The 67,891-nt window shown below is 39.1% G+C and overlaps 4 protein-coding genes across 6 annotated transcripts in view; 3 read left to right on the top strand and 1 right to left on the bottom strand.

The window, feature by feature from the left end:
• Nucleotides 1–22,657: 22,657 nt before the first annotated feature.
• On the top strand, nucleotides 22,658–27,271 carry LOC104940263 (protein FAM180A). Its single transcript, XM_010756823.3, has 3 exons — nucleotides 22,658–22,957; nucleotides 26,460–26,545; nucleotides 26,627–27,271. The coding sequence occupies exons 1-3, from the start codon at nucleotides 22,879–22,881 to the stop codon at nucleotides 26,951–26,953; spliced, it is 492 nt and encodes a 163-aa protein (XP_010755125.2). The 5' UTR covers nucleotides 22,658–22,878; the 3' UTR covers nucleotides 26,954–27,271.
• Nucleotides 27,272–27,390: 119 nt separating this feature from the next.
• slc23a4 (solute carrier family 23 member 4) lies at nucleotides 27,391–35,911 on the bottom strand. The gene is made up of 12 exons (XM_019267703.2): nucleotides 35,784–35,911; nucleotides 34,849–34,989; nucleotides 34,204–34,361; nucleotides 32,393–32,552; nucleotides 30,770–30,951; nucleotides 30,191–30,311; nucleotides 29,941–30,097; nucleotides 29,574–29,827; nucleotides 29,308–29,472; nucleotides 29,108–29,216; nucleotides 28,913–29,008; nucleotides 27,391–27,972 (listed from the first exon to the last, which is right to left on the bottom strand). The coding sequence occupies exons 1-12, from the start codon at nucleotides 35,829–35,831 to the stop codon at nucleotides 27,704–27,706; spliced, it is 1,860 nt and encodes a 619-aa protein (XP_019123248.1). The 5' UTR covers nucleotides 35,832–35,911; the 3' UTR covers nucleotides 27,391–27,703.
• Nucleotides 35,912–40,927: 5,016 nt separating this feature from the next.
• On the top strand, nucleotides 40,928–43,598 carry LOC104940281 (intestine-specific homeobox-like). The gene is made up of 5 exons (XM_027273074.1): nucleotides 40,928–41,488; nucleotides 41,601–41,651; nucleotides 41,860–42,008; nucleotides 42,782–42,895; nucleotides 43,272–43,598. The coding sequence occupies exons 1-5, from the start codon at nucleotides 41,269–41,271 to the stop codon at nucleotides 43,440–43,442; spliced, it is 705 nt and encodes a 234-aa protein (XP_027128875.1). The 5' UTR covers nucleotides 40,928–41,268; the 3' UTR covers nucleotides 43,443–43,598.
• Nucleotides 43,599–46,045: 2,447 nt separating this feature from the next.
• Nucleotides 46,046–67,891, top strand: part of bicd1a (bicaudal D homolog 1a) — a 29,960-nt gene continuing 8,114 nt past the window's right edge. For 2 of the 3 annotated variants that reach the window (XM_010756825.3, XM_019276137.2), the window contains exons 1-4: nucleotides 46,047–46,517; nucleotides 63,687–63,899; nucleotides 66,520–66,672; nucleotides 67,314–67,811. In XM_010756825.3, coding sequence (XP_010755127.2) covers nucleotides 46,302–46,517; nucleotides 63,687–63,899; nucleotides 66,520–66,672; nucleotides 67,314–67,811 — 1,080 coding nt within the window. In that variant the 5' untranslated portion in view covers nucleotides 46,047–46,301. Of the gene's footprint in view, nucleotides 46,518–63,686; nucleotides 63,900–66,519; nucleotides 66,673–67,313; nucleotides 67,812–67,891 lie in introns of all 3 variants that reach the window. The other variant, XM_019276136.2, reaches the window with a different exon arrangement.

Raw genomic sequence — 67,891 nt, 5'->3', positions numbered from 1 at the left:
CAAGGTTACATGTTCCCCAAGTATTTTAATAAGTAAATCTGTGTAATTCTGAAATAGGAACAGTTGAGTTGCAGCAGAGCTTTTTTTTCTTTTTTTCTTACCACAGTTTAAAATCAGGTAAAGGCAAAGCAGTTGTGTGAAACTGACTGATGCCGAACATTGTCTTTATCAGTTGTACTTTTCAGAGTAGTAGCCATTAAATAAAAAATGAAGTTAAAACTGAAAAAAAAAAAAAACACCAGAATTGTGAACACTCGCACCAGTGAAGCTGGCACTACTTTTTCAAGTAGAATTAAAAATACATGATTCTGTATACTAGTTTGTGTCTCTTATTAATCTTTTTCTTTTATTCATTAGATTCATGATCAAAACATTCATTTGGATAGAAAAACATAAAAATGTTCAACGTAGAAGGAAATATTGCCTAGATTAACTGTTTTTGAACTTCATGCCTCTATGTGATTTAGAAAAGAAAGGGACTGGCTCACAAAAAGTAGTTCTGCTTTACCTTTATTTCCCCAGAGAAACTCAAACCCACCACAACCTTCATCTCATCTGGTTGTACCGATCATAAAGTGCTCAAAGTTCCAGACTCTCTGAAGTCACACACATTTAGTCCTGATGTCGTGCATCTAAAGCAGAACTAAACATAAAACGTTAACCCATGTCCCATACGATCATGACATTATTACACAGAATAGCCTTTTTTTTTTGTCTTAAGTTAAATCGTTTGGAAATATATGTGTAGCCCTCTGCTGGCAAAAAGACATATTGCATCATTAGTTTTTCTTTTTAGAGGGTGGGAAACAGGGGAGCTATCAGTTCTTTGCCAAATGAGAAGTTTCTGTGTGGACCAGTATGATTTCTATGACAGACCCACCCTTGATGACTTGCACGTAGGTTTCCTTAAACCACGGGCAAATGGATAAGCCACTGGGGTTATGAGGCATTAAATTAATTAAACACTAGTAATGGTCTTTGAGCAAAATTGGATTTTTATATCTCTCATCAAATCCTCATTTTCTTTTGGTCTACTTAATTTTCCAGTTTTGGAAAAGGGTCAAACTGCAGTCCCGACAGAAAACTTCACTTCTTGGCACGACAGTATGATTGTGCAACATTTGTGGGAGGTTAGGAGGGGTGCTCATATATTGAAGTTACATTCGACATGCTCGGAGGTCAAGTAGTTTACCATAATGTGGCTGGTGTTATATTTTTCAGCAGCATGGAAGCAATATAAGAATAATAAAAGCAGAATTTATTCACTATAAATACATATTTGATGCTGTGTCACAATAAAAGAAAAAAACAAAATATTACTATTTTATTCTAAACAGATTTTTGCATATTTAACTGATCAGGCTTCAACAGCAGATAACACTAAAAACAGGTATGCACTTAAAAAAGCCAACCAGTGAGTAAATAAGATGAGATTCCCCTGGAAAAGGTAATGATACAGTATGTAGTCTCTTGTAAATGACTTTTCTTGCTCCACATTGCATAATTATAAATTCCGTCCTACTTTTATGACCCTGTAAAAGTCAAATAAATGTAAAAAAAAAAGCACCTATTTTATCCTGAAGGTTATTTGGGGCCTCCCTCTGTGATAACGCCAGGACTCTGACTAAACTTTATCGTTTCTTGCTCAAACGGTGCTCTGTCTGTGAGCAAGTAGCTGTCAGCACATATTTGTACACACGGAGGTTATATGACCATAAAGCATAGAGATAGAAAGCAAACAAACCATCTGTTTGGCAGTAAAACTAAAGGATGGTGATAATATTTAGGGCAATGACGTGGATCCCGTTGCTTTTCCAGACCTCAACTTCTCCTCTTTTAATGATTAAAAGTACTGGCTAATTTTGCGTTTCTACAACCAAACTAAACTCTAACTTTTGCATGTGCTAGAGTAGCAATCTAACCTTTGGGTTTAGTCCCACTGCAGATCAAGCAAAGTACTGGATGTTTAATGTGGTAAGCTCGTCTGATGCCGTCATGACGCCTGTGCTCGTCCCTGGACGTCATGCTCATTGAGTTAGAAGCTTTGAAATATTAGGAATAGCCAGAATGTCCCACAGTCACAGTAGCTGAAGACTCCAGCACGACAAGCCGCGTCGAAAGGCATAATCCCAGTTTCCACTTGCGCCCATCCATCAATCTGTTATGATTCATAATGCTATAATCTGGTTCTCCTTACCCTTCTCTCTCTCTCTCTCTCTCTCTCTCTCTCTCTCTCTCTCTCTCTCTCTTTATATATTTATAGATATGATATATATATATATATATATAATAATATATATGTGTGTGGTGTGTGTGTGTGTGTGTGTGTGTGTGTGTGTGTGTCAATCTTTTGCTTGCCCCCCCCCCACACACATTGTCATGTGCAAAATGTAAAAAAAAGTTGGATAACACACTCTTTTCCTGAATTATGTATTAGTTCATATATGACAAAAATAGAGTCGTTATGCTGCTGTCTCTGGAAGACAAGTGCAGAACTCTCTAAATTATGGATCGTGTCATTCTTTCTTGAATCATGGAACTGCTGAAGTTGAGAGACAATCATTGTGCTTGTTAACATATTCCAGAAATGAAGACAGGGACACAGTGTTACTTTTTAATGCATGACATCTCAAACTTATTCAGTTACTTACTCACTCCAAACTTTCAGACTCCATGTTGAACTGGGTAAAGTTTATCTCTTTTGATCAATAAGTATTGAGAAGTTTTCAGCTATCTATGTCAGCACATATTACATGACCCTGAAATCTGTTCTGGGAATAGTGTAATATTCCAAACAAATAACAGGATTTTCTTCAAGCTCAGCTTTATGAGTGTGGGTCAAGGCTCCCATCCTTCAATATTCTATAAGAAGAAGAGCACACAGCACTAGCCATCCTTCTTTGAGTGGATTAAAAAAGAAAACTCCCTAAAGATAAAGATGAAGACTGATTCCTTTAATATCTTTGTCATAACATAACCAGGACACTTTACCCTCAGCCTACACTTCTCATAGATATTGTCCAGTCAAAAATGATTACGGCTCTCTGGTTAGCAAGGCCGCTGTGGGGATAAGGGAGCAGCTGTCAGTTCTCACGGGGCATTGGAACAATCAATCATTTGTTGTGAGGGTGTAACAGACACCTAGCGGAAACGAGTAACCGCAGGGGTAAGATGACAACCTTTGGTTTTACACATTGCAATTGTAGTAACTAATAAATATTCATGTTTGATTCAACTACGCGAACCATTTGGTTTGGTTATATTTTTATACTGTCTAGACATGCATTGTTCAAGTACTTTTGCACTTTATTTTTCATCTCTCCTCAGAGTTCCCAGGGCTTCTAAAGATGTCAGAGAATAGTGTAGAAAATAATACATTGTATACATTTTATTTAATGTGATAGATAGTGTTATAGTGTGTAAAAATATCACTTAAATATAGCTTTTGCTGGAGCAGGGATAAAGATACTAAATTACTACTCAAAGAATCTACTAGCCAGCCACCCCTGATTAAGTCACATTATTAATGGATGTTTCATAATAAACTCAATGCATACATTTTACATAGATTTAACTGTGTACTTTTATAAAGAAGGATGAGGCAGACATTGAAGGCTCTGTGAATACAACTTGTGTTCAGATCTTCACGGTGCTCTCATCCTGTGAGATTTTCTTTTAGGTTTTTATCTTAAATAATAATCCATACCTTAAAATTACAACATTTAGTTTTCTTCATAGAAATGACTGAAATGGTGAGACATAGGCTACTTTATATATATTTTTAAAAGATTTTCAAAATAAAGAAGGCCTTACAACGCCCCAGTGAACTTTGGCAACCCCTACTGGGGATTGGGACCACCAGGTTGAAGACCAGTCGTCTAGAATAACAAGGATACTGTTTCTGACATGCTTCTGATGAATTTTTCAATGATTTGATCACCACAAGTGAACTTCGATTCACCTTCATTGAGTTTTGGTGTGAACAGAAATCCTAGTGATCACAGAAATGTTGCATATAAAGCCAGAATTACTAAAAGCAAAATATTTTATCACAATACAATGACAGGAGAAAATCTGGGGCAGCTGACACTTTGAGACAAATATAGGGGAATGATTGTTATGGTTCAAAGAGTTAGATCCAGTAAATGTCTTTACCTCTTTTTCTATTTTAATGACTTTTTATCATCATAAATAAACATCTGATTGTTATTTTTAAATCATCCCAACAGTCCCACAGAGCTGACGTTTACTGTTAACTCAAATCCAAAACATGTTTTATGGAAACCTCTTGGACTAAACACAGAAACCGACTCCGCACACAACTTAAAAACCAATTTCTTAGCAGCTAACTAATGTCTGAGATATTCCACAATGGTAATGCGGTTACAAACATCCTAAAGGAACTCTCAGGGTGAGAACAGAGTGGAAGATGTTAAATCTTATCCCTCCACTGTAATTCACGTATGACACACACAGGACAAAAAGAGAGAGGTTAACCTCTTGAAAACAAGCCTCTTCCCGGCCACAAGAATTCAAGTGAACAGTGTGTTTTCAATTATATGAAACCAGCTCAACCATAGGTTGCTTCATTTAGCTGTCTGTCTTGGAGTCTACATAATTCTCCTTTTCAATGAATCAGAGTTTAGAAAATAAAACATGTCTTTGTTCGTCCACTGCTAATCAGACGGCCAGAGAGAGTTGTCACAAGTTTCTAATTTTCAGATCAAACTGGCTTTGGATTACTGGATTCTCAAAAATAGACTCCCTCCCCCAAACAATATGTACATTTTTGTGGGATCTGACAAAAGAAAATGCCACAGTAACAATTGTGAAATCTGCACTACAGTATTATTACATACTGTGGTGGCAAAGCAGTGAATTGTGTCAGCTCCTCATACAAGGATGTTTTAATGACAGCAAAAAAAGTATAATTATGTTCACAAAATATTTGGGAATGACATGTTTCATCATCATCCATAAAACATGTGGGAGGCAACAACAAATGATAATGTAGATCTGTAATCATGGGGATAAAGTTTGGTGGTTTGTGCGTGGTGACAAAACTTGGATTCTTAAAGTTCTATGGATTGTGGTTTACCATGACTCCCAAAAGACACATAAGCCCAACAAATCTTTCCCAGGCTCTCTGTGTGCCAGATAGAGATTGGCTTAATTATTCCCTATATGAAGGGACCGGTGAGCACAATGTGTGTTATTATGTTCATCCACTGGGTGCTGGTTTTCACATTGTGCCCCTTTGCACTCAGGTTTTTCAGGCTCTGTAATTTCCCTTGGGTCCCCTGAACATGGCTGTCAGTTTGACTCTAGCTCATAGTTGGGAAAGTGGCCACCTTCTCCTAGGCAGACATCTCCTACCCGCTTGCCTTGGCTTAGAGACAGCAGGCTCCCAGTTCCCAGTCCAGCTTCCTGCTCTCCATGGAGGGCCCAGCTTGGTGGGCAGCCTGGGAATAGAGGTTGAGAGGTTGGAGAGGGGGACAGAGAGGAGGGATGGGAGGCCGAGGGGAGAAGAAGGGGGCACATTTGAAGGGATATTTCCTTTCACGGCTTCCTCTCCTCTCATTTTCTCCTTATTATCGGGGTGCCTGGTGCCAGACCTCCTGCTTGATCCAAGTGAGGTGAGAGATGAGATACAAAGTGCAGACAAAAAACTGAAAGTGGCAGTTGATCATTTTAAGAGGAGAAAATGCCGGCTCCTGTTCTGAGGTCTGCTTTTGATTAAGCTTTCCATGGGACTTCCACCAGGAGGGGTTAAAGAAAGAACACTAGTCGCCTTTATTTGAAAAAATACAAACAAGTTATTTATTCATCTGCCCACCCTCCCTTTCTAAAGCTCCTCAAGAATAATCCCCAATTCTTCATCAGCAGCTTATTCCTCTTCACATCTCAGCATGTGTTGCACCTCCTTGACTTCAGCTGCTTTGCTATTTACAAAAATAAAACCCACACAGGCCCCTGCACCTCCACTCCCACACTCCCACAACCCTGAAGGCAGATAGAGGTTTATCTGATGTTTAATTTACAGTGCAGTCTGCAGCCATACATCCACCAGCAGGCTACTGCCCTCCTCCACCACACCACAACCTTTGTTGGCCGCCTGTGATGAGTTGTGCAGCCGCAGCCAATACTTTTATACGATGCCAAAAAAAGAAGAGTTGGGCAGAGAATAAAATTGTGCTATAGGCAAAAGCAAGTCTGCTGGACTGCTGAGAGACTGAGTGGTTTCTCTACCACGGGGATCCACAGCACAGTGGGACAGAGAGAGCTTCATGCACGCATGGAGACATTCCAGACGTGCACACGCATCTCTACGGAAACCACCAAGCTCTCTTCCCCCTGGTTTTGTCTGCCTGAAGAGCAGCAGTGGCTGATTTTATTTGTCTGTAATCAAACTAAGATGTTATATTGTGTATTGTATTTGTATGTGTAAAGCAAGTTAAAGTTGTAGTGCTTACAATTTCATTTTGGGTTACCACCTGTTGTTGGAATGGTTACAGTAAGTGCAGTTTCTACCGCAAACACCAAGAAGCAACTTCAGTGCCTGTGAGGTGAAGCCAATGCATTTTCTATACGCCCGATAAATGCCCAACTGAACAGGTGAAATGTTTACAGCCTGGTACAAAAAAGTTTTGGGGCATGTTGTTTAGCTCAGTTGATAGAGCAACCGCCCCATGTACGAAGGCTCAGCCTTTGCTGCGGCAGCCCAGGGTTCAAATCTGACCTGTGGCTCTTTCCCGCATGTCATTCCCCATCTCTCTCTCTCCCCACATTCCTGTCACTCTTCAGCTGTCTCTATCAAAAATAAAAGCTTGAAATAGTCAAAAATAAATCTTAAAAAATGTTTGTATAGCTAATTTCTGCATTTATGACAACTGTACTGAGTCTGACTTTCTATATTACTCACACATTCAAATTATTTTAAGGCTTAAAATTATGCATTATTAATTGCACAGCAGCTTTGATTGACAGGTACAGTATGTGCCGCTACAGGTGGCTTGTTTGAGCACACAGGCGTATTTCAGGCCACCTCAGCTCTACTGCTGTCAATATTTAGATTAGCCGAGAAGCAGCAGAAGCAGGACTGCCACAATGGCGACAGCTAGAGCCTCCACACTTTGAGCTCCATGTATGCCTCTTCAGAAAACTATGAGTGACATCATGGATACTACATCCATATTTATATCATCTATGGCGAACAGTCAGTTAACAGATCCAGCCAAACAAACTATCTGCAATATCTGAACCTGATCAAAAAATAATAAATGACATGAAGTGCATGCAGTAGGCAACCAGAAATCCAGCATGAGGATGGCAAACTCTAAAAATGAGGTTTGATTTTATGTAAATCTTCATGATTATTACTTTAAATGACTTCAAGATTCTAGTTTCGCTTCAAGATAAAGATAGTAACAGTAGCAGGTAAGAATAAGTGCTGCCAAGTCTAATCTTACCATCAGACTGAGTGCACTGACTTTTTAAATGGAGTCACAACATGCATTTCCTTGGCTTCGCTCTGTATTGAAATGGATTATATGTTAAATCAAAAGTGACTCTCAGGAAAACAACAGAGAGAACCTGCTGACAGCCTGTGTATAGACAAATAAAGAGTTTATTGACCCAGTCCCTTTTACGGTCCACTTTGAGGCTTTAAAAAGAGCTTTTCACTCTGGGCAACGTTAATGAGGTTTACCGAACTCCGCTACCCAAAGGTCTTGTGGTCTCTCATACTACTGTGAAACTCTCTAATGCTTGAGTATGTGTGATTATTAAAATCTTATGGGGTGTCTGGGATAGATGGCATCAGTCACAAGACAACAAACATTATTCTGATGCGGTGTACTGTACATTAGTCTGTGAGACATTGATATATGACTGTTTTACAGGAGAGCTTCTGATAAACGCTGAGGTGTATGTTTGCAATGATCATAATCAGTGATATTTCTGCAGCCACTCCTGTTTTCCCTTTGCCATAAGTCACTGTCATATGTGTTGGCCATTTTGTCCTTAAACATATACACAAGTGGAAAAGCTCACATTCAAGGGGTCATATTGAAGCAGCATAAGCGGAACAACTTCGAGACGGTGATATTTTGCAAGAGGCACACTGGCAGGGACAGCACAGAGGAGAAATAGAAACCAGAGAGCGTGCTCATTATGCTGCCTTGACCTCTAAGGTCAGGGACAGGAAGGAAGCTGGACGGACACAGTGCCAAAGTGGAACTGGGGTATTTTTCTGTTTTTAAACCAGCTGCAGATAATGAGATTTATTGTTTTCTACAGAAATGAGAATGATAAAAAAAATCTCTGAACATTCCCTCATAATTTATTATTACAGTCGCTGTTTAGATTAAGGTAATTTATCTATTTTGAGAAACCATGCAACAATTACAGTGTGATATATATGAAAGGGGTCACTCTCTCGCCACTGCTCATGAAGTGAGGAGTATATACAGATGAATGAATCTAATTCACTTGGGGGGCAATAAACAAATAAGGCTGACAAGGTTATCAAGAGTCAGGTTAAAAAAAATTTCAGAAGGAAATGACATGTAAAGTCTAGAACAGCAAAGAAGCTTAAAGAATAAGTTTGATGTCTCTCTATGTTTTTCTTTCTGTCAACAAATCCCATGAAAAAGACCAAAAATGTGTTAGTCCATCCGTCTCTCACCACTTTCCTACATCTCTCCGCTGTCTGTAGCACTCAGCCCACAAGCCCACTGGTTCCTACTGAATGTGTAAATATTTAAAAACAGCTCGCAAATTTCTTGTTTAATTTTTTTTTTTTAAGGCTATAATATAAACAGCTGTGCCGTGTACTCTTTAGCTAATTTTACTTCAGCAGGAATAAATAGTGCATTTGTCGTGGGTTATTTTCAGCAGTAGATTTGAAAATTTTAATTCTGTGTGTGTGTGTACTAGTGAGTATTTACAGAAGCAGGAGGGTGACTGTGGGATCGGGATAAACAACAATGGCACTTTGTGGCAAGAATAAAGATACATCAGGTTTGGATACACTGACAAAACATTATTTTGACTTTTCTTCCAGGTGCATGCTAGTTTAGTAAGCACCGCTGTTTAAAGTGCATTTTAAAATGCATTACATTCTACATGCATATAGGCTGCATGACGGAGGATTATGTCAAAACACTCTAAAGTTAAATCTGTTTACAGCCAAAATTAAATCAGTGCACAAACCTACATGTTTGCCACTCTCCCTTGTGGTACTAAAGAGCGTGGAGATTTACGCACGCTGAAAACAGAGCCAGTGATTTACAGTAGAGAGTCGCTGCATTGGAAACATCCCATTGGTTTGTGAACTGAAAGTCTGTTTTTTTATTGCCTACAGTTGTGAATAAATGAATGTAAACTGGTTGCACCTCCCACGAGACCAGACAAGCAAGTCATTAAATGTGATGAAGCTTTGCTGGAAGGATGGAGGGGAAAAACGATGAAGGGACAGAAAAGGGAGGGCTGGAGGAGTGAAGGAGAAAAGGAGGGGAAGCAGGGAGGATGTAGTCTGGAGAGAGAAAACACTTTAGTTTAATTAAGACTAATGTGCATTGGGTAAGAGTCATCATGTTTAGGGAGGACTGGTATGTAGAGTTCGGCACAGTGGGAGAGCATTGCAGTAGACTTTCACAACCAATGAAGCTTGGCCTGGTCTAATAAAGTGCTTGATACCTGGAGTGTTGATCATGTTTTGCCACATCCTGCAGGAAGGGAAGGTCAGGAGATATATTGGAGGACAATTGTCTTAAGGGCACAGAGCATTTAATATTTAAAACATTTTTCGGTGTATGTTTTTAACAACACAGACACATTTTAAGTGTTTTTTCCCTTCTATAATTTTAACAACCACAATCTTTGTCTGCAGCTGTTAAATCCCCCAACTTAGTGGAAAGGCTCGGGGTGAAGAGGTAAGATTGCATTGTTATTAAACACATGGCAATTGTTATAATGATATAACTATTTTAAATTGTAATGGATACACACATAATGTGATCAACATTTGGCTCGAAGTGAAGCCAACAAAAACCTCTGTGAAATCCTTTAGAGAGCTTTTTGAGCATAATGATCACACACACCAAAATGATTACAGCACTGAAACTTAATTTTTTTTACAGTTTACTTTGACTTTTTTCAAACAATTTTAAACTTTGATCTCCAAGAAACATTCAACCACATATTTACAATACATCCCTTATTGGAGACATTCCACCTGGAAAAAATACAGATATGTGTGCAGGTGCTGTGCATAACACAGATAAATAAGGGTTATACATGACATTGCAAATAATGTACATCCATTCATTTCTTGTTACTGCTTACACCCTGTGTGGGTAAACCTTGGACAAGTTGCCAAGACGAATAACCATTCACGCTCACACCTACACCATTCACACCTACAGGCAATTAAGCTATTTATGTGAATGCCTTTGGACTGTGAGATAGGAAGTACTCAGAGAGAACCCACGCAGACCTCGGTAGAAAATGCAACACGCAGGTTTAAACCAGGAACCTTGTTGCTGTGAGGCATCAGTGTTAATCACATCAAATACAAATAGGAAAAGAAATATGTGTGTAAACAGTGAATGTTACATGGATCAACACATTTTGTCTCAACATGTGACATGTGATTTGCTGTATAACTCAACCTTACCCAACTAGAAGATAAGTTTACTTTGTCTTTGTCAGATTCAACTTGATTTGGTTGTTTGACAGTGGCTAGGTGGATTTAACTGTTAAGACTGACATTAAGGTGGTGAACATGGTAAACATTATATCTGCTTGACATCAACATGTGTCTGCCTCCCAGTTCCTAGTGTTTCCTCCCTTGTGGTTCTGTGTGTCTTGTATGTCTCCCACTCTCTGTGTGTTGTTGTGTCACTCTCCCCCGCCTGATCACGTTCACCACCTGCAGATCATCACCCAATATATGAAACTGGTTCAACTTTGCAGACTCTTGCCTGATTGTTCAGTCACTTTTGCAGTTACATTGCCACTGCCAAATCTAGTGCTCTTTTTGTCTTCTCCAGTTTTGTGGGCTTTTTTTCTCTGTGCTTCAGGATCCCTGCCTGCCACTCACCTGTCACATCCAGCCTTACCTCATTATCACTGCTGTCTCTGGAAATCAGCCGCCACCAGTCCTACACAGTTTTCCCTCCACTATTCACCTCTTTGCTAAAATAAACCTTTTTGAAACTATACTGCACTTTGTCCACTTGTGTTCTTCGTGGCATGTTATTGTGAGCATAAACAACAATGGCACTTTATGGCAAGAATAAAGATACATCAGGTTTGGATACACTGACAAAACATTATTTTGACTTTTCTTCCAGGTGCATGCTAGTTTGGTAAGCACCGCTGTTTAAAGTGCATTTTAAAATGCATTACATTCTACATGCATATAGGCCGCATGACGGAGGATTATGTCAAAACACTCTAAAGTTAAATCTGTTTACAGCCTAAATTAAATCAGTGCACAAACCTACATGTTTGCCACTCTCCCTTGTGGTACTAAAGAGCGTGGAGATCTGTACCAGAATTTACGCACACTGAAAACAGAGCCAGTGATTTACAGTAGAGAGTCGCTGCATTGGAAACATCCCATTGGTTTGTGAACTGAAAGTCTGTTTTTGCTAGAATGGCTGTAAACTCTGTGTTCCCATACTCTTCTGGATGGCGACACTTTCATTGAAAGTAGTTAATTCTTATCAGTTTTGTTATACAGTTTTGGTGCAGAGATTTCAAGTTCTCAATTGTTTTCCCCCAGTGACTCTGACCAGCACTGTCACTAACGTGAGGTTTGAGGAACACAGACAAAGGAAAAGTCAATGTTTACAAATGTGGCAAAACTTAATTCCTTTATTTATTCATTTTCTAACCCACTTACTCCATTTCATGGTCACAGGGGTCTGGACTTTGTCCCAGCATACATTTGGTGGGAAGTCAGGTTGTGGCAAATTTTGATTTAGCAGCGTGAGGTCTGGATTTTATGGAAGTCTGTGTCTAAACAGACAGTGAAACTTGTGTAACTACTTCCTTCAGACTTCTTCAGAGACAGATTCTGCAGTAATTTAGTAATGGATATATTCACTTCAAACAGGAGACGCACACTGACACTGACACTAAATCATGTGAATGGTTGTTAAATTGGCTCTATCATTAAATGTTACACGTGCACTGAGACACACTCACAGAAGACAGGAGGATACGCATGTGTGACTGATTTATGTGTTTTCTTTACCTCATTGAAGTTCCCCCAAAATTCTGAACCCCTTAATAAAACAGACTTGTAATGCAAATTAAAAAAAAAATAAATAAAAATGTGAAGTAACAAAAGCATGGCTCAGTTTTGGCGACAAAATGACGCAGGGTGATCCAAAGCAGAGCGGGAGACTTATGTGATCTCTGTAACACATATCCACATGTGTATACACACAGACACACACGCATACACACTCATCAGCTGCTGGGAGGTGGCCCAGGCGAGCTGTGGAGACCAAACAGCTGCTCTCACATATCACCTTTCACTACCACACCAAACGAATAGCTCTCTGGGCCCGCTAATGTCCATGTAGATACAGTCAGAGAGGAAATGTCACGGCTCCCCACAGAATGTTAATTGAGCATCCGAAACAAATACAGTTTGAGCCAGAACAACACGCAGGAATCCTTTAATGATACTATAGTGAGAAGCTACTCCCTCCTTTAAATTACAAAAGGAGATAAAATAATGAAATAAAAGTAATTGCATTGTCAATAGAAGACAATGAATAATTGACTTCATTTGTTCATTTTGATCCACATACGTAATGTATCCTGCTAACATGTAATCTTCTTCTTCAATCTTTATATTGCTTTATATTTTGAAATCATTATCTCAATATATTCCACCCACTTAAAATTCCACACACTTAAAATTCCACCCACTTAAAATTGTAGCTAACAACCTGTCCAAGTATACTGATTAATGAGATTGAGCAGCAGATGAAGCCTTTACACAATGAAATCATTGTTTAGTTTGATGAATGAGAGAACAAAATGGATCTGTTGCCTCATCTCTATCAACCTGGATGCCATTTAAATGATTAGGAATCAGTTATTAATGAACTTCAGCTCATCTGTATCTAAAAACAACCTGTTTGTATGTCCCACTGAAGCTGAATGAAGGTGCAGAGAGCTGCAACTCAAATCTCTCAAATCCAAAATACTGCTGACTTTTTCTACGATACATTTCTGTGGATGTTTTTCCCACTGAGTCAGCATTGATCTGTTTTCTGTCAGCCCTCCAAGACAGCAGAGATGGTGTAAACTTACGATCAGTGTTTTACTCATATCCTTGTTTTTACCTTTGACAAATCATTAGTCACATTGTTGACCATTTGGCTTTTGTGCCCACAGGGAGGCTTTTTGTCCATTGTGTTCATTTGTTTATAATACAGTGCTGCTGTCCAACTAAATCAATGTGTACTCTGTAATTTTGTATATTACATTGTTTGCTTTGTATCACTTATATGAGTTTGAAAATATGCATGTAGTACCGCAAATGAGAATAGTTGAGTGAGAAAAGGACTGGAAGTGAAGGGTGAATGTGCAGCAGTCTGCTCCCTGCTCCCTGAGGGCATGAAATTTAGCGGGTTACTCAAGACGGTCATTTTCAGTAAGTACAACAAAGAATTAAATACCTGCTTACAAACTGAACCAAACTCTCCCTATAGTGCGTGACACACTTAACGGTCAGACCACAGAAGCAGTGATCCACCCACCCAACATTCCCGTAGACAGAAAAGTTGTTTTGGTTGAAACTGTATTGCATGTGATGGAGGGATTATCCCTGAGACTGCACAAATAGGATTCCAGTAAAACAATGCGTCCTGCCATGAGGCCGGTGTAAGTCATCCAAGTGCAGCTTTTTTATCATTAGTCATCTACCTTGAAAAGCTTTAGTAGAGTTGGCGTGTGGAGGAACCCTGTTGTAACCCTATAGGATGCATCGCCTTCTCTGTCTCACAAAATGTTGGAGTTTACAGCTTTTATCTCTTTTAAATTCAATGTTTTAGTGGTTTTACAGTGTTGGTCAGCCAAAACAAGTTATTTGAAGATGTCTATGGAGCCGAGAAACAAACATAATCTAATAAAAGATTGGCATACAAGTCAAAAAAATACATCAATAAAAATAGACCTACTTTTAGTTAAATATTTAAAACAAAAATTGCAAAAGCAAGCGTTTTCAGAGTCAAGTTCAGATGGTGAAAACAAATAGCAAAAAACTTTAAATTTATTTTCCTTTACCACCACCCAGTTGATCAAGCAAATTAAATGTAAATTTGTTTAACTCTGTATCTTATTTTTAATTCCTACACCCCTGTTTATTTGGCTGACTTTGGCACATATTTAATCAATTATATATTTTTCCTGCACGTTTCTCATTTTCCTCTTCACATTTCATCAGACTGTGCGGTTAGTTTAACTGAAAACACTTATTGCTAAGCACCAGCCATTCCTGCTAGCTGTCTCACTGGAATGAACCCGTATTACAAAACTAAACCAACCAGTGCATTTAATGTTAATCATCCAAATACTCAGTATTTCATGTATTATCGCATTTATTTTCACTTCACCTAACGCTCCTCTGCTCTTTTGCACCATGTGTGGATGGCTAAGCCCTGTCCTTGGTGAAACAAGTGGGAGCAGAGGGTTAGGGGGCCTTAGTTTAACCCCTGAGTATGGAGAATCAACTAAGGTAATGAAGAAAATACTGTAGTTTGCAGGCTCATATGTATGTGTATGGACTGATACTTCAGTCCATACACATATTTTATTTTAACCAAAACGCCCTCAAGAAAGAAACTTTCATATTTGTTTTAATGATTGCAATTTCTCTGCATCCAATAAACTGCAAAGTCAATTTAATCCTATTTATATAGTCCTATATCACAAATTGGCCTTGGGGGATGAAATACTATCTTTAAAAAAAAAGGGAAGAAATGAAAGAAATCTCAGTAAGTGAAACAAAGGAAGGATCCGCTCCCAGGAGGAACAGACATGCATTCAATGTTGTGCGATTGTAAACACATATGATGAATGGATTTGGGAGGACGTTGAGCAATTTCAGGTGTCACCAAACAGACCTGAGTCACCCGACCTCCCCCTCTCCTCTCCTCTCCTCTGCTCTCCTCTCATCTTCTCTCCAGACTACACAAACAAGAGCCAAAGCTCAAACACGCCATATGAGAAAGGAAACAAACAGAGACGGTAAGAGAGACAAGGACAACATGCACACAATGGAGAGAGAGGGAAAAGATGAGACGCAGAATTTCCTGGAGGATGAAGATCCGAATCCAAATCTTACATCATTTTATGCTATAAAAATGTCTAAAACTTCATAACACACAGATTAAATCATTTTTGCAATTCATTTTGGGAAGAAGAAAAAAAAAAGTATTACAGAATAGTATGTCCTTTGTCTGAAGCTAAAGTCCGACCAGCATACCTGCACACAGGGACATGAAACATGAGTGCAGCGGTAACCTCATCACTCTTGCTGCATTAGAGCCGGATCCCTGCGTTTAGCACTGCCTGGGTCTATGATTTCATTACAGATGCTTGATTCAATACTAACAACTCAGCTGACTTCAGGTCAATTACTCAATGACAGCGCTGCAGGCAACACCATCAATCACCTACAACTAACCTTCATCTCATCTCCCCTGTACGGAGGACCTGTCCTGTTCACTGTAACAGCACAGTCCGGGTCCCTTTACCGCCCTTTCTGTGCTCAGCTTGCCTGATATTGTACGTACTACTCACTCCAGCCTAAAGCATTAGTGCCAAGAGTGCAGCTGTGAAAACAATCATTTCACATGTATTTCCCAATTCTAGTGGCTTAAAATCTCGGGCTTTGCTTGTACCTGTACAATCACACGAGAAGAAGGTCTGAGTGAGCTGCCATCTGACGGGGTACTGAGAAAGACAGTGTCCGATTGACAAGATAAGGCTTCTCTTTTGGCAGCCATACATAAAGGCAGATGTTGCATTGGACTCACACACAGCAGAAAAAGATATTTAGGAACAAGACAAGAGCCTACAGCTCTGTGAGGCAAGCTGACAACCTCATAAAGACTATGCTAGCATTATGATGTTAAGCAGGTAAATTCCCCGCTCCACACTGTGGTCCATGTTGGCCCTGAACCAGACACCCTCTGGTTTCCAAGCCAAGTCCCTACAGACTGAACTACTGCCGCCCAATTTGTTATATTTAAGAGCAGCTATGTAATGCTAGTTTGAAAGCTATCTTTAGCATGTTAGGCACGCCAGTGGTTCGGGCAGGACAATGGTATTTCCTTTCCTAAATTAAGATGTAATTAAGAGGAAGTGTGTGTAATGGCTGTCAGTAGTCAGCACATTTCATTCAGTTATTTTGGACTATGATCCCAGTCATAAAAACTCAAGACAGCCCTGAGAAACAAGCTGATGTTCATCCATGACTGTCTTCTCTGTCATATTTACAGTTTGTAAAAAGTCATGGCACCCAAATAATGACATCATTCTTGAGGGTGCAACATTGGCATGACAATATTTTTGCTAATTGAAAGAGATTTGGAGATCACAAAAAGTTATAGGTTTGACAGGGGTATGCCTGAAGTCAGGACTGATCCTGTAGAGCAGTGTTTCTCAATCCTGGTCCTCGGGGGCCGCTGCCCTGCATGTTTTAGATGTTTCCTGCTCCACCACACCTGATTCACATGATCAGCTCGTCATCAAGCTCTGCAGTGGCCTGATAACGAGCCACTCATTTGAATCAGGTGTGGTGGAGCAGGAAACATCTAAAACATGCAGGGCAGCGGCCCCCGAGGACCAGGATTGAGAAACACTGCTGTAGAGGATTTCTAAATAAAATTTCATTGCAATCCGTCCTGTAGTTCTTGAGCTTTTTCAGTCTTCAGAATGCTACTGAAAAGGAGGAGGAAGATGGAAAAAAAGAAAGAAAGGGAGAACTCGGGTCAAGTGGATTATTGGGGGAAGACAGGGTGAAGGAGACAATAAAAGCTAGAGGGGGCTAATAGAATCTCCATCAGCCTGTGAAAGAGCTCATATAGAAACTCAGTAGCCTTAATTGTAACTTCAATGGAACTTAGGAGATTAACCACCCTGTGAAATAAACTGAGGCAACATAAACATCAGCCTCATACTGTCTAATGAGTTCATATTGACATTTTATTGGTCTTGTGTGTGTGTGTGTGTGTGTGTGCATGCCTGCTCAAGCAAAATGAAAATTCAAAGTGCAGTGTTTACACACTAGTCTGACTGTAGCTCACCATTTCCTTTCTTTTTCTTTCTAATATTTTGTTTTATGCGTCCTAAAAGATTAAACGAACGATTAAAATAATAACTTTGGCCAGTAGGGTGAGACGCAGTGCCACTTCTCAGCTCCCAGCAGGACTGGCAGTTAGAACTGAGGTAATGGCCTTGAACTGCAAGAGACTTTGCAGCCTGAAACAGAGCCCTACAGTCACTTGCCCAGATTATTGAGCCATTACTACAGCTTAACTAGGAGAAGCAAATGGAACAAAGCTTTCTTCAAAGGGATGGAAGTGAACTGGTGGTAAACTGAAGTATTCCCTATACAGCACTGAAATAAAAAAGATGGTTTGTGTGTGATTTTGCATGATTGTGTGTGCTCTGCATCCCTATGTTTTCCCTCTGATCTCTTTGGTAGACAGTGGATGGTAGATGGCCTATGTCAGGGTCCATGCAGATGGAAGGACGCAGAAAAAGCTCAAAGAGCTAAGAGGATGTGGAGGAAGGAGCAGAAGACCTTAGATTTACAAAGATGTCTTTTGTGGATCTGGCTGAGTATTTGCAGACACGCACAGTACATAAGTGCACACACAAACTCAAACAAAGACTCTGAGAACTGAATGTGAGCGATGAGGAGCATTTTCAAGGCCTTGCCACTGCAGACAGCTCATCTGTCGTACTCAGCGATAACAGGAGGATTCAGGCAGGATGGGTCCAGAATGTGAGGCAGACTTTGTCTTTGTCTGCAGGCCGAGCATAGATTAAAATCTTGGAACAACTGCTTGTTTCAGTACAATGAAAGGCAATAATGCAAAACTATGTATGCAAGGATTTGCTTGCAGTCTGTAAACTCTTGGAAGTATGGAAGTTCAGGACTGACAGTGTTTACTATAAATGAAAGTTAAATTTAAATGTATTTTATCATGTGCACATTATATGACAAAATTAAAAAAAAAAAATCTAGTTTGCATTTTCATGTTTTAGAATGGTTCATACCAAAATAGCTAAAACTCAAGGGACGAGTCTTCATACGCATAATCCCTCTGTTGTAGTAATAAAAACTAAATGCAATTTTATTTTCTAATTACATATACAGTAAAGCGCTTCCTGAACTGCAACTTGGAGTGTCACAAAAAGTTGAATAAAGATTTAAAAAATATTCAAATAAAAAAAAAAAGAATTAGCATATTGAATTTAAATAAGCTAATTTGCATACCTAGTTTGCATTTTGTATATTGTTTGCTAATTTGAACATGCTGAATGTTATGCTGTGGAGTAGTTCATCAAAGTTTTTCATTACATTTTCATTTGGCATGTAAATAACATCATATATCAAATAAAATTTTACATACATTCAATTATTTTTGTATAGTATACATGTGTACAACATTAAAAATCACCTCTTCCTTTGTGGACAAGTATACTTTGTATATAAATACTCTTCAGCTGTAATTTATTTTCCCACAAAGACATGTTTAACCTATTTTTCTTTCTTGCTCAGGCTGCCTTTGTGCCTCCTTAAAGCCCGAGAGAGAGAGAACACCATCACCACAGCACTTAGATTTATTCTCATCCTTCTAAAACAATACAGTTGTTGTTTTGATGTCCTGATAGGGCTGGATATTTGTTGCAATTTAAAACCAAAATACAAAAACACAGGTCATTTGTCAAAGTACGCTAACAGCGTTCAGTCCAGAATCCCAAGTCTGTTCTGTTCCCACAATGCTATTTTTGGTGGCGATTTGGATGCAGACTGTCCCAGAAAGTCACGTTCTGACTGCAGTCTGTGGGGATTTTGAACTTCTCCATGCAGCTAATTACAGTCATGGCTATGCTCTTATGCTCTGTGTCTATGAGGAACAGATGGACAATGGGTTTGACAGTCTGACTCTGTGACGCGTTACTGCGCCAGCAAAAGATCTGGTCAGGGATTGTGTCCCAGAGGACAGAAATTATGAGAAGTTAGTATCATTTTAAAAACAGGAGGGTGGCTGAAGGGATCATAAACTGGGTTTGGCCTGAAGACAGCAGCACACAATACAACTGCATAGTGCTGACAGATGGTCTGTGAAAAAGCTGGGATGTCTGCAGTACCAGGCTGTGAAGTGCCAACTGCCCAGGGTGTGTGGATGCTGTGCACAGTATCTCTGTCAGAGGAATTGCTGATGTGTTGAGATGAAAGTTATACATATTTGCCTGGTTTGTGTTTTTAGAGAGCTATTCAAAGTTCACCAAAGTCCTGAGATAAGTGAAACTTTAGACCCAAATTCAAAAAGTATTTTGCATGTTCACCTTAGTAATACACATCTCCGTTAATCATATTAGTGCTTATAAAGTAATAAGAACTCAACTAAAGTCTTTGGTTTGAGATTTCCTGCGAGGTCACCCACAGCAGATTAGCGCTAATGAAGATATATACCGCCATCTAGTGGGAAAGTATAGCTATTACAGATTTCAGGAGGTTCATGTCCTTTCTTATCAATATTTGTATATATTGCGATTTTTTAAAAATCTGTTTAGTGCACACTATTCATCTATTGCATGACTGTTCATCCCGTTCTTTGTTGCTCTTTGTCCCCTGTTAAAATGTTTTTTTGAGGGAGTTTTGTGAGGATCTACGTACAAAGGGTGTTGCATGTAAAGCCCCTGATTCTGATTTGAGCTGATTTGACTTTTTATTTTACATGTTGCAGTATATGTTTTAGTCCAGTCTTAACATGAGAACATTCTTAAATATGTTGTGTCGCTTTATTCGTGCTATTTAGTATTGTACTTCCATGAAGTTGTGAGAACATTGTCAAAATTAAAGCAAAACAGGCCAGGATACCTTTACTTTTAGCAAGCTCTATACATTTCTCATAATGCAACTACATAAAGACATTGTCTTTCATTAGACCCATCCTGCCTGATAAAAAGCCATATCCTTTAAACTCCATACCCAGTTTATAATACAGGCTTTCTGTTTTCACATCACATCACATCACATCACATCACATCACATCACACATTCTGCTTAATCAAGATATTATTTTTTCCAAGAAAGTTTTATTTCTATATTTGTTGTAATTATCTCCCATCCTGATATCCCTGGACATGTTTTAAGAAATAAGCAAAGATATTTTGTGATGCAACTACTGTATGTTGTGCATGCCACTCTCTTTAGTCTTTTCAATAGTTCATTTAGTATTTAAATGCTTAGAGAATAATCATTTAAAAATCATGTGCTTTTTTTCTCACATTTTGACTTGTCATAGCAGGAAAAGCACAGGTGTTACTTATAGCATTAATAGCGTCTCTGTTCCATCTAAGCGCAGTAAGCCATGTAAGTGAGCCGGCATGTGTAATACTATGGCCCTGACAGTGCCACACCAAATGGAATGCAGCAATAATTAACGTTATTGGTTACACCGGTGTGTGACGAGATAAAGCTGCCATGAGAACGGTCATTGCCATGTCCACAATCACTCACTCACACATGCATTCCCTCTCAGCAGTGGAGGAATTATTGAGTTCCCTTTGCTTAATACTTCTGTGTAAAAACAGCCGATTCCTCAGTCAAGAGGGAGTTAATTTTAACCGTTTGGAATATGATTGGATTGTTTGATCTTCAGCAATGTATCATGTTTCAGCTATTTACAGCTGTAAAATTAAAGTCAAAAGAGGACGTACTTAAGGTGAAAGTATCTCAAACATTTACTTCAGTACTCTACTTGAGCAAATATTTACATTCACAACTCCCCGCATTACACACACTAAATAGCTTACTCTGTACTGACTTATAAATCTGAACTATGTGGACACGTGTCTTTTCTGTTGTGTAACTACTGTCAGTCCACAGGCATGTCCTGTCCTCCTTTCTTAAATCTTTATTCTGTTCAGCACTGCCAACGTGGCTTTTGTTAGGGAAGAAGTGTGACATTAGACACATTCATAATTGCTGACACATTATCACTAAAGAGGAGGTCACCTATTTAATACAATCAAAAATACAATGCCAGTCCTAAACCAGGGCTCCATCCACCATCCACCTCTGAGTCACTCAGTAAGTACACCAATTTAAGAAAGGAAATTATGTGAGGTACAGCCTAGAATAACATTTTCATTTTATTTGCCCATTGAAAGAATAATCTGTTTGTTCAAGTTCTTGAGCTGTAGTTCTTGGAGGTTTTGCAGAGGCCACAGTTCTCATGCCAGCTTCAGCACAGTCTGGGTCTGCATTCCTGCAGCAGCACGACTGCCACATCTTAGTCTGAGACACAGATTTGTCCAATTCTGACTTCCACAGGAAGACGTGTCTGAGCTCCTGAGAGCCAGATGTATAGAAATTTCCTCTAGAAAATACAAATGTGTGCTGTGCTCACATTTGTATTTTCAGCTTCAGTGTGTATGCCCAAATGATAGCAGTAAATGTTAAAATAGCATTCAAACAAAAGTTATTTTATATGGTTGCACTTCTGGTAACTGTTCCTTAGGCTTGTGGAGAAGGTGAACTGTGCCAAGCAGTGAACAAAGTCTTTCTTTGTGGTTTCTGCATATGTTTTCTGTCCAGAACTTTGGGGTGCGTGCATTGTATAATTAGAAATAATCACTTAGCCGAGTTTCATGTTCATGGAGTGTGAACTTTCCACATTCGTCCTCCAGAGGACCACAAACCCAAACTGGTTGCCGGTGGTCATCCTGGCACAGTCATCTACTGTACACTCCAACCCGCCGAGGGACCATGCTGTTGGTAAAAACAGAACTAACTTTGACGTTAAAGGTACATAAACACAGCTCCAAGAAGACAATAAACATAGTCCCCAGCAGTTCTGCAACACATAAAAAAGAAGCCAAAATAAATCAGAAGGGAACAACTTATGTGTTTGACAGATACAAAATGTTTCCTATGACAAGTTGCTTTTGTAAACACCAGTGACAGAAAATGACTGCATATACTGGATATGATTCATGGTTTGCTGGTTGCAACTGAACTGTATAATCATTCAAACTTAAAAGGAGTATAACTGGATAAACTGTTGCAAAACAGCAGTAAAACAATCCTTTTGACTAAAGAATAAAAGCCTTCAAAGATGTATGATATACTCACATGATGATCAATGAATAGAAGAAATATAAACCACAAAGAGAAGTGCTGCTGCTTGTAACAGATGTTGATGAAAGGACAAAGACAAGAGGTGTCATTCACACATACCTGTAATTGATGAGAGCAGGAGGATTTAAACCAAAAAGTGCCTGTGAACCTGATGAGAACCAGCTGAAGGCATTAAAAGAGAGAGCAAGAGAGAGAGAGAGAGAGAGAGAGAGAGAGAGGGAGAGAGGGAGCGGGAGAGAGAGAGAGATGATGTGGATGGGAGGGTGAGGTAAAACACAGTCCTGAAGACAGATGAAGTGAGAGAACAAAGGTAATGGAGAAGGTGCACAGTGTGATGTTACGTGAGGCTGCAGATGCACAGTGAAGAGGGGGGGAAGAGATGCAACAGCGGAGCACGCTGTGTGCTAACAGGCAGAGACACAGTAGTTTCATGCAACTAACATTGTAAGAGTAATCAGGCCACCATGCTGCCCTGGAGGATGGCCATTGTTGGTCTTTTCTACTGCTGCATCAAAACAGGTGTCACGCAACGTCAGACTAAAGGTAAGACTTTAACTGAAGCTCTACTGTATATTTCAATTTCTGAATGGAAATTATTTCATTGTGTATGTGCCTGTAAGATTTTTTGTACCTACATGTTACTTCAGAGAGTGAACTGGATATTTAGCAGCAGTATTAATGCTGTTTGATATTTTAGAAAATGTAAAGAATTTGAATTCCCAATAATGGGATAACTGTTTTTGTTTTTTTGCATGTGAATCTGTGCTACAGGAGAATTTCTGCCAACATTACTTTTAGTCAATTACTTATACTGAGTTAGCAGATTCCAAAGGAATGGAGCAGTGTTCTTACTTTCTTTGTTTAGCTGTGCTGAAATGTTAAACTAGAAAAACAGTTATCCTCAGCTTTTTTTTCTCTCCAAACTCCCAAAAGTTTTTACTGAAAACAAACGACCAAAAATATTGTACAAGCCTGGTTTTGTTACAGCAATGCCATTGTATTTTCTTTTTTATATTGGACATATTTATCTCGCAAACTTTACTACAGTCCTCTTCAGTGCATGAAAACTGCTCTATTTTGTGGAACCCATCTTCTTTTTCTAATGTAATAGAGCAGAATACAATTTAGTGCAATAATCTAATGCACATTTGTAAGTTAAATACCACATCTTTGAAGTTACAGCTAATTTTATCCTATGCACAGTTTTATTCTCATAGCTGCAAGGTTCAGATGTCATCTGCACCAGTTTCTAAAATGAAAACAATGTGAGGATCCAAGAGAGGAAACTCAAGTGAATGAAAAGCATACTGATGAGATGTTCATCCCAGCTCTGGTCAGAGAATTGCTTTTGTCTAATGCGGTGGTATCTTTAGGGATTTGATAAGTCTTATTAATAAAACACCATGGACATGAACTGAAATCTGAACGCAATACTAACAGCTGTTCAATAATAGTGATGAATTTTATGGTTTTGGCGATGGTCACTTCACCACTGACAGGAAGTATGAGTCAGAATTCAAGAATCAAATCCAAGCCACAGGAAAAGAAAAAAAAAAAGCACTTCATCATAAAAAGCTGGAGTCACCAGAAGCACATATTTGGACTCTCGGATAGAGAGTTCAGCTGGTAAACACATGAGTTATGGTTGCTCTTTATTGATGTTTTGGGTATGGCCAGGTTTTCCAAACAAGTTCCAAGTTACACCCAAATTTAAACACACTTATGTGCATTTCAGGGGACACAGTTTGAATCTTGAAGGGTAAGCAAAAATGTTGAAATGCTTATATTGGTGAAATCAGTATTGGATCAGTATGATTCATGGAAACCAAAAAGAAAAGGCAGTCTTTCTAAATAGTCCAAATTCTACTACTACTTACTGGACATCATTATTAAAGCATTGTGACTGATTTGTGTAGATTATTTGTTCCTGCACACGTCTATTGAAACACCAGCTTGTTGCACTTGTCGAGAAACAAGTGGACAGCAATGAGTGAAAGTTTCGGCAGTTGGCTAATTGGGTCTGGCTTAGACATTTAATTGATTTAATTGGTTTCCAAACTCTCTCTCTCTTTAAACTGGTCACATCTTTATTCCAGACTAAACTGCTCCGATTTAATGATTTTGATTCTGCTACTGCATATTAAATAGATGACATCAAACAACACAGTCCAGCTGAGTTGCTAACAATATCAGTCACTCTGCGACTGTCTCCAACTCTACATGAGTCTGTCTGCATTTATGTCTGCATGATTTCCTATATTATTTCTTTTTTTTAATTTTTACCATCTGTTCTACTTTTCATTGTTACCTAGAGTTTATCCTTTAGACCATATGAAATCTAAACTGTCTGATCTCCAGACTTTACACGAATTAATAAAAACCAGCCAGCAAAGAATGTTGGAGATAGTGGACAGTAAGTGAAAACAGTGGTCTGAGTCTGTCTGTCCCCTCTCTCTTGGCATGACATGAAGGATGGCAATCCATCCAGCTGGATTTTGGATCCCCTGAACTTCTCTCTAGTGCCCCCAGCAGGTCAAACTTTTTACTTATCCAGTGAAACTGCAAAGAAATTTGTACTTTTGCAATTTAGCAGCCCCAGATTTAGAATGCAATAACTACTTTGTAAATATGGACAGATGTACATGTGTTATTGTTATTATTACATTACTTGATGAAACCCTAGCAATCTGAAAACATTGCTAACACAGCCAAACATCAAGTTGCAACAAGTGTAACATCTCAAGATATAGCAGCCAGCTGATATTACTTACTAGTCAAACAGCAAGAAGCCCAGCTCAGTGTCTGTCTTTCAGCCTTTTATTTCACAAAGCTCTCACCAACAACTAAAAGTCTGCCCCAGATTTACTCTTGTCCAGTGGCCTCTTGCTTGGTCATACTGTCTTTTTCTCTTCTCTTCTCACACCAACATCCCCTTCGGTCTTTTCACTTCTCTCATCATGTGCATAGAGGCTTGGGTTGCATTGCCCACTTGTCCAGTTCCGATTCTGGTACGAGACCAGCTCCGCTCTCTGTCAACATTCCCCTGTGCCCTCCTCCTCCCAGTGGTCCAAAACACCTATCATATAAACACTAACACTCCCCCAGTGCTCCGAGCTCACAGTCCAGCAGCCTGGCTAACAAGCCATAGGCTAAAAACAGGGAAAGTTAAAAACATTTTCTCCATGAAATATGATTTAGTTTCCCCAAAATAAGTAAAATGGTTTTATGAATTTGAGGATGAATGTACCCAGTGCGCAAAGTTATATATTGCATGAACAGACATACAGAGGTGCAGAGCGGGAATGACATAGACACCATTCAGCATCAAAATGATTTTACATCTGTTATCTTGTGATAGTAAAGTTATGCAATGTTGTTTAATCATCTTGTCCATGAATTTATATAAATGTTTTGTTGGGGGAAATATGAGCAGAGGCAAAGGAACACGTCTTTTTCTCTACATTTATTAGTCTTTTAGGCAAAGTGACTGCATAGGATTCATAAACGTGTGAGTTTTCTTTGACTGAACAAGATTAATTTTGTTCAACAATCTGGTCTAAATCATGAAAACTAAGGAATGCTGTGAAAATGAGGCTGAAATGCTCAGCTCATGCACTGCATGTCAAAGTCATCTGGAGCCCGTTGTATAATATGTGTGTGTTACTTTGTCTTTGATTCTTCTGCTGCTTTGAAGTTTGAGGTCATGTCTCATCGCCTGCAGATAGAAGTCATCTGTAAGGTCAGGAGATCGCAGAGTTTGAAGTGCACAATGAGCATATTAACTGCAGCATATCGCTGTGTGAGCCAGACGACCCTGGATCTCACATGTGCCAGAACATCAGCACCCCAGTAAATACCTGTATTTCATGGTACCGTTTAGGGTTTGTTATTTGCTTGTCACAGGGTTTTCAACTTAACAGATTCAAGAAGCATTTTGGATCTACAACAGTAAATCACAAGACAGACACTTAAATCTGAAGGAAAGGGTTTACTATGGAAACTACCATCCCCTCATCCTGACTCTTTATCTCTCTTTACCCACAAGCCCTATTCCCAGCTGCAAGCAGAATAAAAAGAGTGGTGAACCCCACTTTCCACAACTCCTTTGACGATGCTCGTCTATTATTTGAGGTGAGACACATTAATCCATGAACAAGTGTTAAATCAGAAAATAAACTGCAACAATGTTATTGTCTTCTTTTCATCGACTAGATCCTTCTGGCTGGACACTTCGAGGACAGTGGAGAGTTTTTGGTGCAAGATGCTGAACTGGCTTCCCTCCGCAAGACAAGAAACCTGCGAGTCATCTGTGAAGAGATCATTCCCAGGAAGCTAACAGACATATTTAGGCTCATTTCTGACCTAAATAATCATAATGGCCACCTGCATCAGGATGATTTTGAGCGTACCCTGTTGACCTTGGTATATACCGCACAGCAGATGGTCAACGCCACTGCTGAAAAGCAACAAGAAGTGTGGGAAGAGTCTTTTGTTAGTTTGTACAAAGCCATCAAGCAGGATCTGATTGGCACAAATTAATAAACGGATATGATGACAGGCTATGAGGAACCTGAGAGAGAAGTCCTGTTGAAACTGTTGCCACAAATAGATAAAGTGCATGAACGGAAAATAACATAATTATTAAAATATTTGCTGTTACAACATAGTTAATTCAATCATGAGGTAATGTGTATACATATATATGAAACTATACATTGGATTAATATATGAAATACAATGAACATCACAAATCTTACATTCACATGTCTTTTCAGTGTTCACTAGTACCTGATTGTGACTGCATTCCAGACTGATACAATCAAAGGAAACAAATAAAATTACATGCTTTAATCCAAAGAAATTATTGTTGATGTTTTTGTACATGCTCTGAGAAAGTGTCAAAATTACTTATAGAAAAATGTATTTAAAATGTGTTATATATACATGTATGCATGTATATATGTGTGTGTGTGTTTATGTGTGTGTGTCTGTGTGTGTGTGTGCGTATACATATATGTCAACTATATAATTAATAATTTACAAAATGTTTACTAAAGTAACTGTAGATTCCTTAAGGGCTTCCTACAGGAGGAAGTCCATATATTAATCTTATTTTAATCAAAATGTCATCCTCAAACGCCATTTTAAAAGTGATATATTTTGCACTGTGTCTTGTTACAGTACAGTCTCTTTAACAAAAGACAGGAGGTCCAAACTGAGCTGCCACGGATGGCATGTTTTTTTGAAAATTCCCAAAAATGGCACGGCATGCTGACATGACTACACCACTCATAGAGTGACTCCAATAAGGATCTGTGGGGGGTCTTGATCTCTCGGTGGCTGCTTAGATTCCAGGGCATTAGTATTAGCCCCGCATTCATCCGGGGAACTGCGCACACCAGGAGGACAGAAAGGCATGTACCGGGTCCATGAGGAAGAAGACAAAAAAGAGGTAATGCCAAAGGGAAGGTTGTAGACTTCTCCACTCTCAAGTGTGTTGCTGGAGTCGTCTTCATGAGCCTTGTTCCAGGCCACGATGCCTCGTTCATGCTTTGATCCTGTTGGACACATGTTAAATGTGTTAAACCGTACTATTACAGGAATGTTATTTTCTGATTTGGCTTGTTTGTTTGTTTTTCCACAAAGCTTGGGAATGCTGCATCATATTCCAGGAACATTTTGGTCTTAGATAGTATTTCTGTCCTGCTACTCATACAGTACAATATCCTTTTCTTAAAAAAATATATTATATGATATAATTTATAATATAATAATATAATTTAGTGTAAAGTCATTTCAAAACTGTTTTGGAATAAGATTTAGATTTCTTTATTGAGATTTTTAAAACTTGGGATTTAGTTTCATTTCCTCTACCTAGTTGAATTTCGCACTACATGAAGGTGAAGGAAGTTGTAGTGGTAGTTTCTATAGCACAAGTTGCTGCTGATGTCATCAGATCACGAGTATATGAAACAGCAAAGCAGCTCTTTTTTCTACAGTCTAGAGTAGTTGTTTAACTGTCGAGTGACACTTGCATATTTGCCGAATCTCTGCAAAGTAGAGTAACTCTTCTCAGGCCTGTGTGTGGGTAGTGAAATTGAACTCAGCTTTCCAAAAAAAAAAAGTGGTTAATCACAGTTAATTCATCATTTAACAAGGGGGGTGCAATTACTTTTTCACATAGGGCCAGGTACATTTGGATAGCTTTTTTCCCCTAAGAAATGACATCATCATTTAAAAACTGCATTTTTCATTTACTCGGGTTATCTTTGTCTAATATTAAAACGTGTTTGATGATCTGAAACATTTAAGTGTGACAAATCAGGAAGGGGGCAAATACTTTTTTTTACAGCACTGTACATACTAGAAGGTTCTTTTGACACCTCTGCTGGGTCAAATTAATATTATGTTAATGTGATGAGTTAATATAGACAAGGATTTAGATTACATTTAAATTTTAGCATAGTAATAATAATAGTATTAATAATATAATAATACCTGGAATTGTGTTGTCCAGTATGAAGCCAAAGAAACCTCCTACAAACATACTGGTTGTCAGTAGGACCTGCAGCATCTGGTCAAGTTCAACTACACCTGGACAAAACATGAAGAAAAAAGTTTAAACCTCCGTTAAAGAAGTAACAATGATGCTTTTTATGAAAAAGATTATATCGTGAAACTTAATGCACAGACCTGTAGTAATCGCCTCAGGGTACTTTAATATCCAGTTAGGAATGACCAAACCAGAGAACATGGAGAAGCCAAAAATGAAGATGTTTCGAGATGAATTCATATCTGCATACTGGGGGGGAGAGGGGGGGGATTGTTAGTAATGTTCATGCAATATTTGGGTAAATACAATTTTGCCAAAATTTAGGTTTTAGAGTGTGTACCTGCAAATTAGAAACTCCTGCTGCAGAGATGACACCAAACATAACCATGAACATTCCCCCTACCACGGGTTGTGGGATAGTGGTGAATATAGCACCAACTTTACCAAACACACCCATAATAATCATCAAGACTCCACTGGCTACTATCACCATGCGACTGCCAACCTGCAAAAAGAAAAAACAGAAAAAGACTTCTAATACAACATCAACATACCCTAAAAGAAAAACAAGGGTATGCTACAAATGTGGTAGTATCATCATCTTACCTTTGTAATACCAAGGGCTCCAACATTTTCGCTGTATGAAGTGGTACCATTTCCTGTACCCCAGGCTCCAGCCAGCAGACAGCCAAGTCCCTCAATGCCAATACCCCTGTTGATAGCATGTTTAGGGGGAGGTGGAGCCCCAGATAGCCTGGCACAAGCATGGTAGTCCCCTACAGATTCTATCATTGAGGAAATCACACCAGCCAAGATGCCAACCACCCCTGCAAGGCTTACAGTCGGTATCCCCCACTGACCTAAATTTGGATTTGCACACAAGGAAACAAATAATTAGACAGTATGACAGTATTTTTATTAACTTTTTCCCCCCAAAATAGTCACTTCAAATGACAGTTTGGCCGCCTCTTACCTGGGTATGGAAAAGTGAACCAGGGAGCTTGGCTCAAAACATTTCCCTTTAGATCAGTGCGGGCCATGTAACCATACTTGTCTGGCTCAGCAGGAAGTACATTGTATGTGGTCAAAATGTAGCAGATTAGCCATGATAAAGTGATCCCAAGCAGAACCTGAGGGAAAAAATAAATACTTCAATCAAGTAGTCTAAAGACAACATGCATAAGATACTGGCAAACAAGAAAGACAATTTGATTGATACATACAGGGAGAATCTGAAAGACGTAGACACGGGAGACGTGTAGTTTTTTATCCTTGCTGTACGCAGGAAAGGGCACAGGTATGTGACGGAGATACTGTGAGAACAGGGTGATCAGTACTATAGTCCTGTGTGAGACAGGGACAAAGATTATTAATAAAAAATAATAATTATATTTCACAATATAGAATCCAGTATGACAAATATAAAGCAAGACTGCACTACCTTGTAGCTATGTCTAGCTCTGATCAACATAAACAAAGTAGAACAACTAAGCAGATTATTTTCCAAGGAACTTTCTGACCATGCCAAGAGATTAAGTCTTTACACAGTCAAGTTCATGTCCAATCATTTTTTGGCTGTACAATGGGCAGGGGATCAAGAAGATTTAATATAACCAGGACAAGTTTGTTCGGAAAAAATGTGTTAAACTGGCATGAACTCCCTTTTGCAGAGATCTGTTCAACCAATAGCTTGTTATTGATGTCTAAAACTGACAAGGGAAACATTACATGCAATATGATAAGAAACTTATTAAAGCAGAATCATTTGAAACCCTAAAAAAACTTTACTTAGGTTTACTTACATGACAGCAATGCCCCAATGAAAGCCGGCATTGGTACCAGCTGAGTCAAACAGGGACAGTCCAATGAGAGAGATGGTGGGAGCAATAGTAAGAGGTCCGATGAAGCGCATGAAGAGGCCAATGAGGCCGGAGAAACCAACAAACACCTGCAAAAGTGAGCCGACCATAATGGACCCCTGGAGCTAAGGACAGACAGAAGCAAAATAACAGTCAGAATGTGGCATCTTAATACAAAGGTTAAGTTATTGTCTTTAAAAAGAATATATCATTGTTAGAGATTTTTGTTACCATATGCAAATTACTTATTTAATGTCATTGGTGCTGTTTGGGCTGCTGGGGTTTGGGATGGTCTGAAAATAAAGACCACATTTCCCATAAATCCATATGGTTGCCATTGCTGTCCCACTGGTGTTTGCTGCTGAGAAGGTCTTATATGACTTTGAAGGAAGAATGTTTTCTCTTTTACTACCAAAAATCTGTTTTAAGTTGTGCTGTAAAACAGTTTTCCTGATTATCCACAGAGGTAGTAAAGGGTACCTAACTAATTTCTTTACAGTAATAACTTTTTCATCTGACTTGGAGTGCTACACCCACCTCTGACAGAGAAAAATCTTGTTTCTTCAATCATTACCACAATACCCACTATCCACGATAAAGGCCACATTGTACCATCCATCTATCCAACTAGCTACACAACCTCAATAATATAAGCTGTGTTGCTAATGTTTGAATGCACGGGAACAAAGGTTCAAGCTAGCATGAAATGCACCCTCATAATATTACCATTAAACAGCAGTCAAACAATTGCAACTGTTGTGCAGCCGAAGATCCTATAGCTCATGCGACAGACCCGATATAAATGACATCATCATTTTCCATTGGACAGTAATGCATATCATGATTGTAAAGTCACACAGAGTAGTTTACGTCAAATCTGTCGGCACACACAACTGTGGACAGCCCATGAATTGTTCTTTTGAGGACAACCGGTGCCTTGCTGTAAACTTAACAGTATATAAATGTTTAACAGTGTAAACATGTTGTGATATAGTTCCATGCCAGCCAGTTAAACAAGAAAAATATGTTGCTTCCAATCCACACAGAACGCCTGTTGTTCTGTCGTTAAATATAGCTTTGTGTTTTACCTAATAAAAGGAGGCTTAGGGGTTTATTTTGTCCCCTTGGGAGCAGAACTCAACAACAAGCTGAACATCATAAGCATGTTTTATATAGTATGTTGCTCACGGAGAAGCATTAGTATTCATTAAGAGTTGTGTTCTCGTGAGCTGACAAATGTGTGTCCTATATTCACTGTCATTGTCATCATAGTTCTGTTTAGGTCTTTCCCAGTTCCTGAGAAATATAAAGTATACTATGTAGCTCTTAAGCTGCTAAATGTTCTACTATATCTAACTTTGTATGTCTTTATTTTGTAGGTAAATGGTATTTTTTATGTCAGATTTTCATTTTATTTATTTATTTATTTTTCACTTAAATAATAGTCTAAGTCTAAAGTGCTTGTTTACATGTGAGAAAAATATAATTTGCAGAAAATGATCCAGCTGTCAAATTACTCTGTAAACTCTGTAAATTGTGATTATAAAGATCAAATGGTTTACTTACTGCTCTCATTCTACTTTGCCACACCTCTATAAATTCTGGGGAGGAGGTGTTGACTAGGCTAGCATTTTGGGTCCAAGCTGGACACGACCACTCTGGCATAGAAAGCATTGCCATGGAAGGTGCCAGTAATGTGAATGTACCACCTTGGAGAATGGGTAGTCTGGAAATAAAGAACAAGAACAGGTCATCACCAGTTGTCATCATATCTGTAGATGTTGTGCAACATAGCTTGGGTAGACAGGAGAATCAGGCACCTTAGTAACAGCAATAAAAAGGTTGAGTACAACAAAATACAACTCCTATGGAGCCATTTGAGTCTCTATCTGCATCTACAGTCCCTGTTTCTTTCACCCACATAGACTATGATACTATAAAATAGTTGATTTAAATCATGTGATGGTGGAGAGAGTGACTCCCTAATTAGGCCAACTGCTGTATTGGAGTTTAACAGAGTTAAAGTCATCTGCTGTGTAATAACCCTCATTATGCTGCTTACTTTAGCGTCAACAGTTCAAATCAGGTTGTAACAGACGCAGTGCAACTTGCACAACAGGTATAATATATATGATGTTATAATGTATAGGTAAACAGATAATTAGCTTTCTTTTCTTTTGGCCTCTCTGGAAGCCAAACACTGCCACAGCCAAATACTGTGTATGTGTTACGGGTATTTTAAAGAAAACCCTTGAATAAGTTTAAGCTGAATTTATTATTCTTGTACAAGAGGAGTGTTTCACAGTGCGACACACTAAAGAGGTTACAGAGAAAAAGGCTCTGACAGTTGGTTCTTATAAATTTTCCTAAAAATGGGCTGCCTCAACTCCTGTAAATTGTTAACAGACAAACAGTTTTCTTCAACATATCCCCTAATCAGTAGCCAGTATGTCCCCAATCTAGATGTCACCTCTCTGGCCTGTCCCTGGCCCTCATTTTATTCTGGAATCCCTCTATTTATACATTAACCTGAACTTTACCTTACCCTGCCAGTCTCAGCCAAACAGCAATAAAGGGAAGTGCCCTCAAGACATGTGATAAATAGGAACAAACATCGGATAAGTTAAAACATCTAAATAGCAGTGTAATCCTAATTTTTATAACATACTGTTTGTTTCCTTACAGCTCATCTCCAGGCATTTAGAGAGAGACAAGAAAGCATCAGTAGTGTTAAGCCAGGGGAATGTGGATTTAGCAAAAGCTAGATTCCAAACATAATAAGATGGAAATTCCTCCCCTAATCCTACTGTGACTCCAATATTCAGCCTGGCCCAGTTTGCACAAATATAGTACAAGTTCAGAGCAACCATGTTTGGTTTAAGCTTCCAGTTCTGCAAAACAAAATCAGCCATTACATCATTTCAAGTCTTCTGCATGCATGTCACTGCACACATTCCTTTACCATTTTTTAATAAAGCTAAAAGTACTTGAAAGTATTTTTTACTTTCCCTCTGATAATCCCTTTAATAGAAGCTCCGGTTACTAACACAGTCCAAATTTCTATTGTTCATGGTTACACGCTAACTTTGGCAGGCCACAGAGTTCAAAAGAGGTTAAGACAGAAAGCTGAAAGGATGTTTTGTGCCTGTTTAATCAGATGGAGCCGCAAGGTTCATTCCTCTTTAATGTACCCCGTTTGTACTGCTGGGTTTCTTATCTTATCACATGAATGAATGGGAACTATCCTGAGGTTAGTTAAAGAAATCAACACTGTACAACCATCTCGAATTAAAAACTTACTATATCACTCTGTCATTCTGCAAACATCTTCCCGCTGATAAGTTACTGCTCCTTTATTTTCCCCTTTATTTCCTTACCTAATGCCGAAGGTAACTTGCAGCAGAGTGCAAATACCAGAGACGAAGAAGATGGTACTGATGAGGTGACTTTGTGTGAGGCCATCATGTTGCAAACACAACCCCTGAGACAGGATTAAGGGGATGGCGATGATGCCTCCAAATGCAGTCAAACAGTGCTAAGAGAGCAAAGAAAAATATCAAAAGTTGCACTGACATTATGCTTAACATGCAATGTTTTTCATGCAGTGTCTTAGGTAGAGGCTAAAAGATCATCCAGACACAGTGACCTCTATATATTTGTAGCACACTGAAGTCTGTGGCTGCCATGTATACAGTACTTGGAATAACCTGCGATAGATTCTTAGTAATGGTAATGGTAACAACAAAATCAGGATACCTAAATAAAGCTGATCACAGCTGCTAAATGCCTAAAACAAACTCTCACAGACTTTACAATTTCAAGTGTATCTGAAGCAAATGTCACAATCAGGCCTGCGTAAAAGCAAGTCTAACCAACCGTGAAGGAAGCTTTCAAACAGAAGCTCTCATGTGACACATGTGGTCATGTTTGCATTGTTACATAACATTCAAAACATATGGCTCTTAATCAGAAAATAAAGACTCATTGTCAAACATGATATTCAAATCCCTTTGCTGACGCACCTGGATGCCTAGAAGGATGCACAGGTACCAGGGAGGTACATCTGTTACACAATATGCTAACTTGTTGTTGTCTCCCTCCATAGATGTGTCCATTTCTTCTCCATGTTCTGTTTCAGGTAGATCACAAAAGTGCCCTTCAAGCTGCAATAAGACAGACAGGGGTTAATTCAAGATACATATAAGATACATATAATTAAAGATAAATATAAAATGGCATGCTGCAGATTGTAAATTGCAGAAGTTCAAGTTGCTTATTAGCTTATTAACTGTGCAGCAGCCATAAAAATAAATAATGTACTCTAGCCAGCCAATTATTGCTTTACTCGGTTAAAGATTAAACAAACAGAATTGTAAAATGTTGTGTGTTGGGTGCCCAAGGCAATTTTTTCCTGTGTGAAATGATAAAGGCTAATCTAATCTGACTTAATCTATGAATCTCTATATATTGTTAGTAATATGTTTACATAGATACAAGATTTGAACTGAAACCACAAAAATGTTTTTTCTTCTGTTTCTCTGACTAAACAGCGTACCACCGCTTCTCAATAATGTGATTTTAAACCATGGAGGAGCAAGAATGTAAACAAGCACATTCACACGTATCCATGGCGCTACTTTGCTGGCTATTCTATTTGGTGTCAATAATTAATCGATCACAACATCTTATCTGTACTGTGGTACTAAAAGACATTTTTATCCCTCCTCTAATCACTTTTAGAAAATATAATAAAATCTGAATGTGTTCAAGTTCACAGAGTTCAGTAAAATACTGGATTTCAAGGACTATTTACTGGTACAAATGCTGAAATCTGATCAGCTAAGTTATTAAAATAATTTAGTTTATGTTTTACAACCAGCAGAAATAGCTTCACTGGAAAATTTTAAGTAATAATGCAATCCTTTATGGTAGAAAAGTAAGTTAAAGTTACACTTACTGCAAATGCATAGTTGTCAAGTCCATTACTTTCCTTCTCTGAAGCCATGTCAGCTTCAGTCTACAGGCTCAGGTGGTCCTCTATGCCGGAAAACAACACAGAAAAGTGGAAGAAAAAAAAAAAGAGAAACAGGGAGAACACTTCAAGAGGGGGCAGAGACTCTAATTGAGAAGGGAAAGGGGTGGGGTGAAGTGAGTAGTTTGGTAGGAAGGAGTTCAGACATGAGACTGCTGTGCTTGTTGATTGAAATGAGTCCCACCAGCAGCTCATGTGAACCCAATTACAACAGTAATAGCAGCTGACCAACCAGCATCTGGAAGGCAGGAGATACAATTTCAGACATGGTATGACATACTTTTCTTTCTCCTCTGTCATCGTCATCATTATCATGATTATTATTATTTGTATTATTTTTAGCTTCACTCCACTGGCTTGTCCATTTTATGATTCATTTTAAAATTCTTTTATTTGCTTTTAAAGCCTTGAACGGCCTTGCCCCACCTCACCTCTCTGAGCACCCCTATACTGTACTCCTAGCCGATCTCTCAGGTCAGCTGACCAGCTGCTCCTGACAGTGCCTAAAGCTGGGCTTAAGCTCAGGGGGGATCAAGCGTTTGCCGTTGGGGCAGTGCTTTTTATTTATTTTATTGTTTTTTTATATTTCTATTGTCTAGTTCATGTTTTTATTGTGTTTCTATTGTGTTATTTATTTATTGTGCTTTATCTTGTTATGCAGCACTTTGGAAACCTTGTGTTTGCTAAAAATCTGAGAGACAGATCCCTGAGGTCAATTGCTCTGGGCTGTCACGTGAGAATCAAAGTCAGATTTGCATCTTTCTAATCTTAATGCCAAATATTTGTTTTGGATGAGCAAATCTTCTTAACTGTCACATGTTGCCAAACTATCACGTGCTACAAAGCTGTTACCAATGATTGTTCAATGTTCAGTAAATGTTAACTTAATTTCACAATTTACCGTAAAGCTCTGTTTTCCCTGACATTATATTAAATTAAATGAGATGATTAGTCTAAATTAGGAGTTTGATACCAACCCACATCTACTTAATTAACAGGGTCCAAATGAGGGCATTTGTAATACTGCAATGGAGAAAGCTCAGATTCTCACACAGTTGGCAGCCATGTGTGGGTGTATCTTCACGGGATGTCTGACAAGATCTAGGACACAAACTGACCCCTGTACACTGTAAATAAGAAACTGTCGTTTTTACGGTAAATAACTGGCAGCTGTGGTTGCCATAATTTTACCATAATAAATACAGTATAAACTTTTCTAGTACAGTATCACAGTAAAATGATATTGATACTGTTGATTTCACACATAAGGTTGGCATTTTATTCCACATGTTAAAATGTGTAGATTTTATGGTAAATTACTGCCAAACCATGACAGTAATATAGGTCTTTAAATATTACACTGTTTTACTGTACAGCGGTCTGTCTAATATAAAATACTGTATTATTCTGTATAAATTCCCATAAAATGGTGTATAAATAAAAGTTTTAAATTATGACTGTGCTTTACTTTCTACACAAAAAGAGTATTTTATAATCTTTTACTGTCACTCACTCACATCATTTGCAGCATGAAAGAAGTGTGAGCTCACTGTGATTATATGATCAAACATTACACAAGTAATAATCTTAATATAGGCTACTGGTATAATCTTTCATTTTTGTGCTCACAATGCTTGTAATCATCTTTACTGTGTTCACCATATTAGTTTAATCTGTTTGCATAGCTAATTAGCACTAAACCCAAAGTACAGCTGAGGCTGATGGGAAATTAAAAATGATCAGAAGTAAAAGAGTTATTGCACTTCATCCGGTGGGGAACATGAATGTCTGTTCAAAGTTTCATGGCAGCCCATCATTCACCATGAACCTGACTGACATGCCAGCAAAGCTAAACATCTGACAGAAAACTAGCAAATAACCCGCATGTGAGACCTTTATACTGCAGGAAATTGAAACATAATTAGGTTACTTGACGATCTCCTCCAACAATCTGAGCAGGACTCAATACAGAATACTATGAGAAAGTGTTTGTCTTTTATGGACTGTTCAAATAGTATGAATAGGAGCTTAATAAAAATGCAACAAACAGAATAGTTGAAGGAAATTGAGCTCACATGAAACTTGCAAAGCACAGAGAAAAGTATTGGGACATCATGAGGCCTTCTGCTCTGTGTGCATGTGACTACATGCAGGGCATAACTATCCATCACATGTTAGGTCGAGAAGGCTTAGGGTTGGCGCCAGTATTCTTTTTATGAAGGCTAAATTAAGCCAGAATCATATTATAAATATTATGCATGTATGTTAAATGTGATCCATGGTATTATTTGGATTTTGACTTACAAGCAGTGGTTGGACTGCAGATAAAAAGCAGCTATGCCATCATTGTCATCTGTTCATTGAAGCTTGATAAACAAAATACTGACTAACTTAACATGAGTCATCCACATGAGTCATTGTTGTGAATGCATGTCCTATTACCAAAGCATAGCCAAAGGATCTACAAACTATTGTTGACCATATCATTGCATCTGAGTTTTTGCGTCAGAGGCACATGATCACATTAAACCACAGAGAGAGTGTGCTTACTTCAAATGTGTCTGTGAGACCATTCCAATATCAAATTGGGGGCAGTATGCAATCAATCTCCGAGCAGACAGGAAATCTAGTACAGAATAATGTGTTGCACGTGTTAAAATTAAAAGGAGATCATGAATTTTGTAATTATTTAAAGGTAAAATTCAAATGCGAAGTAAAAGCCATATAAAAATCAAGCACTGGTTTGAGAAAAAAGAAAGAATTAGTGTTAAAATCTGTCATAAGATTAGGTCGCTGTTATAACATTTGAAATGTTAGAGAATATATCTAATGATAGATGAGAGTTGCAGATAGGATCTCTGTGGATTAATTTATTCAGTATGCCCCAGAAACAGCATATTTATTATTACTATTATTAATATAGCAAGATAGATTTTACAGTATTGTGAAATACCAACTTTAAGAAGAAGTGTATTTTGTCAATAAATCATTTTATTTTAGTTTAACAAGAATCAAGACTGAGAAGATTGTTCAACAACATTTAACTATTATCCTCTGCACTTTACTAGACTGTTACTGTGATCAGGGAAACAGATCAGTAATATAAATAACTCTATTACTGAAACAACACCAACAAATAATTGAATAATAAAACAATGAAGTCACTTTACTAACTATAACACAGTCCCGAGGAGAAGCAACCTTGGAAACTGTAATATCATTTATAAGACTGCCTCAAAATGTTTTGGCTCTCACAGTGTGGTTTCGTATGATCCAGAGTCTCACTGTATCCCATGACCCTGCTAATGTTACAAAGAGTGCAGCCTTGGGTGGATTGAAATAATCACTTACAATCAGCTTAACCTTTGTCTCCACATTGTATACGGTAGAAAGCAAAACTTGTATTCAAAATAATAGTAAAATTGGTTATTTTTCACCAGATGGTAACATGTTTATTTCGATTAAGCTTCTATCTGGATGGAGTTTGTTTTTTTTTTCTTTTCCTTTTTTATCAGATCCGCTCACGACTCCACACTCTGCACGCTAGATTACTTACAGACTACAAAAGAAACATGTGGGTCACATTTGTGACTTATGACTGACCAGAGAAGTGAGAAACAGCATCACCTACAGGTTTCACAAATATATTGCAAACCATGATGCATCAGAGAACAAAAATGTATTATTACTGTATTGCAGATCTGTGCATTATGTGTGACAAAATAAAAAGGTCTAATTTCATATATAACAAGATTAAAATTGAAGAGATCTACTAGAAATAAATGAAATGTGCATAGAGTTGATATATTAAAAGTGCACTCCACTAATTTTACACAGGAAGGTCAACTTTCTTGGCAGGGGAAATATACTCAGTCTGGCTCTGAAGGAGTGTTCTAAAGTCTGAGATAATAATCCCAGTGATGTTATAAGTGTCACCTTAGTTTGGGCTGGGACAAACAGAAAGCCTGCCAACTGGCACCAAGTTTGAAAGACAAGTGCATTTAGGAGGCAAAGAAAGTCTCGCAAAAAGATGCCATTGTGGGTAATTCCAGCATTTTTAGAGCTTGACCGAAGAATAAAAGACAGGACATCTTCAATGGTTGCCCAATTTGAGAGAAAACATCATGAAATGACCTCAAAGTTCCCCCCAGTGGAGGTTGACACGGTGCCACGAAGGCTTCCCTGCATGTCAAAAAGGGTTTGGAACTGTTTCACCATAAATGCATCATGATTTTCTCTGCACTGGTGTCCAACCACATACAGTTAGTGCCCTTTTTTATTTTTACCCCCTAGATCATGTAGATCATGTGCCACATCCACAAAAGCCCAGGCCTAGCTCCAGCCCAGGGTTCAGTTCCAACCTGTTGCCCCTTGCAGCATGTCATCCCCCATCTCTCCGACCCCTCTCCCTTTCCTGTCACTCTTCAGCTATCACTATCAAATATAGGTTCAAAGGGCCATAAAATAATCTTTAAAAAAAAAGTCCCAGTAAGCTATTTAGGTGGGCCAGCATGTGCAATGACAGTGTAATGCAGCTATTCCTAATGCTGTTAAAAGCATATCCATTTCTTAATTAACATAACCTGCTCAGTGACATGATAAACAGGAAGATCTTATACTGTTACGTTCTTTTAGTTAGATAATAAAAATGAAGAGTCAACACCACTAGATGGAGACATGCTAAACACAAAGGTATTATCGCCTGCTATCTTGTGTTCTTCTGAAAGGTGAACAGTTTGAGAGGGCATACTGAGGCCAAGGTGATAAAGGCAAGAATTCCAATAAATCAGGTGATAAGAAAGAGAAGCAAAAAATCAAATTATGTTTTATTGTTGAATATTATCTAGTTATTAAAATACAGAACCACAGAGCTTGTGTCTACGCTTGACACAGACTTTTCAAGCTTTATTTTCGATAGAGACAGCTGAAGAGTGACAGGGGTGAGAGGAGAGAGGACTGAGCCTTCGTACATGAGCTAAACGACACCCCGCAAAAATCTGTTTGTATGCTTTTTACATTGAAGGCAATAAAGCCTCAGAGTACATGCAGCAACTCAGTTCTACTAATCGGTCAGGGAGAAGTAGTGATAAGAGCAGATAAAAATAGCAGCAGTATACATTTACACATGAGCACACAGGAAGAAAAAAGTGATTGGAAAAAGTGATCAATGGATGCTGGATGTATAATTTTTCCTAGAAGTCGTCGCTCCTCCCTGACCATGTGATGCAGGTCAAACACAAGATAGAGAGGACAACCTTACCTTCCTCCCCTTACAGAGATTAGAGCGCAACAAATATACCCGAGTGCTGAAGAAGAAGTCAGACAACAAGAGTTTCATTTTGTTAGCCCGAGAGGAGTTTGGGATTTTTTTATGTCTATACCATAAAGAGATCTGAAGACAAATGTGCTAATGACGGCTGATACGCTACTGGAACGGTGGAATAGAGGAAATACAGAGAAAGATTCCTGCATGGATGAAGAAAGGGAATCTCCACCACACAAAAAATTGGCCCATTCAATTGAAGAAATACTGAGGAGGCCCACATGTGTCAGGAAAGAGAAAAGGGTTCATCGTGACTGGTCTGTTATCAAGGAGAACACCAGAACTTTTAACCAGCTCTCATGCGCAGGTATGTTTTTTTATTATTATTATTCATTTATTTAAGCTGTCCCAAGAGGAGATGCAACATAATATTACAAAAAATAATTATGTTAATACCGGATTTTTCTGTCTACTAATAGAAACCCCACAAATCAGACTAGAGTCTCCAAAAGCCACCACAGAATGCACAAGTAAGTATTATAATTTGTATGGAATATTTTCTATTCTATAGTGTGTGTGTGTGTGTGTGTGTGGTGTGTTGTGTAATATAAGATATATTATTGATATATATATAGATATATATATCTATAGATATTTTTTTTTTTTTTTTTATTTTTTTATTTTTTAAATGATGCTGATGAGGCAGATGTCTTTGTTGCCTTTGTATTTGTTTTACAGGTCAGAGAAAAAAGAGGCAAACAAGGGTCACTTTCACACCGTTCCAGGTGCAGGAGCTGGAGAAAGTCTTCCAACAGAGTCACTACCCAGACGTCAACACAAGAGACCAGTTAGCCTCTGACCTGCACCTTACTGAGGGCCGAATACAGGTAAGACATACACAGCTCATCATACAGTATGTGATAATTAGAAGTTGGTTTGAGTATGTTTGTTTGACTTTTAGTGGACACAGTTGTTTGCACTGGTGTCCATGAGTGACATATTTTGATTTTGATTTGACCAAAATACATCATATAAATATGAGGCAATGTTTAAAGATTCAAATCTGTACAATAACATTGTTATTAAAATTGTCAAATCAACATTCAACACAATTGAGTCAATAGGTCACTAAAGTAATAACAATTATAGTTAATAGTTAATGTTACACTGATTATACTAAATTAATGGAACAATGTGGTCTTTGGACAGCTGCTTGCATAAGTCATTACCTCTCACATGATAAATGGTACATAATAGTGTGCACTATAAAACTCGTTGTTCATTGATGTACACAATAATAACTGGAGTCTGTATAGGTCAATACAGCAATAATGTGTTAACTTAAGCACATATTCATGGGGAGAAGAGGGATTGTTTTGACACACTGTTATATTACTCTTGCATTATTTATGGATATAATTGATATTGGATATAACCCAAAAGCAATATTGACAATAGCAAACCCATTGGTACTGTGTAAAGTGAACTCAAGAATTGCATCAGTGCTATATTGACCTGGAGTTTGTGAATTAACCCAATGATTTTTAGTGTGTGGGATGATTTCCCTTAAAAGAAACCGATAACCAAACTTTTTTTTTTTTTTACCTTATGTTGTGTTATTCTATCTAAATTTATTTTACATGTGTTGTTTGTGCTTCAGATTTGGTTCCAGAATCGCAGAGCCAAATGGAGGAAGGCGGAAACACTAAAGGATATAGAACCGATGATGAACCAGCACGTACAGTCAGCCAGTCATCCACTGTATTATTATGAGGTAATACAAGCTACACAAACATAAAGAAAAAGCTGTCAAACAGCTTTAAACAGCATTTAGAATATTGAATTATATATATTAAAAAAATAAAAATAAATTAAAAATACATCTTAAAATTGTAATAATTAAGCTCCACCTGAAGTATAAAAATATAATAAAAATAAAATAATACAATTAAATAAAAAAAAAACACTTTTTGTGGCGCATTAAGATGCAACGTCAGTCTTTTGACAAGTACAATAAGATGATTTGGTGGTGGAAAATTGTCTGAAGCAGGTATCTTATCAAAAGTGATTGTGAACACTGTATGGCTATCGCAGGTAAAAGAATGACTGCTTTGTTGTTCATCATTTCTCACCAGTATACTTTCTCTCAGCTCTTACAGACACCTCAGCTTCAGGCAGGGTGCTGGCTGCCATGCTGTTTACCTAAACCCTTTCAATCAAGGCTGTTCATCAGAGGCACATCAACACCCGCTTTGCTGATCAACACACATTCCCCAGATCACAGGACTCTGTATTTTGACCCGCTGGGAACAGACAGATAGCACTTTTAGTATTCTTACAAATGATGTCAGTGTTATTGATGTGGTACAAAAATCATAATGATCATAGTGTACTACTGTGATCTGTAAACTACAATAACTGTTTAATTGATGTGTCATGGTGCAAAGTATACTGTGCTGTCGTGACCTGAAACTTAAGGACTGAACATGTTTTTCAATTTCCAATAAAATGAACATTTAAAATGAATATCCTGACTGGCTACTGAATGCATTCATTTTCCTTTGTAACAAAAGAACATGTGATAAGTCTGCACTTATTTGTACAGATTAAGGTTTGAGGACACTCCTTACCTTACCATACTTCATGGTAGAGAGCTGTGTTTGTGCTGTGTTATTGTGCAGGAGAGCATTTAGATTTTTTCATGACACCACACTTCCTTGTCAGAGATAAGATATAGTGCTGCCATAAACTGTTCATCTGTTTGACTTTTTGACAACGGTCCTTATCTTAATTTGGCCTCATATGTCGGGGTTACTGGCAGGTCAGCCGGGTTACTGAGAGAACTTGTTAAATATGTTAAAAGGAGAAAAAGCAGCTGACTGTGTAGACAATTACTGTATGTTGGTACTTTGGATATATTGTGAAAAATTGTGAGTTCAAATATAAAAGATCATGTGTCTTTTGTACTTTATATGTCTTTATTCATCTTCATCTTGATTCATTTCGTTAAACTAATATTACAGTCTGCTGTAAAATGTATTTCACAGTTTGTAATGATGTAACCACGTCTACTTTAACTGTCTGCTTCCGTTCACCTTGAAACCCGCTTCAGTGACGTTCTTCAGTGAAAAAGTTCCAACAATATTCTGAACTGCCTACATTCCCTCTTTTCCAAGAAGTGTTACATTGGCCAATTATCAATTATAAGGAAGATAACACAGCATCGGCATGACTATCAATACCATAACTGATTAAATTTAACAAGCCTCTGAGTGCTGTTAAACTTTTCACCCCGGTCGTATCCTCTTTTATTGCATCAGTATGCTGTAAGACACTTTATCTTACTCCTGGCTGCGGGAGCATGTAGAGAGCATCAAACAAATGACGCTCCTTGACAGTTTCCTTTGACATTTATAGCAAAAAAATGCTTTTCAAGACATGGAAATGGTTGATCATGTATTTATTGTCACTTTTCAAGACATGGAAATGGTTGATCATGTATTTATTGTCATGGTCTAAAATAAATGTTTTTCTTCTTCTTCTTCTTCGTTTTATTCTTCTTCTGTATTTTATTATTTATATTATAATTTATTTAGAGGTTTCTAAACTGCACACCCCAGCAGGCCCAACCACTTCAGACCAGTAGCCCTTACTTAACACTTGATGAAGACTATGGAGAGAATCACACAACCACCTTCCCTGGTGAGCTCAAAGCTGGGCTCCCTGCAATTCACTGACCAACCAAGCATAACGATGGACCATCTACTTACTGCACAAGCCCGTCTCTTGTTTTTTTTTTTTTTACTATTCCAGTGCTTTTAACACAATACAGCCATCACTATCCTGAGGGAAGTTAGTAGGAGCTGGAGTAGAGTGCCACCTGGCTGCATGGACCATCAACTGCAGACCAGTATGTGAGGCGTCATTACTGTGTGTCTGATGTGGTGATATGCAGCACAGGGGCCCACAGGTGCTCTATCTTTTCTTTTGACCTGTACACATCAGAGTTCAGACACAAGACAAGCAACTCTCACCTCCAGAAGTTCTCTGATATCAGATATCATTGGAGGTGTACCAGAAGGGAACAAACAGAAATACAGGCAAATGCGTGATCTCAATCCTCTTCACATAAATTCCAACAATGCAAAGGAGATGGTGATAGACTTCTGCAGGAAGAAACCTCAGACTACACTGGTGAACATCTGGGGTTGGACATTAGGATTATTAGGATATATATTAGATTATTAGGAAAATACAAATACCGGGGTGTGCAATATGCATATTGTACCAAATACACTTAACAAAAATATAAAGACACTTTTGGTTTTGCTCATTTTTAGTGAGTGCAAAGGGAAAAGATGTAAGACTCTCCAATGCACACAAAAGGTCTATTTCTTTTCTACTTTGTCCACAAAGTCCAGGGCACACCTGTGTCACAGTCATGCTGTTTAATCAGCATCTTGATATGCCACACCTTACAGGTGGATGGATTATTTTGGTAAAGGAGAAGTGCTTACTAACATGGTTTTAACAAATTTGAGAGAATAACCTTTTGTGTGCATAAAAGTCAACTAGTGAAAAATGGGAGAGCAGTGTGTGTGTGGGAGTGTGTATTCAGCACAATACATGGAGACCCTGAATGCAGTCTTCACTTTTCAAATAAGTGTGGAACTAATATCATTAATTATTTTCAGCAATTATTTCTTCTATAACTAGTTAAACCTGAATACTGATGATGTCAGTAATAGGCTGCAATTGTGTAGGCACAGATAGATAGATAGATAGATAGATAGATAGATAGATAGATAGATAGATAGATAGATAGATAGATAGAAATATGCTATGCCTCAAAGCAGCGGACAGGTGGCGCCTTTGCTCCCATGAATAAGCAGAAATTATATTTTGCTGAGTGTTATAATAGAGGCAACACTGACCTGGTTTCAATTCAGCCATTATGGTTGCTTCAGTGTCATTTTCCTGCTGTTTATAACATCTTTGAGGTAAATATTTGTTATTTATATATCTATTATATATTGCCTGCCTCTCTGCACTGGCTCTCAGAGGAGAGGGGGGCGGATATACAGCATCTCTCAGCCTCCGCCCGCCTCTGTGGCTGTGTCCAAAATAGTGGAGACAGTGGGAACCGCAGACCGACAGGGGGACAGACAGAGAGTGGGGCGATGGCCGCCGATGGAGGATGCGGGGAATCGGTGGATCAGTACCGGGCCGAGTTGGAACGGCTCACCCAGGAATTGGCCGAAGCGAATCGGGAGAAGATCAGGGCTGCGGAGTGCGGTCTGGTCGTCCTGGAAGAGAACCAGGCTCTGAAACAGAAGTATGGAGACCTGGAGAACGAGCAAGAGACTCTCAGGAAGGAGTTGGAACAATTACAGGAGGTAGGAAAACCTGGTTCTGCTGCTGTTTTTGCTTTTTCTTTTTTACACTACTGTGGAGCCAAACGCACTGCAGTCAGGTGTATGTGGTCAGCAGCTGCATCGCCCCAACAGGGTCCACCTCAGGCCAATATGAGTGATGTCTTATTTGTAAGATTAATATGAACTCACACATCTATGGCCATGCAGAGGGAAGTCAGAGTCAGGAGTGGGAACCAGCAGGGGTCGTTATGTGGTCTCAAGGGTCCCCAGGAAAATAATGTGACTTGATTTTAATTGAAACTCTTCCACTAACAGTGTGTTCCCATGTTTCACCTTGTATGAATTGAAATGAATTATTTATGCTGTTTCTGTGCAGGTCCAACACTATTGGACACCTCAAAATCTATATTGCAAGCTCAGGACTCTGCAAGACCGCAAGAACATCCCACACCATCGCGTCTCATTGTTTCAAGATCCCTTCCCCGTGTGTGCATAGCAACAGTCATTACTTTCAGGCAACTCTACTGGGACTCTGTGAGTCTTTTGGTGCTTTGCCAAGATATATATTCTTTCTCAGAAATCCCTCAGTAATTGGATCTTCAGAGTTGTCCACTACAGTTTGTGTGGTGACTCACTTGTCCATTGATCTTAATGTCAAGATAAGGATTTCCATAAAGTGTCTGCAAAGGCACATTAAGACTTACTGTGGAGATTCTTAGATTACACACATATATTCATCTATCTGTTGTGTTGTATGCATTCTCTGTAGGTACTGACAACTTTCAATGTCTGCATACCAAAGATTTAAAGTAGAGAAAAGTGCTGTGTGATCCAGTCTGAGTAATGAATGCTGGCGGTGTTTATACCTTCAGTCATTAATGCGCACATGCATATAGTAACAAGAAGCTGATGCTGACAGGGCTTCAAAGCTCAAGGTCGCTTATGGAAATGCTCAGGCGAGAAAAGAAGAGACCAAAGGAGGAGCTGAATCAATTTTTTCTGTATGTGTGTGGGAGAGACAGAGAAATGGAATATCAGCTCTTTATTGCCAGTTTAGAAAGACTTGTCTTTATTTAAACTCATCTCTAATCATGGGTACACCACTGACAAGATTTGCTGTGTAAGCTATTTAAACTATATGGAAAAATAATTGCATAATAAATCCAAAAATTTGATAGTTCTAAGTTTTCAAAGGTAAAAATTTGTTGATTTTTGATCTTACTTTATCATAAAATAAGATTTATGGGTTTTAAACTGTTGGTCTATCAAGAAAAAAGACATTGGATGAGGTTACATTGGGATTTAGCATATTGTGATGGACATTTTTCATAGTTTGCTGATTTTTTATACACCAAATGATAGGGTCATGATCCTGAGCTACAGTACTAGCTATCTAAGCTACATTTACACTATACTGTAAGAATTACATTACATCTGCATAAAAGTGTAAGCACAATAGTATACAATTTTACCCACGGGAAACAATCGATCTTTGTTTTCAGTGTGTCAGTCATAATAACAATAATATATACAGCACATTTCATCCATAGGATAGATGGAAGAAATATAGCCACAGAAAACACAGGCACGTCCGAGATCCAGATTTAGACTCCATGAGTGGGCGTTGCTTGTACGTCTGGCTCACCATACACATATATATAGCCAAATAAAAAAATCATGATAACTGCACATGTTCTGTTACATTATGAATGCAGAATTATATAATGTATTTACATAGTCTATTTTCTTCCAAGCGCCGTTTTTATTCCACTGCTCGACTAGATGAACATTTTGTTTTGACTTGGATGCAGAAGCCAAATGCTCTTTGTGCAGATTGCAGCAAAAGTTAAAATTAGGTAACGGCCTGATACCGCCAGCAACAGAGCACTGTCCAGCTGATATTTTACACCTATGGATTAATGGATGATGTAGCAGGTGATGGTGGAGAAAATGATGAGACAAAGAAGAGAAACAAGCAGAGACATAAATACTTTGGCTGTGTAGGAGAGAGAATCAAGGGGGGAAGGAGGAGATAGAGAGAATGAAAGTAAGACATATTAGTCAGAAGGGGCAACAAAGACAAGAGTCAAGAGTCTCTAACAGCTTCCCCACCTGCCTGTCTGCCTGTCAGTACGTCTGTCTCTCTGTTTTTGCAGAGGTGATATTACTTCACAAAAAAAAACACACCCTGGTTCCTATCTGTCTGTCACAGCCTTCTTTAAATATGTGATTGAATAGCAAAGTGCAAACCACTACAGTACCATCACATCTACTCTGGCTGTACTCGGGAGAGGTGCATTATAAAAGGGCTGGGAAATAGCAAATGGAAACTGGAATTGCTTCAGGGACTCAGTGGCTGAACTATTTCATAACCCTAACCCATCACACGGTCTGACCAAACCTTTTTTTCTTTCTCTTATTTTCGAATAGATTGCATCTCTTGTTTCAAGTGTTCATATTCAAAAACTTCCAAAGGGAGTGTCTTAAAAAAAACAGACTGCTGCATTATGTTTTTAAATATATTCAATGTGGGGGTTTTTTATTCATAAAGTTATTCCATTGAGTATATACCACTGCATGTGGTGCTGTATTTGCAAACTGGCCAGATTTGCATGCGTGTTCCTACTGTGTTTGCATATGTTCTGTGGTGACACATATGTCAACATGCTCTGGTTGTCTGCCCCCAGTCCAAGTCCCAGCTGGACAATGACTGGAGTACTCTTTGTACTGCACGCAGACACACACACAAATCCATGCAGGACACTTGGCCCTCAGCAGCTGTAATACTGGACTCATTTAATCTTGCTGTAGCAACATTTGAAGCTGGTTGTGTTTAAGCCACGATGAAAAGACTATGATGATAGGAGCAATGCCCTTCATTATTGATTAATCCTTCTCCTCTCACAATTTCCCAGAACCTAAAGTGGCATTTTAAAATAACTCATTTCAGCCAGCAGCGCAAAACACAAAGAGATTTATTACTGTGAATTGGCTTTTATGCTTGAAAAATTACTTTAAGTATTAATCAATTATTAAAAGAGTTGCTAAGTCATTTTCTGTTATCCGATAAATCCAATAAGTAACTGTTTCTGCTGTAGTGTTTTTATTTATTGTTTGCACAGTACATTCTTCAGGGATAGCTGCATGCATCTTTTTGCAGTCTGCAGGGCCATGGCAGAAATAGAATGCTCAGAGCGTGTTTTGTCTCTGAAAGCAAGAAATATTTTCTTGCTCTGTACAGTCCTCTGCTCTCCTATGTATTTTCCCTTCAGCCAGCTCTTTCACTAAGCCTCCCTGCCCTTCTTTCTTTTTTTTTGTCATTTACTCGTTCTTTGTATCCCTGTATGTGCATGAACTGTGTGTCTCTGGATAGCTGTCTAAGCAGTAACTGAGTCACCATTACCCCCATGGTTCTGGCTTGTTAGTGCTGTCTCTGGGCAGATCAACCTCCGATAGGACACAGTAAGAGGCAGAAAGAGGAGGATGCCACTACTGCAGAGTGTAAAGAGGGGCGTGTTCATATGGCCTACAGTGATGTTTTCATCTTACTGTCTGCAAGGCTAGAAATCGTCTGTAGATTAAGAGATTTGTAAGTGCACCCCTGTAGTCATGAAATTGCTTTATGCAAGGATCATTTTCGCTCAATTAAGTCATTCGATTTGCTTCCTGTACTCACTAATGTGGAGGTTAGTCTCTTGAGCCTTCAGTACAAAAAAAAAAACATCTCTGCAACTCTTTGGTCTGGAGAGGAGTGTGTAAAACAAAGGTAGTCATTTCAGCTACTGTGACTGTCATAACTCATCTTTTTCAAGCTCTGTAGAAGAATTGACATTTGTGATAAGTTGAGAAATAGGCAATTATCAGGTCAGTCCTGTTCTCAAGGCTTTATGCTAAGGTAAATAAATCTACATCAGATTATTCACATGGCAACATGTTCAGTCGTGATTCATCAGGTCTGCATGAAGACTGTTTTTATCTTTACTGCAGCTGTGTAGTCATCCCTCTCCTTTAGCCTATCCTAATGTTGGTAGTGCCTGGACACATTCAACATTTATGACTTACGGTATTTGCAGTCATATTTGAAATTGAAAATTGCAGTAAACAAGATTGATCCCATCATTATTATTATTATTCATCTCAAGTAGATGATTGCTACTCCTCTCTGAATTTGATACTAGAGCCAGTGGCCCATTAGCTTAGCTTAGCATAGTCGATTTCTCAGCCCGGGATAGTGAAACAAGATATAATGTGTAAAGCTTTACAGGTTAAGGTGTTTGTTTGTTTTGTTTTTACTTTAGAGGGAGCCAGGCTAGCTGTTTCCCCTTGCTTCATGTCAATGTGCTAAGCTAAACTAAACCCTGCTGCATGATTGGTTCCCCAAAATTCCCAAGATATCAAACTCCTCCATTATCCTGGTGCGTAGGAAGGTAACAACATATCTTCTCATGTGACAAAGTTGTATTATGTTATAATCTTGCATTATTCTCATGGGTCAGCTGTCAAATTCATAAAAAGCACACTAAGACTGATGATTGATTGATTTGCTGTCAGTCCATTCCCTCTGGAATTTTTTTCCACAGTGACTATTTGCATAAGTCAAGTTAATATCATGCGACTCCTCGGTCATCATGGACCACTGATGAGGGTGCGAAGCTGTTGCTTGACTTCATCTCCTTCAGAATGAATTATGAAGCCCGGTGAAGGACCTACACAAAGTCATACTGGTTGCCTTCTGTGTCACATACAGCAAAGGATTATTAACATGTTTCCCTCAACGCTACAGTCACATTGCTGGAGAAATGTAGCAGATAATATCCTGAAGCAGCAGAGCTTCTTAACATTAAGACACATCTGCCGTGTTTTCTTTCAGGTAATGAATCAACATTGAACAGAAAGATTAACAAAACTTGAATACTTATTAGCATTTATTAACTTTTTTTAAAGGCTCGGTACACCCTGGTGTGTTTGACCGGGCCTCCAATTCAGGGACAACAATCATGAAAGAGAGCAGCTGCGGTTGTAAATCAGTCGGTCCTGAGTGGGGAGGAAGAATGCATTACAGGTTTCTCTCCCCTCTCCTCCCCCTTTTCCCTCCTGTTTACTCCCCTTTTACATTAGCTAGGGTTTGGAAGAGGGTCAGCAAACATGCATGGAGGGGCTGAATCAATATCTCATGAGATGGTGTTCCCTTCTTTCAGTTATCACAACTACACCATCAGCCCACCATCCCCCCTTTCTCGTCTCCCAGTGGCGCCCCTCCACCCCTCTACCCCCTTCCCACCCTCCCCTATGATCCCTCCCTGGAGTGAAGTGGGAATTATGCATCGATTTCTTCTCTGAGTGGTGAAAACGTATCATGTCTGAGCTAAGCTGCGCGCTATTGTGTGTACTGTATCTTTCTTTGTGGACAACGGCGCACGCTGGTGAAACACGCTGACAGATTCCATGTAATTTCTTCAAAGCGGATCGTTCGGGACAGCTGTTGAATGAGTCACTTGCGAAGCCTTTAGAGGAAATGCAACTGAAGAAGGTTGTCTTCTAACAGCATTGTGGTTTTTTGAAGTGTAGCAGTTGTTGCTTCAGTTTAAATTATATTGGAATGAAATAAGGTGTGTTGGTGGTGTTGACCTCTGACCCCAGCAACAGGCTCAGGGATGCAGTTGAGCATATAGATAAGGACCTGTCTGCCCTTGGGTTCGGCCTTTGGTATTTTATAGGTGGGTTGGTTAATATGTGGTTGTTTTGTCAGGACCTAAGGGGAAGGTCTTTGTAGTTGAGTCACACATCAGGAGCACTTTTCCTACATGTCCTTTTGTTTTTTTTTCTCTCCTGTGTCTGTATGTATAGCAGAAGAGGTCGGAGAGGGGGGGGGTGGCAGTTTGGGTGCGGATGTTGTGATTGAGACCAAAGAGGGAGGGGAAGCAGGATAGACTGGTGGTGGTAGTGTGTCTCTTTGTTTTTTCAGGTTTTTATGGTCTTGTTGACTTGATGGAGAGGAAGAGGAAGAGAGAAAGTGCGGGTTGGTCTCTGTATATAGAATGATTTAGAATATGCCAACAGAGAAAGATTGAAGAATTTGTTCAGATATTGCAGTCTGACCCTTTCTTTTCTTTTATTCTTGTTTCTAAAACCCCTAACATCCTCACATGAAATAGAGCAGGACTTATTGAAGCTGTTCTCTCTGCAGAGACACTTCAGAACCGCCCAGCCCTGCATAGATTATGTTTTTCAGAAAGCTCCTTTTTGCTGCAGTGAAATACAGTCATTGGTAAGAGGGAAGAAGGGAACAGGACTCCCCTGCCTGCAGGCTGCTGTATTGATTAGTCGTCTACTTTAGCTGTGTGTGCTGCAAACTGTGAAAGCATAGCAAAAAAAACAAAAAACAAAGCCTGTCCTCTCACAAGGAAAACTTTTGTTTTTGCAACCCGAAGGTCTTCCTTGTGTGAATAAGAACTATGACTCTGGCCTCTTATTGGTCATGAATGACATATTTTTTCTTAAATCATCTTTTTAAAGCATCACTGACTTCAGTTATTCTGCCTCCGTTGTGTCTAGACAAAGCAATTTAGTTCCAGCTAAAGTCTTCTTCTATGCTTATCATCTCTGCATGTCGGCAGAAGAGAAGCCTCCTATCTAAATGACCAGAGGCCATTATATCTAGCAAGGATGTAGAGCAACAACGAGCATGATCATCTGACGTTCCTGCCTACCCCCCCTCATCACAATTACAGTGCACACACACTGGCATGGGTGAGCACACGCACACCCAAACATGCACTTATAGAGTGTATGCAACACAGAATCAGGGTCAGAAGATCCGTCTTTGTCACTTCTGCGCAGTTAAGGGATATATAGGATTAGACAGGTATTAAATCATCCTCTCGTTAACCCGTTTAATTAACCATATCGTCCATCACAAGAGAGCCAGTCAAGTTAGGACATGAAACTGAAAGAACTGAGAAAAAAGGAAGTTGTTGTTGTTGGCTTGCTTTTTGAGGGTTTAAAAATTTGTTCTAAAAAAAATGTAAGACAATAAAAAAAAATGGGTGACCAAGATTTATTTAATTTATACATCAGGCAGCACATTCCCACATGAGAGTTGGAATCAGAAAATGTTTGGCATTAGGGATGTCAATGTTGGACTGTGAAGTCAGTCGGTTAGTCAGTGCACCAGTTTGGTCTAGACAAAAGTATCTCACCAACTATTATATGGATTGTCGTTACATTTTTTACAGACATTTATGAACCCCGAAGGACGAATCCTAATGACTTTTTCTCTTGTGTCCCTTTCCAGTAATACCTTCTATACAGGTTAAAGTTTCCATTCATCAAAGTGAGACATGTCTTCATCTACAAGAAGAACTTGCATGAAATTATGTAGACATTCACCATTCCCAGAGGTTGAATCCTAATGTATTTTATGATCTCATAACTCTGCCACCATCACGATGGATTAGCACATCATTTCCATGCCCCCCTTAGGATAAACTGTAATAACATAAGTGATCTCTTTACCAACTTTTAATCTGCCCAATACATTTGTATCAGCCTCAGCCATACTTCCCAGATAGAGCTAATTAGCATATGTTAGCATGCTAACATGCTAAACAAAGATGATGACCACTGTATGCATTATACATGTTAGCATTTTCATTGCGAGCATATTAACATATTTATATTGCCATTAAGATGACTGCACCACTGTAATTAAGTACAGTTACAGAACTTGTAGCATGGCTGTCATTAGCCTGTTCTCAGTACTTTGAGTACTTAGTTTGTATTTTAATGTGTTATCTTTAAGGGGCTCTATTTACATCATTTATCTTATATTTCTTTTGTCCAAAAAGATATTTAATTCTAGCATAATAAGAAGGAACAGAGAGTAAAGACTGTGCCTGATAAATGCTACCACTAGCATCATCTTATTAGTAGTTCATACAGTGCAAGGATTCCCACAGGTCTGCGGGCTTGGCATGCCCTGTGGCTGCACAAAAGCAGCTGAGTCACCCAGAGGCCCCATGTGTCAATACCAAGAGGGTCACTATGTGCAGGCCAGCCTTTCCATTGTAGTCTGTGTTTGTCTGGCTAGGTTGAGTTCTCTTTATCAGCAGAGACCCACAACAGATAGAGGAGACAATGTTATCAGTTGAATCTGTCTCCTGTCACTCTGTCTCTCTCTCTCTCTTTCTCTCTCAGTGCCTCTAGCTGCCTTTCTGGGCGCGTCTGCTGGCACTGACTCAGAATAACAATCAGCCTGTGAGCTTTCAAACACTTCCATCTTTTTATTTCTGAATCCTCATTCCTCTCAGCCTGCCCGTCATGATGTTCTTTTTTAATCTTAGTCACTTGTCCTGGGGAACTCCACTTAGTCAGAGATGGAGGGTGGTGCATGGTACAAGACACTGAGTGGGTCAATCTCCACACTCGCCACATTAGTGCTCTAATTCTTCTTAACCCCAGGCAAGTTGCTGAACTCTCAAATGACCAAGGAGACTCAGCACTTACTTCAAGGGTCATAATGGAAATGGAGGATTATGATGGAGGGGAAAAAAACACTTGAAGGATTTGGGACGAGTATGGATACAAATATTTAAGTGAAAATATTTGACCTTTCAGAGATTAGGAGCAGAAAAAAGAGAAATAAAAGAATAGTAAAATAGCCTGTTTGTACTGTTGTGTTAGACCTGAGGGAGCATAAACACTGAGATCTTTCATTAAGCATTGTTAGTTTGTGAATCAGTGAATCACTGTGTTTATCAGGTTGGACCCTGAGGTAGTTGATGTGTCTGGGACACAGCTTTATCTTATTGCAGCAGCACATTTCCTCACGTAGTCATACACCTTCAGACACAAATATAGCAAATCTGGGCCGCGGTGTCTTAAAACGGTTATTTTGGCCACAGCACAGCTGCCATGTCCTCAGCATGAAGGGCTAAAAAAAAACAGAGGACACATTGAGATGACACGTTAACGAATGTGTGGCTGAGAGTGTAAAATAGATGCTGATACACACTGAACACTCAGTCTACCAAAAATTAATCTGCAACAATTTTGATAATCAGTTAATCCGTTGTTTTTCATTATTATTATTTTTTAAATGTTATTTTTAAAGCAAAAATACCCGAAAAAATCAGTGTTTGCATGTTCAAAAGCGAATACTTTTCTTTATTATCCGTCTTCTAACTGTTTATCTTATCAACAACGATTAAGTTAATTCATTTAATCAATAATAAAAATAAACATTAACTTCAGCCGTAATCCTTTTATGAGCCCTCTTAAAAAGCAAGACTGCATTAGGGCATACACAGTTTGTTGTCTGTGGTGTTGAATCTATTAACTGAACTACTTGATTAGTCAACTGACATCAAATTGATGATCAGTTAATGATTTGTTTATCAGGAAAGATTTGTTCCACATGCTCTGAACTGTGATGACTTGTTGTTTTCTCAGGTATATGTATTTAAATGAAACTTCCTTCGTTCTGTCTGTCTATATCAGGACACTCACCTCATCCCTCTCACTTAGTGCTTTTTGTTTATTCTCCCTTCCAGCCCGATGGCTCTCGTCATCTCTAAAAATGAATGGCAGGAATCAGGGGTGAATACCAGTGAAGTGCAGCTAGGAGTGTCCCTGTAGCCATGTGTATTTTTTAATCTAATCTATTTGTGTGTTGGGATGGCTAAAGGATGTGTTTTTTTTTGTTTTTTATTTTGGTTGACTCGATCATGATCTCCTGCAGTGTACATTACCCAAGCAAAGACAAAGCTACACATGACACAGTTACAGCAGGTACAGTTTGTTTGTGCTCTAATGCCCCCCGTCTGCTAGTGCTGATCAGAGCTTGACAAAGCAAAAAAAATCCTGTACACCTCTATAAAGCAATTATATTGCAGTTAATGGTCCGCAGTTAAAATTCACACTGGGACAATATGCTAAATTTATGATGTTAGGACGAGAGGAAGATGTACTGTACGGGTGGGGAGAACAAATAGGAAATTCTGGCAAGGGATCTGGCAAAGAAATCTGACGCCCAGCTGCCTCTCAGTCTACCAATTTAGCCAGACACGGGCTGTGCACATGTAAGTGAAAGGCATTCTGGGAAGTAATCCAAACATTTTTCTTATCATGAGCAGACTTATGCCAAATTGGATCACTTTTTCAAGGCACATCTCTTTAACTAAACGCAGCCTGTCCCCTGGCAGACCTTTCAGCATCACGCAGCATGTGCTGTACACATTGTGTTAGTGAGAAAGCGACAGATGTGATACGGTTATGGATTAGTTGTAACTGGCTGTGATTTTCCATTATAAAGCATTTTTTTAGTGTCAGTATAATAGCATGTTGTTAACAGAGGAATAATAGGATTCACTGCACTAAATAGCATTTCAGTAAGGAGGAACAGAGAGCAGGGCAATTGTGTAAAACATTCACGCCATGCCAGCTCAGTGTTTATGTAGATAGCAATTCATTAAATAGAAGAGCTTTAAATGGTGCAGCAGAGCATGCCTGAGCACTCAGCATTATTATGATGAACTATAAACACTCCTTTTGATTCGATAGAGGACTCCGGGTGGCTTAAAGCAATTTTAAACTTTATTTTTAGTAACTGTATACATTATATAGTGATCAGTGTGTAATTTCAGCTTCACAAAGGACAAAATACTACATTTTGTATGCATACACAGTTTAGATTTTCAGCATGTGTTGCTGAATTGTTTAAAGTGTGTTTTTATTAGTGTGATTACTTGTAATCATCGGCTTTATTTCGTTAATTGTGTTAGTGTGATTGACCTCCATTCTTGCTGGGCTGTGAGTACCCAGCTTCCCCTTGCTCGTGAAAATGTGCCTGTGCGTTTTTTTATAGATGACAGATCTCTTGACTTGGCACTTTTCCCTGTGGCTGAGAAGCACATGAGGACATATCTGTGTCCTTGTTAGAGGGCAATGTATGCCAGGTCGACGTTTCCCATAAACTGATCAGCTCATCACGGAAATGGCTTGTAGATACGTCAACGAGTTTTTTTTTTAGGATACTAAATACACTTAAAATGAATTGTATGTATTAAATGTCCTTTAACTTTATTATTATGGGTGTAGTGTGCCCAAACTTTGTGCTTCCTTTAAAAGAGCACTCAGTCAAGAAGAGTACTCCTCTCTAAGAGACTACTCAACCGGTGCGAACAGCTGTATAATGTCTTCTGTGGCCTGAACGTTCTAAAGTTTGGAAAAAATAAACCCTGGTAACTGTGATGTCATCATTATCTCAGCTTGGACTTGAGACTTAAAGATTTTAAGGTAGGAAGGATCTAACGAAAGGACCTATTCAATTGCATTGTGGGCAATGTAGGAGCCAGTGTTTTTTGAGCTTGACGCACCTAGGAGATGAAAATTCAGGATATGTTTTGTCATTTTTTATCTGTCTCTGGAGGAGAAACAGCTTAAAGGTTTAAGCTGTTTTTAATCAGAGAAACAGATTTTCTAGATTACCAATATTACAAAGAAGTCAGCATTTATTATATTATATTATATTATATTATAGAATTATCATGAAAGAGTAAAGTATTTAGTTTAGAGGCATGGACATAGAGTTTGCTAACTTATGCAAAGGTTTTTTTCCAATTTAACTAAGAAACTGCATCATCAGTTTCATTCGTAATTAAAACTGACAGACCTCAGAGACACTCAGCAACTCGTGAAATGGAAACTCAGCTTCCTTCTTCCTGTTCAGTCTTGTGTACTGCACTCAAACGTGTGTTTGTCAAAAGGAGTGAGTGAGTCAGGAGTAAATCTTGTGTGTTTGTGTTCTGTTCACCCACCTGAGGCTGATGTATGTGCATTGGACGTGCTGTCTCACTGTGACCAGAGGCTGACACATCGCATGCTGCCTCTGATGTATGTCTGTTCTATTTGTTATGCCCTCATTGCTGTGGTTATTTATGAAGTTCTGACCTGTTGTTTTGTTCCTGCTGGTCTTGGTTTTTAATGGATTATTTGGCTTGATCTCAAAGACTTGTGACATGTTTACAACTGAGCAAAGTAAATGGCCAAAATATGAGTAAATGAAGTCACCCATTTCCCAGCATGCAGGTCTGACAGTCTGACAGTCTGACAACTATCTGTCTGTCTGTTTGTCTATCTATCTATCTGATCTCACTCTCTGTCACACACACACACACACACACACACATTTCCCACCATGGTGGCTGACAGCTGTGTGACTTCTCAGCAGCGGTCCTGCATGTCTCTCTCCGTGGTACTGAAATCCCTGATGTGGTTGGCTGGCCCGACCATCTGGACAGGAGACAACAGTGTGTGTTTGTGTGTGTCTCTTTCTGTGTATATGTTTATTAGTGTGTTTATATACCGGTATTTAACTTTTCTCAGTTGCTGCTTTCAGCTTCCTCGTAACTTATCAAATTATTGAAGCAGCAGACAGAGATTAGGCCTTTCTGTCTGCTCATATATATTTAAATCATTCTCGTGATCCAAATTTTAGGCTGCCCCCTCTCAAATTGAGCCATAAAAGTTGTGCATTTATCATCTTGTACATTTATAAAATATTAATAGGTTAGAACAAGTAATTGATTTTTATCTGCCTTTAATCCACATCTGTCATGGAACAATTTAAATTCTCAGCCTTGTTTAATTTTCTGCATCAATTAATTTCTAACTGTACAGTGATTAAAGAATTAATTAAGGGCATTCTGAGTGTCCCCATCATTATTAATATATTAGGTAATCCAGATCATTTAATTAAAATCCACATTCATTTAAGCGTCCATATTTCTGCCATGTTGGAAGTTAAATTTTAGCTCATAGCATTTAGCTCTAAGCTTTGCCCTCTGACCTTTAAAATGTCATCAAGTCTACATCATTTGCTGACTTTAAATTAATATCTATAAATAAATATGTTTTTATAGTGTGTGCTGCTGGCTGAAATCTGGTGCATCCCCTTACTCATGAAAGTTTGGTGGAGATAAATTGCTGTTGTAGAAATAGTTCCCTCCTGAGTGTGAAAATAGACTCCTGCTATATATATACACACACACACATAGAAGATCAGACACCCACAGGTCTTCCCCTGACTCCTCATTAGGGGCTGCAAAGACAGGGAAGTATTTCAGGGATCCTCTCCTCTCACACTGGTGTAACAGTGGGTTTGTTCCCTCTGTCTGCTCCTCTTTCCATGGCCCCAGGGATGAATATCTATAGAAGGGGGACTCTATTGTCTGGACTTTATCCACTGAGGCACAGAAGGCCGAGGAGCCTCAAGGTTGAATGCATTATCGGGTTTTCAGTACACCAAAACCAAACTGGCTGCCTATTAGTATCTCCATATCAATATCATCCTTAGGAAATGGTATTAAACTTTAATCTTCCGCACTGTTCTTCACATGTTATCTGGCTTGAATAACTGTGTTATGTTTGCCAATTAGGACACAGACACGGCCCTTGTAAATCCATCACTATAATGATACCGCATGCAGTATTGTCAATTAGCCTGAAAAATACAGAGCTGTCACAGGGTTATTTTTAGCCCACCAGAAGCTATGGTGCAACAGCATCAGGAGGGCCAGGGCGTACTGTGCTCCTTTATGTGTAAACGTTCAGCCTCAGCAGTCAGTGTCACTCACTGTGATTTCCTTTAAGAGAAGCAGTAGGCAGATGGAGCAGGCGGACTTCGAGGAGCACGGCTCATCCAGTGAAGGAGGGTTCTTATGAAACCATCTGCCTCTCGTTACGCATGCAGGACCCACCGTTTCTCCGTGGATGTGTTGGTGTTGAGTCACTGCCTGCAACTGGTACAGACCTTATGTTTGTGTGTCTGTTGCTGTGTGGTTTTGCCACACACGATCAGGCCTAAATATGTCCGTAGAGTATTGAAAGTTGGCATAGAGTGCTTGGCCATGTTCTTCTCTAATTATCCTTTGATCAAATATTTCCTGATTTCAGTCATATATTCTGATTTCTTTTTTTTATTCTATGTTATATTTAGACAAAGTTTTTTTCTTCTGTTAAAACTATAGTACAGCTATTATGTGAAATATGCTGATTCACTTTCTTCCCGAAGAACATCATATCTACAGCCAGTTATCTTATCTTAGCTTAGCATGAACAGGAAACAGGGTGAAACAGCTATCCTGCCTCACAAATCAACACCTAATTCCATTATCTGTACAAAAGCCAGAGTTGTCTCCACTAGTTGCATGGCAAGATCACTTAAGGTCATTTCATTCAATAATCCTGCATATACGCTTCAATTGTTGTGTAAATAAGTACATTTTAGAGGTGCTGGTAGGTGTTCATTGGACAGAACCAGGCAAGCTGTCTCACGCGGCTTCTAATTTTAAAGCTAAACTAACGGGCTGCTTTCTGAATTATGTAGCCATATTTAGCCACCAGACATAAGAGTGGTGCCAATCTTCTCTTAGCATATTTCCCAGCACGTTCAAGAAGACAGATTATTCATTTAGGAACTGTGACAATTATGATGTTGGGCGTATTTTGCAAAGATTTGTTCATATTTAACAAACTAAGTTACTGTGGAAAAAAACTCATTGTGTGTCATTGTAGCATCAATGCACAAAAAGTAATAGTAATATTTGCACTCTCCTTTGACTTCATGATACTAAAAGTCCAACACTGTATGGATCTATGGGTCCAAATTGTTGCTTGTCCTCCTGCAAGGCCCAGCTGTTGTTGTGAGGCCTGCTCGAACACTGACGGCCTCTCGTCTGAAGCGAGAATGCAAGCTCTTTCAGTCACACTGTGCTTAGAATTAATCAGCTGTTTTGTTCCTGAGGCCCTCCCTCTTAATCATCCACTACAATCACACTGTGCCTCCCCAGAGAGCCAGAGAGGGTACGGGGGCGAGTGAACAAGAGAGTGTGAACATAAAAGAGATGCAGTGAGAGGTGGGCCAGAGTAAGCATGAGAGAGAATCATAATATAGTATATATTTCTTTGGGTTTTCCAGTCATTGTGAAGCAAGTCCTTGAGGACAATGTTTGTGGTTGTGTATTAACAGCGGTTTGTGGGGTGGATTATTGCCTGCTCTTATTTGTATGCTAATAGTTACATTTGTAATTCACCGGTAAAACAAAAGGGTCTATTGAATTAGAATAAATCTGTCTACCGAGGGAATCGGTGCATTTCTGAATAAATATTGCTTTACTTACCTGATTCACAGCTTGTAGATGATTTGTGAATATATATTGACAGAATGGTATTTTGTGTGTGTCATTTTATTCATGACTGCAATCATTATGACAGGACAGTCTTGTCAGTGGCTGGATCTATTGTTTTCCCAGCATTTACTGTCGCTCTGCTGGCTGGTGATGAGTATTCAACTAGCAGGTCAGATGTGACAAAGGGAGGTGGTCAATAAAGCTAATGAGGTGACTTTCAAATCTCTGCCGGTAAATCGACTCTTCTGATTGATACACTCTCAACACCAATTAATTCAGCAACAACATAAGAGTGTGAATTCATAACTTATCACTCAGTCATACATTAAAGTGTGTAACATTTAGGAGGATCTATTGGCAATTTAATATTTCATATTATATTGCCAATATGGAACATTAGAATGGGAGCTTTTTATCTAAATGGTAAGCATGTCCTCTTCCATGGAGTGTGCCATGTTGCACAGACATGTTTCTACAGTGAACAAATGCAACACTTAGTCTAGATAGGGCCTTTTCACTTTTTTAGTTGTGACCACTCGAGGTTCTTTTACACGCTTGGTAGTTTATGGTGAGGCGGGGCATATTCGTTTGGTTGAAGCCTGCAGCTTACCACTAGATGCCACTATATTCAACACACTTGACCATATAACTTCTTCTGTTGTCTCTTGCAAAGAATTAGATACGAAGATCGACACCACTCTTATATTTGTTCATTAAAATTCAGGCTACACCCATCAGATATTTAGCTCAGCTTAGCATGAACAGAAAACAGGTGGAAACAGCCAGTCATTTTATTACATCTGTACAAAAACCCTTTGAAAACAAGAGGGTGGATTTACAAGCGGTCATAGAGGCATTCCCTCCTCTCTGTGACAGTGTTCTATATATAAAATCTGTGCTAAAGCATATTTCTGACTGTAATAAATTGCCCCTGTCTAACAGTAGGACCTCAGCATATTGCAGGCTGCTCATTTAACCTGTTAACTCCTGAATCAGAAGTAAATATAAAAATGACCAAGGAGAAAAGACATGTCTTACCCAGATAATGGATGCTTGTACAGTACCTTATAAATGATTCATCTCGAGCAGAGATAATGTTGTTGTTATGTCGAGGTGGGATTAGGAATATTCTTTTTGAATTATTAATACTCGAGGCCAAAATATATGACACCCTCATGATTAAGGCTGCACTCGTCGGGTAACTCTGTCCAGGAACCGTGACCTGAAGACTCTAGAAAACTATACATACCGTATTGTTTACAGTTTCATATGGCAATTGTAAACCATAAAATTTTTCACAGGAAGCAGTATTGATTCATTGGTCTCTTATAGGGGCCACTGCGGTCAACATACCCATTTTTCTTGCTGATCTGCTGAGAAAGTGAAGGATGGTTCATAGTATTTATCGAACCAACCAACCAGCTGCTGCATGTGTGTTGTCGATGGTGTGCAGTTACAAGTCATGAAATTCTGTCTGCATTGTCAGAGAAATAGTGCAGGATTGCATTCTCATACAATATAAATGATATGTTATTCCCTTAACCTTGTACAGAGAAACTGTATATCTCTATGTTTCCCATCCTTAGCTTTTGTGCATTTTGTTTTGCGGCAGTTTGGTACTGTAGGTCTCATATGGTAGGCCTGCTTTGTTGTTATGCGTGTTTTGATTTTCTCAATCAAGCTTTGTCTCCTTTCTAATGACAAGTCAGCTCTCAGTGCCGTGAAAACCTGTGTCAGGAAAATGGGAACAGTGTGTCTATTGATCACAGTGAAACATCATCCCACATAGACAGAAAGCAGGTATCCTTCAGGGACAGACCCTGCAACTGTTATCAGCGATGTCGGTGGTTAAAAGTACAGCAGGAGTACATCTAGTGGCTGTATGATGTGTTAGCTTTGCTCTACAAGCCAGTGGGGGCAAATCGCTCACTTGGATTATGACGTTGATGTTATATGACAGGATTGTTTTTACTCTAGCTCTGATCTTTCCTTTTCTCCACAGGCATTTGGCCAGGCTTACACCAACCAGCGTAAGGTGGCAGAGGATGGGGAGACCAATGAGGAGACGCTGCTGCAGGAGTCAGCCTGCAAGGAGGCCTACTACATGGGCCGTCTGTTGGAGCTGCAGACGGAGGTGACGCTAAGCCGTTCTGTGGCGTCCAACGCCCAGGCTGAAAACGAGAGGCTCAATGTGCTCGTGCAGGAGCTACGAGAGGTGAGCCTGTCAGTTACAGAGCCTGCACCCTCTGCAGAGAGGTGATTTGTCACTTCATGTTGGACAAGAAAAACATAGGAAATTAGTCAAATGTGACAAAACAACTTTGCCTTATGTGACAGTAGAACCTGTGCATTTAAGGCTTTCAGTAGTGTATTATAGAATTGTAGCAACTTATATGCAATTTTTTGGTCTGTTAGTTTTAAATTTACTGCAGCTACTACTGTAGCTGTAAGACCGTGCAAAATGATCTGTACTTGCATAGAGGTTTGGTGTTTTGTTGCGCTTCAGTAAAAGAAATCTCCTTTATTTTGAAAGGTGCGGTCACTGAATGCATTTTGTGTCCCAGAAATAAAAGAAATAATCTTCAGCTTAGTTCATGGGCCATGGCAGTCCTAACAAACTGCAAGCAAAGAGTTCTTATTTTTGCACAGTCATTCATTATTGTAATTTATTGAATTTTAAGACAGCTATTTTCCAATTCCTAATTTACTGTAAATGAACTTACATGAGATCAGTTTGTTTGATAAATGCCAATAGGTCACAGTGACAGGCTGAAAGGGGTCAAACCTCACACAAAAAAAACTATATGCATGTGTGAACGTGCACAGTGTGTTGGGCAATGCAGGAGTTCGAGCAGGGGTCAGACATCGTGGCCACGACCCCATTGTGGGGGGCAAATCCGGTACTAAGCTGGGGAATAAGTGAAATGCCCTGAGCTCGGCACATGTGGATGGACAGAGTGAGCCACACTGCTCACATCACACAACCAGCTCTACATTCACACACAGGACACACACACTTATTCACTGTGTTCATCAGAGAGTGTTGTGAGTTGTTCCTCTCTTTATGTGTTTTTAATGTAAGCAGAGTCAGTTGGTCGAGATATTCCACATTATGGAGCATATTGAAGAAAATCTTATATATACTATCTTATATAATCGTGACAAGCTGTTGCTCTTCACATACACACCTGTCAGCAGTTGCGTCAGAGCTCTTTGATGATGCCTTCATCAAATGGCTTTTGGCTCCCTTTGAAATCATCATTTGCATGTGTGATGCCCATTAATGAGGAGGAGTCGCCTTCTTCATCGTGAGAAGCAGGTGTTGTAGCCACACTGGGGGGTTCATTTGTCAAGAGGCTCGTCCGATCAAAAGGTTTTTCGCAGGTTTTTGCTTTTCACAAACAGATTTATCAAGAAAAAACTGATGGGAAAAATTTACTTTAGCCAGAAAAAGTTTGTTTTTTTCTGTTTTTAATCTGCAGTTGTAATTCAGATCCTGAAGATGAAATCATACAGTAGTTAAATAATTCGAAATTGCAACCATACAAAGAGCAAATTTCATTTCAAAGTTTTATGAATTCACAGCACTCCAATTCCCTTCGAGATATGACTGTACATTACCCCCACCCCGTTTTTCTTTCCTGTTTTTACTCCCAATTACCACGGCAACAGTGCTGGTAATAATGAATGAACACAAGATCGCTGGACGCCTGCCATATTTGCCATTGTATAATGAATCCAATAAAGCTGTCTCCGTCACAGTCTGTGCTGTGAACTCCACATCATTGCCATCGAGCCCTGCCCTCTTGCGAGCTCATTGCCAGTGTTGTGTGCCACACTGTCCCTGACCCCGGCCACTGTGGCCCCTGATCAGCTACGCCTCTACAATGCCTCACTGACTGATAATTGGTTTCTAATCCCGTGCACTTGCTCATGAATGTGTAATTGGACAATATGTAGCTAGGGAAGGTCATTATAATGAATAATACAGCATCCAAAATATGTTGTATTTTTTGTTATATATGGTAATCAGGTTTGTTATTATTATTTTTGTTTGTCTTTTCCTGGATTTGTAAATTAGTTTCATCTCTACTGTCCTATTGTACTTCTGTGTACTTTACAGTTAAGGCTCTGTCTCTCTGCCATCCACCCCTAAACACACACACACACACACACACACACACACATATACTAAAGTTCTGGAGGTTTAAAGCGCTGAAGAGGCCATATGTGTGTCAGGTCTCTAAGTGTCTTCCTCCTGTGTGAGTATACACCTTTCCTGACACTGTCTCTGGGTCAGCACTTCTGCCATATGCACAGAAAGCTGCAGGGGGCCTGCAGGCAGCTCTGCAGTGAGAGAAGTACACATATGTGCACGTATACTGCAAATTATTGTATTCAGTACTTAATGCAATGCTTCAGTGGTGTAGTATTTACAGTAAGTTACACATAAGTTAAGTACACATTTAGTCATTAGTCGTTTGTCTTTAAAGATAAATACCTCATTCCTTTTCTGCTTGTCATTTATGACTTGACAAAACATCTCCCTATCTCTTATAAAAAACAAAAAGTAGAATCATTACTGGTTATGTGAGCACAATGATTTGCTGAGGTCTTAGATTTATGGTACATTTCTCTGATCGACAGTTTGTCTGGCCCGACGTATGCTTGAGTTTCTATCTTTGCACAGCAGGTGACTGAGGTTGCTGACTCGTCACATTCAACATAATGAAATAGTTTGCTAAACTTTGAGGAAGAGTTTTCTCTGTCTGTTCCTCTCCTCCCTCCCTCCTCATTGCTTTTGTCTTTTCATCCCTTTTTTTTCTTGGCTCCAGAGTAACGACACGCTTGAGCTACAGAGGAACAGAATGAGGGAAGAGATCAAGGAGTACAAATTCAGAGAGACCAGGCTGCTCCAGGATTACACAGAGCTGGAAGAGGAGAACATCACCCTGCAGAAACTGGTGTCTACACTCAAACAGAGCCAGGTCAGTATGAAGACTGTTTTTCATCATTTCTGACCACACACCAGAAAATTTTGCACCATACAGATTTGTCATCGCTGGTAATGATCACACCATCCTCTATCTCAGTCGAGATGAATGACTCAAACTCAATTTCCCAAACTTCGAATGTGGTCCCCTTTATGTTTTAAGTACCAGTTCCAGGATAAAACAGTGCTCCTGCTGCTATCTAGTTGCTCATCATCCTTTATTTCCCTTAGGAAATGTCCTATTACAGAGTCTATGTGGAATACCTGTGCTTGAAATAAATTAGGGTCATATATCAACATTAAATCACTGTTGTGACGTAAGGCTGAGATATTGCTGCTCTTACTGTAAAGGACCACATCACACAGACACACAGTATATTATTTAGATTAAAGCCAGATTATTCTAGCAAAATTATTATACTGCTGCAAAATATCTCAATCAGGCTTGAAAATATATATTAATGTCTAAAGTGTGTTTTTTCTGTTGCTATTTTTTTAGTTTTACTCATACCTTCTTCATGTCCTCTCCAGGGATTGTGCCACCTAGTCCTCAACAAATAGGATTCTTGTGTTTTAGAATGTAATTAACATTTTTCTTTTCTTCTGTTCCCACCTGTCCTTTCTGCTTCTCCTCAGGTGGAGTATGAGGGACTGAAACATGAAATTAAGGTATTGGAGGAGGAGACGGTACTGCTCAACAGTCAGTTGGAAGATGCATTACGCCTGAAGGACATTTCTGAGGGTCAGTTGGAGGAGGCCCTGGATGCCCTCAAGAGTGAGCGTGAACAGAAGAATAATCTGAGAAAGGAACTGGCCCACCACATTAGTCTGAGTGACAGTGTCTACGGAGCAGGGGCCCATCTGGCACTCACCGTCACCGGTGTCGAGGGCCTCAAGTTCCCAGAGGAGACCAACGTAACAAACGGCACCAACGGCAGTGCCATCCCTGCTGCTAATGGCAACAATGAGGACAGCAACCGCCGCAACGGCCACCTTCATACTGGAACCGGAATGGCTAAGATGAATGGGGACTACAGACCAGGCCGGAAAGGAGAAGGCCTGCACCCTGTGCCGGACCTGTTCAGTGAGCTCAACCTGTCAGAGATGCAGAAGCTCAAACAGCAGCTGCTACAGGTAAGACAAGTAAATGCCTGACAGCAAGGTCAGCAGCTAAATCCCACAGTAAAGATTCTAGTCTTTTTAAAGCTGCGTCC

The sequence above is a fragment of the Larimichthys crocea genome, chromosome XXI (assembly GCF_000972845.2).
Source record: "Larimichthys crocea isolate SSNF chromosome XXI, L_crocea_2.0, whole genome shotgun sequence".
Classification (NCBI taxonomy): Eukaryota; Metazoa; Chordata; class Actinopteri; family Sciaenidae; genus Larimichthys; species Larimichthys crocea.
This window is presented reverse-complemented; position numbering and strand designations above follow the sequence as displayed.

What these genes read in the sequence shown, in the direction of transcription:
- slc23a4 (XM_019267703.2), bottom strand. Translation starts at nt 35,831, where the DNA reads ATGGCTTCAGAGAAGGAAAGTAATGGACTTGACAACTATGCATTTGCA. An exon ending in GCATCCTTCTAGGCATCCAG is followed by an intron (nt 34,362 to 34,848) that starts GTGCGTCAGCAA and finishes TTGCTCTCTTAG; the next exon opens with CACTGTTTGACTGCATTTGG. An exon ending in GAGCCCTTGGTATTACAAAG is followed by an intron (nt 29,473 to 29,573) that starts GTAAGATGATGA and finishes TTCTTTTTGCAG; the next exon opens with GTTGGCAGTCGCATGGTGAT.
- LOC104940281 (XM_027273074.1), top strand. Translation starts at nt 41,269, where the DNA reads ATGACGGCTGATACGCTACTGGAACGGTGGAATAGAGGAAATACAGAG. An exon ending in TTACTGAGGGCCGAATACAG is followed by an intron (nt 42,009 to 42,781) that starts GTAAGACATACA and finishes TTTGTGCTTCAG; the next exon opens with ATTTGGTTCCAGAATCGCAG. An exon ending in ATCCACTGTATTATTATGAG is followed by an intron (nt 42,896 to 43,271) that starts GTAATACAAGCT and finishes ACTTTCTCTCAG; the next exon opens with CTCTTACAGACACCTCAGCT.
- LOC104940263 (XM_010756823.3), top strand. Translation starts at nt 22,879, where the DNA reads ATGCTGCCCTGGAGGATGGCCATTGTTGGTCTTTTCTACTGCTGCATC. An exon ending in CACGCAACGTCAGACTAAAG is followed by an intron (nt 22,958 to 26,459) that starts GTAAGACTTTAA and finishes TTTACCCACAAG; the next exon opens with CCCTATTCCCAGCTGCAAGC. An exon ending in ATGCTCGTCTATTATTTGAG is followed by an intron (nt 26,546 to 26,626) that starts GTGAGACACATT and finishes TTCATCGACTAG; the next exon opens with ATCCTTCTGGCTGGACACTT.